General features: G+C 34.7%; 5 protein-coding genes across 5 annotated transcripts; 1 reads left to right on the forward strand and 4 right to left on the reverse strand.

The window, feature by feature from the left end:
• Positions 1–12,930: 12,930 nt before the first annotated feature.
• Positions 12,931–16,195, forward strand: LOC133335925 (uncharacterized). The gene is made up of 3 exons (XM_061544218.1): positions 12,931–12,994; positions 13,160–13,341; positions 16,013–16,195. The coding sequence occupies exons 1-3, from the start codon at positions 12,945–12,947 to the stop codon at positions 16,114–16,116; spliced, it is 336 nt and encodes a 111-aa protein (XP_061400202.1). The 5' UTR covers positions 12,931–12,944; the 3' UTR covers positions 16,117–16,195.
• A 16,095-nt stretch (positions 16,196–32,290) lies between these two features.
• On the reverse strand, positions 32,291–35,765 carry LOC133335921 (angiotensin-converting enzyme-like). The gene is made up of 6 exons (XM_061544214.1): positions 35,716–35,765; positions 34,972–35,539; positions 32,818–33,730; positions 32,625–32,747; positions 32,358–32,554; positions 32,291–32,301 (listed from the first exon to the last, which is right to left on the reverse strand). The coding sequence occupies exons 1-6, from the start codon at positions 35,755–35,757 to the stop codon at positions 32,291–32,293; spliced, it is 1,854 nt and encodes a 617-aa protein (XP_061400198.1). The 5' UTR covers positions 35,758–35,765.
• Positions 35,766–38,181: 2,416 nt separating this feature from the next.
• On the reverse strand, positions 38,182–43,139 carry LOC133335924 (angiotensin-converting enzyme-like). The gene is made up of 6 exons (XM_061544217.1): positions 43,125–43,139; positions 42,358–42,925; positions 38,893–39,808; positions 38,705–38,827; positions 38,252–38,430; positions 38,182–38,192 (listed from the first exon to the last, which is right to left on the reverse strand). Exons 1-6 carry the CDS (start codon positions 43,137–43,139, stop codon positions 38,182–38,184), a joined length of 1,812 nt encoding a protein of 603 aa, XP_061400201.1.
• Positions 43,140–43,373: 234 nt separating this feature from the next.
• LOC133335922 (phenoloxidase 2-like) lies at positions 43,374–47,049 on the reverse strand. Its single transcript, XM_061544215.1, has 3 exons — positions 45,419–47,049; positions 43,646–43,881; positions 43,374–43,586 (listed from the first exon to the last, which is right to left on the reverse strand). Exons 1-3 carry the CDS (start codon positions 47,022–47,024, stop codon positions 43,374–43,376), a joined length of 2,055 nt encoding a protein of 684 aa, XP_061400199.1. The 5' UTR covers positions 47,025–47,049.
• A 4,837-nt stretch (positions 47,050–51,886) lies between these two features.
• Positions 51,887–57,629, reverse strand: LOC133335923 (phenoloxidase 2-like). Its single transcript, XM_061544216.1, has 4 exons — positions 56,640–57,629; positions 55,150–55,771; positions 52,169–52,407; positions 51,887–52,105 (listed from the first exon to the last, which is right to left on the reverse strand). Exons 1-4 carry the CDS (start codon positions 57,627–57,629, stop codon positions 51,893–51,895), a joined length of 2,064 nt encoding a protein of 687 aa, XP_061400200.1. The 3' UTR covers positions 51,887–51,892.
• Between the last annotated feature and the right edge of the window lie 9,892 nt (positions 57,630–67,521).

Below are 67,521 nucleotides of genomic sequence, written 5' to 3' on the forward strand. Positions count from 1 at the left end.
TATCTCGACTAGATGAGTCGATCTAGACATGTGTGTCCGTCCGTCCGTCTGTCTATTATATTTTGTAAACACGATACAGGCCACAGTTATGGACCAATCTTCACGAAATTTTGCATGCAGGATGGGTTCTGCCTAATGAAGACCCCTATTGGTAAAGAATCGTTTAATATCTAGGGGATGAAATAGACCAAATACTTAATTTTTATCGTTTTTTTCTGGTCGCTCTAGAAGCCGCAATTATGATCCAAACATCGCGAGTTTTTACATAGAGAAGGGGATCGGCCCAAAGAATAAGCATGCCTGTTTTGATAAGGATCGGTCAATAATTAGCGGGTCAAATGGACCCTGACTTTTGTGTGAAAATTTACAAAATTTGTGTTCTATAGCGTATAGATTCACACCTGAAGGACATAGACCCGAAAGTTTTTGGTATATCCAAGGGTAGTGGCTGGCCTTTAAACTGATACCATTTATATGGTCGTATGTACTCAGATGTGGGAGTTACACTTACACATTTCAGGTGCTTATGTATTCAGATATTATTTAGCAACCCTTTACCACACTAGAGAGCGGAAATATAGCGCTGATCGCTTTAAAATGTTCCATGAAGTTCCAGTTTTGGTCAAGGATAACGCCTATAATTTTCGGTGACGATCAGATAATTATATTGTGATGAAGTGGACCGAAAACTAAATTTTTTGTGTTTTTTCGAGTCGATCTATAGGCTACAATGGATCGATTTTCACAATCCTTCCTAGATACCAATTTTTTTTTTCATTAAAGAAATTTTTCATGGCGGATGTATTAAAACGTCCCAACCAAGCTCTCGAAGTTTCTGGCCAGTCACTATAGATGTGTGTGGCCTAGCGTTGTCCTGGTGGAACACAACACCTCTCCTCTGGGCCAATTCTGGTCATGCCGGTAAACTTCGATAATTTCTCCGATTTTATTGACATTTTCGACTATAAATCCAGTGCGAGATGCCTCATTAACATCAACAATTTCTGAACGGAATCTATGAAATCAAGATTGCACATAATTGGCTGTTACAGTTCGGAACCATAAACACCATTCTTACCCTGTTTTATTTAGTTTTAGGACGGAGGAACCTCATGAAAAATCTCGACTGATATCTTAAATCTCAATTCCAATTATTGCTGAGTCGCAATCTAGTTTTACAATATATCTAAAATATGTTCTACTTTAAACCACTGTCTTCCGGCCAATATCATAGACGTAGTCCCGTGAATCAACGTTAATGTTAACAGTCAGCAGCGGCGGTACGTCATGGCAATGTGTTACAACATTTGTTTGGTATTGGCATCTATAAAATTTCTTTACATTTATATCATGAAATTGCCAACGGCGACATTTTTTGTTAAGGTCCACCTCTATATTTTATTTGGCTTTGTTGAGGGATAATGTCCTTTGCTTGCCATGGCCCATGGTGCGGTTAAGTAAGTAAGGTAGTATTCGTGTTTTTCGTGTAATAAACCTAGGCATGGTTACGAATGGAGGAGGGGTATGATGGATATTCCAAAGAAATGAAAAAAGCTACGGCGAATAATGGTGTATCCCCAATGCGGGGGTGGTTGTCATGTAAGGGGAGTATGGGTTGATGGTAAATGTCTGGTTTCGAACGTCATGTGTATCCGTATATCCTCAACAAATATAACCGAATTCGTTGAACATTTACCAATAGTAACGTGAAAGATGACTTAAAAGTTCAAAACGTTTTATTGTTACGCTTAAGAACAAACGAAATTTGTTTTTATTGTTTTCTTCGTCGTCTTCTTATTCTTCCTCTCTGTGATGTTCTTTTCGTTCTTTTGTGGTTTTTTCGTTGTTCCTTTGGTAGCTTGAAGGTTTCAGGATGTGTTTGTGTGTTTTCTGCGTGTCGCAGACATTGTTCTTGAATCCTGCAACGTCGTTGCCATTGTAGTCAAGGTTAGAGGTTACGCGATTTGCCTAAGGTTATCCTTGCATGTTTTACATGAACTTTTAACACTGGTGGGAGGGAGAACGAAAAGTGGAAATGGGGAAATTTACAATAAATACTTTAGTGATAATGCCATAATAAAATTTTGTGATTTTCCTAACACTCACTTTGATTTCAAATGATTTTCTCAAGGAATAAAGCTAATGGTGGCCAGGAGGGTTTTTGTTTTTTACAAAAAAAAAGAACGAAACTGAAACCCAGCTCATTTCCAATAAAGAAAAGAGTGTCAATTTCGTAAAGCAATTTGCCATGAAAATAAAGCTTATCCGCTCTTGGAATGGTTATGGGTTTCTTTTCTTTTTCGTGGGAGTATGATTTTCGGTTGTCAGATATTGAGTGTTATTATTGAAACTATTTTCACAATTTATGTTATTGTATATCATCATGGAAATCCATTGTAATGGAGATTATTTTATTGTAAAATATTTATATTATGAGTGCAAACATTTTTTTCAATTCCGAAAAAAGTTTTAAGCGTTGTATGAATCGGTGAAAACTAATACAGAACACGGAGAAGTAGAAAGACACACTAAATACATTTAAGTCTCAACTATTATGAAAATCGGACGGCACGAGGAGTATATCCAACCATTATAAACCAGAATTACCATTAAGTGTTAAGTTTTGTTGAAATCGGTTCAGATTTAGATATATATGAAGGACATGATTGCAATAACTTTGACTAAACCTGAAAATCTACTGAATATGAAATCCAAGCTACAACAGTAAACTTTATTGGGAGGCCTGGCCGAACGAGAATAAAAGAAATGTAACCATACAGCATATATATATATATATATATATGGTATATATATTATGCCTTTGTGCATATGTTTGTAACAGGCAAAAGGAAACAAGATAGACACATGGTTCCTTTTGAGAATATGCATAGAATTACTTCTTAAGTCGATTTATAACAAATAACAGTTCGAATTTGTAATCCGATTTGGATTAGATATAGCTCCCATATACATTTTCGTCCGATTTTAGGTAAATATTGCACCAAAGTCCCTATATATCCTTCGATTTCCACGAAATTTGGCAGAGCATTCTGAATTGGGCCTGAACGATGTGTGTTAAATTTCGTGAAACTCGATTCTGATTTAGATATAGCTCCATATATATTTTTGTCCGATTTTAGGTAAATATTGCACCAAAGTCCCTATATGTCCTCCGATTTGCACGAAATTTGGCACAGATTACTGAATTAAATCTACAAAGATGTGTGTTAAATTTCGTGAAAATCGGTTCAGATTTAGATATAGCTCCCATATATATTTTCGACCGGGTTTATGTAAATGGTGCACCAAAGACCCGATATATCCTTCCATTTGCACGAAACTTGGATTTATAAGTAAATGAAGAACTCAAAATGTGGTCGAACATGTGAAAAGTTTCGATGAAATCGGTTTAGATATCGATATTTTGCTTCGATGTAGGATGGGCGCTCATGTAGGATGGGCTCTGGCCAAAGCAGACCCCTATTGTCAGTGTTAGTGAATGGAATTGATTGGAAACCATATTTTTGTCTGTTTTTCTGGACGCTCAAGTGGCCACAATTTTGACCCGATCACCATGAAATTGTGATCCCTTATGATGCCTACCATGCATCATAAGGGATTTTAACTACTTGCGTACAAAAATTAAATATTGCCATGTGTAGACATTATTATATAATAAAAATTAAAGTTCCACTCAACGTATCCGTTAAAAATCTTAACAGACATAAATCTCGAGCTAATTCACATTCATTAAAAACAATGAATTATATAATTGGAAGTGAAAATTATACTATACCACATTAACATCATGTGGTATACCACATTTCCTACACTTTTTTTTAATCACTTTTAATGGAATTTCAAATATTTTCTCAAATATCTCTTAAATTGTTAGAATAACATTATTTTCAAATTGATACATGGAAAGACAACACATGTAGCTTGTTAAGTGTAAAATTTCAATTTAATCGGATAAAAAAATAAAAATTTGGCAATCTAAAAACAAATGGGTATACCACATTTGCATCACCTCCTATATTAGGTTATTGTGTTCACACTAGGAGGGCCTTTTCACTAAAGTGTAAACTAAAGTAACATTAAACGTTTGTAACTAAAAACGGTTGTCAACGATTTTTTGGGCTTTACATCATTAGGAAAAAAACGGGGTAAAACTTCAATATGCCGAAAATAGAGCATTATGGAGGATATGTCAGAACATGGTCTCAATCGAATATTTTTTTCAAAAAAAATTTTCGCCGAATACCGAAAATGAAGCATAGCTTTCATATAAAACTGGCGGGCATGGCTAAATCGATATGTTCTGATCAGAAATATATGTACTGAATATTTCGAGGTGTCTATGGTTGCTACCAAAAATGGTCGTAAACCCTAAATAACAAAAAACAGTCATTTCGGTTGAGAAAAGTAAAATATCTTATATAGGAGGTACCCTTTTAGAGGTCTACACCAAACTTAGACTTTTTTAAATACCAAATATTCTAGGAATACTAGCAAAGTATCCCATATTAATGTTAAAGTTATTAGTCCTTTAAAAAATATATTTTTATTATTTGAAACATTTCTAGGATTTATCTTAAATAAATATTTATCCAAGCTTAATATTTAAGCTATTAGTTACCTTAACAATTTTTTTTTACGTTTATGATAGTCCTTGTTAAATCATATTATTCCAAGGATTATAAGTCAGTCCCTCATTTCGCACTTGTTTTATAGAATATAGTTTGAAAATTATTTATTCCATTTATAATTTTCTTAATTTATTTAAAAAAAACTCTTCGTCCTTACAACAACCAAAGTTGTCCAAATTTTATTTGACAACCCATTTTCTATATCCGGATTATACTTTATTATTCACTCACTTATATCAGCTTTATTTGCATTACAGAGAACAGAAAAAACACTCACACACACAAAACACCAGTTTCACTCTTCTTGAATACCCTCTCCCATTCTCTATTTTAAATCTGATTAATTTTTTTTCGTTTTTTTCCTGCATTATTCATTTTCACTTTTTCTAGTCCATCCTCGATGTTAATGGCAGTAACCATTATGGTGGCACCATAAAAAATATCCCCTTTTCACTGAAAGAGTGCCAGCCACAATCAACATCATGAACATCAACAGCGTAATCATGATTATGAACATTGGCAGTTCCCGGCAGCAACAGCAGAAGTATCATCGTCGATGCCATTGTCCTTGTCGCTGCTGTTTATAGTTTATAACTTACTTCGTTTTTTTCAGTTCTGTTCTACTCTGTTCTTGAACTGTTGTTGTGGTTGTTATATATATTTTTTTATGAAAAATTTCCCCCATATATCCGGTGTCCTGCCTTGGCTATCCGCCATTGCGCGTCGTCCAATCCAACCCAAGGAATAAATATGAATTTGTTAAAAGTATACAACCGGGCAGTGCCAGTGGATTTTCATGAAGTTGTTAAATGCGTAACATGGCTTACGGAAGTGCTGATAGCCATTATGTGAAATATTGACGGAATGAATGCTTACAGCAAACAGGACATAAGAGAAGTTTATAATCTCACAACGGGATAACTGAAGAAGAAGAGGAAGAAAAATATACCAAACTGTTGAAATGAATTGTGGGTCCGAAAGGCTTGATTTAATGTACATTGCAAAATAAATTGTGAATTATGGTCTCACAATCTCGAATGAATGTAACTTATACATATATTTTATGTGATTGGAATTTGTTATTTTTTTATACATACACAGCATATATAGGTCAAAGTAGCGAACAATGAAATTTTTTTATTAAAATAATCTAAAGAGTTATTACATTTAATAAATATTAAATTAAGGGTTTTTATATAGTAGATAACAACGTGAATGGACATCATAAATATACACAAATTTTTAAAGAAGGCCAAAATATTAGGAGATATTTTGTTATAGTCACAATATCAGCATGGATTTTGAAATTCTATTTTTTTCCACACCCAATATATGGATTTTTAACGGTTTTTTCACAACATTTTTATACCCTACACAACTATGTTGTCAGGGTATTATAGCTTTGTGTAGCCCCAAGAGTGTGTAACGCCGCGAAATATTGGTCCTAAACCCACCTTTAAGTATTCCGATCATATCTAGACTATCTGAGTCGATCTAGACATGTGTGTCCGTCCGTCTGTCCATTATAATACGATACAGGCCACAGTTATGGACCAATCTTCAAGAAATTTTGCACGTAGGATGGGTTCTGGTTCTGTTTTTGGTAAAGATCGGTTAATATTTAGGGGATAAAATGGACCAAATACTTATTTTTTGTGGGTTTTTCTGGCCATTCCAGAGGCCGCTGTTATGGTCCAAACATCGTGAAATTTTACATGGAAAAGGGGATCGGGCCAAATAATAAGCATGCCTGTTTTGATAAAGATTGGTCAATATTTAGTGGGTCAAATGGACACTGACTTTTGTGTGAAAAATTACAACATTTTTATTCTTGCTCCTGAAGGTGTATATACCCGAGAAGTTGCTAGTATATCCAAGAGGAGCTGTTGACCTTCAAATCGATACCAATTATATGGCTGTATGTATTCTCATGTGGGAGTTATACGTCATTAGTTAAAGGTGACTATGTGCATAGTATTACTATTACTTCATTAGATGACGGAAATATCGCGCTGTTCGTTTTGAAATTGTACATGAAGTTCCGATAATGGTCAAGGACGACACCTATAGTTTTCGGTGAAGCTGAGATTTCATTCAGGGGGTGCAATGAACCGAAAACTTTAATTTTGTCAGATTTTCTAGTCGCTCTAGAGGCAATTATTATATGCAGAACATTACATATTTTACCAGGTGATGGGGATCTGACCAAATACTTAGAGCGGCTGTTTAGATGATGATCGGTCAATATTCCGAGTATTAAATCAACCAAAACCTAAAGTGGTCAATTTTTTATTTAAGGACGTAAAAAAAATTCACTTCAAGAAAAAATAAATTTGATATGTCAGGGTTAGAAATTGGAGTTGTTGATCTATAATCTGTAAAAAGAGTGCAAATATCACGAAATATTGCCCAGGCTCAAAATATAGAACTGCAGAAAGTAAGCTTTTCCTGGTAGTTGTGTAGAGTATCATATGGTCGGCCCCGTCCAACTATACTGCTCCGCTCACTGGTTTTTAAATATTTTTTCAGGGGCTATATACGTGAATATTTTAAAGAATATTTATACCCTACACAACTATGTTGTCAGGGTATTATATCTTTGTGCAGCCCCAAAAGTTTGTAACGCCGCAAAATATTGGTCCTAGACCCACCTTTAAGTATACCGATCGTCATATCTCGACTAGCTGAGTCGATCTAGACATGTGTGTCCGTCCGTCCGTCTGTCCATTATAATATAAACACGATACAGTTATGGACCAATCTTCACGAAATTTTGCATGTGGGATGGGTTCTGGCCAATGAAGACCCCTATTGTAAAAGATCGGTTAATATTAAGGGGATGAAATGGACCAAAAACTTTATTTTTGTCGGTTTTTCTGGTCGCTCCAGAGGCTGCAATTATGACCCAAACACCGCGAATTTTTGCATGCAGAAGGGGATCGGGCCAAGGAATAAGCATGCTTCGTTTTATAATGATCGGTCAATATTTAGCGGGTCAAATGGACCCTAACTTTTGTGTGAAAAATGACAAAATATATATTCTATAGCGTATATATTTAACACTGAAGGACATAGACCCGATATGTTGATAGTATATCCAAGAGGAATGGTTGACCTTTAAATTGATACCAATTATATTGTCGTAGGTACTCGGATGCGGGAGTTACACTTAAATATTTACAGGTGCTTACATATTCATATATTATTTAGTAACCTATTACCATGTGGGATGGGTTCTGGCCAATGAAGACCCCTATTGTAAAAGATCGGTTAATATTAAGGGGATGAAATGGACCAAAAACTTTATTTTTGTCGGTTTTTCTGGTCACTCCAGAGGCTGCAATTATGACCCAAACACCGCGAATTTTTGCATGGAGAAGGGGATCGGGCCAAAGAATAAGCATGCCTCGTTTGATAATGATCGGTCAATATTTAGCGGTTCAAATGGACCCTAACTTTTGTGTGAAAAATGACAAAATATATATTCTATAGCGTATATATTTAACACTGAAGGACATAGACCCGATATGTTTATAGTATATCCAAGAGGAATGGATGACCTTTAAATTGATACCAATTATATTGTCGTAGGTACTCGGATGCGGGAGTTACACTTAAATATTTACAGGTGCTTACGTATTCATATATTATTTAGTAACCTATTACCACACTGGAGGGCAGAAATATAGCTCTGATCGCTTTGAAATGTTCCATGAGGTTCCAGTTATGGTCAAGAACAATGCCTAAAATGTTAGGTGATGATCAGATAACAATTTTTTGGATGAAGTGGACCGAAAACTTAATTATTTGTTCTTTTCAAGTCGAAAGCCGAACATCACAACACAACCCACGGTGAAGGGGATCTGGACAAGTAATTAGAGGGGCTGTACTGATTATTAGTAACAAATGTGTGCAAATATCGCGAAATATTGTCCAATCTCAGAATATAGAACCGCAGAAAGTTAAATTGTCATGAAAGTTGTGTAGGGTATCCTATGGTCGGCCCCGTCCGACTATACTGCTCCGCTCACTGGTTTTTTATTGACTAATATAATTGTAGCCTTTTTAAATAGTTCTTCAATGACCAATATAAGCGTGGATTTTTTAAATATAGTGGTAGCGTAGCCCGACGTCAAGGAAGTGGACGGAAGAAAACAGCAACATCAGCTGAAATGGTTCGAAAAGTATAAAAGCGACTTGATCGAAACCCGCGTCGCAGTGGTCGAAAATTGGCTCGTGAACTGAACGTATTGCAATATTCCATTCGGCAACTATTGCAAAATGAGCTCGGTGTAAAGTCATTAAAATTGAAAAAAGTGCAAAAACTTGCAGCGTAACAGAAAGAAAATAGACTCAAAAAATAGACTCGCTTGGCCGAAAGTGGTTAACGGCAGAATTTGGTTTTCTCCGATGAGAAAACATTTGATGTCCAGCGGTTTGTAAACAAATAAAAAATGATCGTGTTTACTTGCTAAAGAGGTCAGCTGAAAATGTGCACCTTTGGTTGGCCACCAAAACTCAAGCGCAATCCATGGTGATGGTGTGGGCCGCAATAGTAGCCCATGGTGGCTCTCCGCTCGTATTTTTCGAACCGTGGCATCAGAATAAATGACTAATATTATCGCGAAAATATTTTGGAGGGTGTATTAGAACAAACATTTTGGCAGCAGACCTTGGACATTCCAACAGGACTCAGCACAATCCCACTCAGCACGCGCCACCCATGAATGGTTACAAAATGTGGTTCCTCGCTTCATTTTCAGCCGGATATCAATCCATTGGACTATTGTGTCTGGAGTATTTTGGAAAGAAAAATATACATAGAATCACTTTCTGAGTCGAGTCCGTCTGTCAATTTAGAATAAACCAGTGAGCGGAGCAGTATAGTCGGGCGGGGGCGACATACGATACCCTACACAACTTCCATGAAAACCTAACCTTTCTGTGGTTATATATTCTGAGCATGGTAAATATTTCGCTATATTTGCACCCTCTTGACCGACTACAGGTCAACAAATATTATTAATATTCAGTAAATCCCTTATAATTACTTGTCCTTCACTGTGGGTTGTGTTATGATGATAAAAACACAAAAAAATTAAGGTGGACCCATCCCACTATTATTATCTGATCATCACCGAAAATTATAGGCGTTGTCCTTGACCACAACTTGAATCTCACTCCCCGTTCTACATCCTCCAGGAGTAAATATATATGCCATAGAATACAAATTTTGTCATTTTTCAAGTCAGGGTCCATTTGACCCGCTAAATATTCACCGATCTTTATCAAAACATGCATGCTTATTCTCTGGCCCGATCTCCTTCTCCATGCAACAATTCGCGGTGGTTGGGTCATAATTGCGGCCTCTGGAGCGACCAGAAAAACCGACAATAATAATGTTTTTGGTCCATTTCATCCCCTAAATATTAATCGATCTTTTCCAAAAACAATAGGGGTCTTCATTGGCCAGAACCCATCCTACATGTAGAGTAGTGGATTGAGCCTAGAATCACGTATCATATCTTTCATGAAAATCGGTTTAGATTTAGATATAGCTCCCATATATATTTTCGTCCGATTTAATGAATATAGTGCATCAAAGTCCATATATATCTTTCGAATTGCACGGAATTCGGCATAGCGTACTGAATAAAGTTGAGCCTAGAATGACGTATCATATGTTTCATGAAAATCGGTTTAGATTTAGATATAGCTCCCATATATATTTTCGTCCGATTTAATGAATATAGTGCACAAAATTCCCTATATATCTTTCGAATTGCACGAAATTTGGCATAGCGTACTGAATAAAGTCTAGAATGATGTGTGCTATGTTTCGTGGAGATCTGTTCAGATTTAAATATAGCTCCCACATATATTTTCGTCCGATTTAATGTAAATGGTATACCAAAGCCCCTATACATCTTTCGATTTGTACGAAATTTTGCATGGGGTACTGAATTAAGTCTAAAATGATGTGTGTTAAGTTTCGTTAAAATCGGTTCATATGTAGATATAGCCCCCATATATATTTTCGTCCGGTGCACGAAAATTTGTTATAGCGTACTGAATAAGGTCTACAATGATGTGTGCTAAGTTTCGGTTCACGTTATGTCAAGTGTGCACTAAAGACCCAAAGTTTTCCGATTGCTACACAATTTTGTACAATGAACTGTAGTTAATTAATCTCTGTCAAGTCTCGTTGAAATCGGTTCAGATTTAGATATAGCTTTTACATATATATTTTCGTCCGATTTTACACAAAATTGACACAATATTTTGCACAACTTATTGAAGTTAGTATAACCTAGAAGTTAGATATACACATTACAATTTGGACATTACATTTTGCACAACGTACTATAACATAACGTGTGGCAAGTTTTGTTGAAATCGTTTCAAATTTGGATAGAGCTGCCATATATATTTTCTTCTATGTTAATAAACTCGAAATGTGGCCGATGTGAACAAAACATACTGAAATTAGTATAACCTAACCTGTGACAAGTATCGATGAAATCGGTTTAGATTTCAATATTGCTTTTATATATATTTTCGTCCGATTTTAAGTAAATGGTGTACCAAACTCCTCATGTTTATCAGATATTTATCCAAATAATCAACGGGTGTCTGATGGATTATTACTTTAAATTGATTTACATAATTTTGTCCTATTTTAAGAAGCAACTCTATATCTGTACAAATGAAAAGTTTCGTATAGGTTGCAGAATGACATGTTTATTTTATTTTACTGGCCATTTAAAAATAAGACGTCTGTTACGATTCATCTGTTGAATATACGCAAAGTGGTTAAGGATATAATATAGTCGGCCCCGTCCGACTTCACTGCTTTCCTTATTAATTTCTATTGTGTATTGTTTATGGGAAAAAAATAATACTTTAAATGTATATTCTGATTTTTTAACACAAATTCTTCCTATTATTCTATATATTCCCTGTATTTTTTACGTCTGCATCTTTTCATCACCTTAAGTTTATTGACCTTTTTATTTCCTTAACTTTAAGAATTTCCTTTTATATAAACAAATTCTATTCAATTTTCCACTTCCTTATAAGAAATTCATATTTCTAAACAATTGTTGCAACAACCAGCCGACGGAAAAAATAACAACATCAGTCACCCCCAATGAAAACTAAAGATCTGTTTTATGTTACACATCGTCATCATCTGTTGCACTCCATCACAACTGCAACCATATGCCACAACCCACAATCATTGATATTGTTGTTGTTGCTATGCGTCTAAATATAAATGTTTTCATAACTTAGTTCCGATTTTTTATGCCCAAAGAGACAAACACCACTTCCTTTCTTCTGCTCAAGCAGACCGTATTTTCAATGGGAATCTCATTGAAGACAAACTCTCATATTGGAATATCTTATTGGTCTACATGCAGCACTAATAAGAATGTTGCCTCATTCATGAGCGCACATATGATCGGTTGCATACATACACACAAATTGTAAGCAAGGGGAACGTCATACCCCAATGAGTATATTTTATGTATGGCACGCGACTCATTTTGGGGTAACAATAGGTGGAGTATTCCAAAAATAAAAATATTTCTTTTCTCCCCCTTTGTAAGCTATAAAATGTGTCTGGCTGGATGGCTGACTGCCTAAGATTCGTATGTACGAGCGTCGCATTTGTGCGTGACGATCGGTGGTGTGGTGATATTTTTAGAAATCAGTGTCATCACAATATAATGCTGAAAATGAAATTTCTAATGTTGCAGTTGTACTCTACAGCAGGTTCTATGAACTAGTGGGATAATTCAAAAGAAAAAAATAAGTATATACAAAAAATTACATTGAAATAAATAAAAAATGTATAACCTTTACCGCAGAGTTTGCATTAAAAAGGTCTTAATAGTTCGGGACCTTTATACGTAGCGATATAGCTCGGATTTTAAATTAATTGGGAATTAAAAAACTTGTTACTCTCTTGCCTGCGAACGAAGATATGTGAAAATCGAACTTATTTAAGGAATTATACTTAAATTAGTTGGACATGACTCTTTCTCAAAACTCAGTTTTCGAGTGTCTGTTTTATTCATTGTTCCAATTTGAATTAATTTCGAAGTTCAATGCCCCACTAACTACTCCAACCAACTGATGTACACAGCATACCGCACAATTGTGTAGTAATTTAAAAATAGAGTCAATGCTGTAAACAAATTACAGCACGAGCTCTCAACCAGCGCCAGCAAAACATCACTTCCACGTAACGGAGGAAATATCGCGGAGAGCATTAGTTTTGAAGAACTCATCATGGAAGTAAGACGTGTCGATTGTGCTCTGCCAACATATGATCAGTCGTGGTGTGTAATTGTGTGATTTAAAGAAGAAGAAAAACAAAAATTTAATTCTTAAAAGAATATATTCAATTTAATTGAATTAAAAAAATATTTAAAACTGATAACAAATAATCTGCAATAATTAATTTAATTTGTGTATGTGTTTGTGTTTGTGTTTGTTTCTTTTAGTGGCGCTCCACCCAAACCCTTGTGTTCTTCATTTCTCAATGACGCCCTCAAGGATCCCATTTTAATATTCATTACCATTGCTGTCGTCATTGGATCCTTTTGTTTGTTAAGTGGCCTGTTCCTGTTATGTTTAGTCTCGAAGACAATACAGGATGAAACATCGGAAGCAATTTTATTAATAGGTAAGTGGAAAACAAACAAATGAAGGATTAAGGAATTTAAAAAATTTATGGTGGAGAGAGAATGTTAAGTGAAATAATTGTCCAACATTAGAGTATGTGGCGATCGAATGCCTAATTAAGGCATACGGATCAAGACATTACTAGCAAAAAATAAACATTTTTGCAAATGTGTTTCAGTAATAGACAAGGAAATAACTGTAGAAGCTGAAAGCTCGACATTTTAAATCCTCGGTATAATAACGTCAGTAAATTTATGTCTTCCATTGACAGGCAGGAAAAATTTTCCCCTGAAATGCCTTGTTAGAATCATTTCAACTAAAACCTTCGGTGGGGCCGGGTGGGACCTTCTAAATACCGGAAAGGGAAATTGTATATAAAGAAATCAGAAGCAAAGGCTCAATTTTCAAAGACTGAAAAACTTAGTACCAATTTAGTCTGTAGAAAAAATGTCTCACAAGAAAAGGACCAATTTTACAAATAAAAAAATAAATAAAAAACAGTAAGGGAAGTAGTAAAGTCGAACTGGGCCAACTATATGATACCCTTCACTACTTTGCGCATATTCTTCGCATATATTTTCGAAGGAGCATTGACATGAAATTGAACGAACTTCAATATGTGATCTGTATCTATATCTAAACCGACTAACATCAATCACACATGTCATTCTCCAACCTATACACTGTTTAAAATTTAATCTCAATCAGACACCCATTGATTATTTGGTGTACAATAAACATGGATAAGTCAAAATTATACATGGACGCTATGCTATATTTATATCTGAACCAATTTCAAGGAAACTTGCCAGCGATCAATTTATATTAACTTCAGTACGTGATGTCAATCGGCCTAGCTATGGATCTGTAGTGTACCATTTACTTAAAATCGGACGAAAATATATAGGAGGGGTATGCTAATCTGAATCGATTTTCACGAAATTTTGCACACATCATTCTATACTTAATTCAGTACGATATACCAAAATCGAAAGATATATGGGGACTTTGGTGCATCATTTACATAAAATCGGAGAAAAATATATATGGGAGCTATATCTAAATCTGAAACGAATTTCATGAAACTTAGCATACATCATTCGAGACTTACTGCAGTACGCTATGTCAAAATTCGTCCAAATCTAATGATTTTCAGGGACCATGGTGCACCATTTACCTAAAATCAGTCGAAACTATATATGGGAGCTATATCTAAATCTGAACCGATTTTTACGAAACTTAGCACACATCATTCCAGACTTAATTTAGTACGCTATGCCAAAATTCGTGAAAATCGAAAGATTTGGAGGGACTTTGGTGCACCATTTACCCAACATCGCACGAAATATATATGGGAGCTATATCTAAATCTGAACCGATTTTTACGAAACTTAGCACACCTCATTCTGGAACTAAATCTGTATTCTATGCCAAATTTCGTGCAAATCGAAAGATATATAGGAACTTTGGTGAACCATTTTCATTAAATCGGTCGAAAATATATATGGGATCTATATCCAAATCTGAACCGATTTTCAAGAACTTTTACAGATATCATTCTAGACTCAATTCAGTACGCTATGCCAAATTTCATGGACATCGAAGGATATATATATAGGGACTTTGGCATACCATTTACATAAAATCGGGCGAAACTATATCTGGAATCTATATCTAAATCTGAACCGATTTTCACGAAACTTAGCACACGTCATTTTAGACTTAATTTTCTACGCTTTGCCAAATGTCGTGCAAATCGAAAGATATATACTTTGGTACACCATAAAATCGGACGAAAATATATATGGGAGCTATATCTAAATCTGGACAGATTTTAAGGAAACTTAACACACATCATTCTAGACCTAATTAAGTACACCGTGCCAAATTTCGTGCAAATCGCAGGATATATAGGGACTTTGGTACACCATTTACATTAAATCGGACGAAAATATATATGGAAGCTATATCTAAATCTGAACCGATTTTCACGAAATTTAACACACATCTTTCTAGACTTATAACAGTACGCTTTGCAAAATTTCGTGCAAATCCAAGGAATATAGGGACTTTGGTACACCATTTACATAAAATCGGAAAACTTATATTTGAACTATATTTAAATCTGAACCGATTTTCACGAAATTTAACAAAAATCTTTCTAGACTCAATTCAATACGTTATGCAAAATTTCGTGCAAATCGAAAGATATATAGGGACTTTGGTAGACAATTTACATTAAATCGAATGAAAATATATATGGGAACTATATCTAAATGCGACCTGTACTTTGTTTACAATTTAACATAGTGTCTGTCCACAGACGGACAGACGGACATGCATAAATCGACTCAGAAAGTGATTCTATGCATATTCTCAAAAGCAACCATGTGTCTATCTCGTTTCATTTTGCCTGTTACAAACATATGCACAAAGACATAATACCCTGTACCACAGAGTGGTGAAGGGTATAAAAACAACAGCTATTTGTTGCATTCAATAGTTAAATATACATATTTACATAGGCATTCATTACATTGCATGTTTATTTAACATAATAAAAACAACAAATGATTGAACAAAAATCTGTTTTGTTATTTTAATGCAAATTAAATTAAAAGTGATTTAAATTTTTTAATATAATTATTTTTCCCAATTCTACTATTTTTCAGGCATTGGATTTTTTATATCATCGGTGGCATGTGTATCCTGGAAATTAACAACACGACGACAAATAACACATTTCATAGAGGCCATAAAAGAAGAGACAGTTTGAAATAATGGCGAACGACAGCAGTGGCCTAAAAATCCAGTGTTTTTATTTAAGTAGTCATCTTGTACAGTTATAAATTAATAATTTTTAGCACGTTTTTTACATATAAGTTCCTATTTATTTATCTACTCTACCGCTATAATAAAATAATGTTAAAGACCAGAAAAAGTTAGTTAAATTAAATATTTGTGTTTTTATTTGTTTATTTTTATATCAGGGCTTGTCATGGGAATAATGCTACCATGCAGCACCATCGTGATACGGATGATGATATTTTATTTATGTTTGTCCTGTTGTGTAAACGTTGCATTGTTTTTTCATTGTGAATATTTTCGTTTATTTATGCAATTTAAATTTTTATTTCGTTGCCGATATTAATCATCGCAAAACTGGAACACTAACAAAAATTATTACCTATTTCGATGGGTAGGAAAAATATGTAATTATTATTTTATTTTTTGCCGAGAGATTTACAATCATAAATTTCAATGGAAATTTTTATCCAATACTTGTTATATTCATTTACGAACATGTAGTAATTTAATCCTATTGTATTGCAAAATATATGCTATGTCCTATACCACACTCTGGTGCGGGGTATTATGGCTGTTTGGCATTTGTTTGTAACATAAATAAATAAAAAGTTCGATAAGTTAGTCCTAACTTTTAATACCCTCCACCATGGAGGGGATATTCAAATTACCCATAATCGATTGATATTTTCAGGATAAAACCATATAACAAACATCAGACGCTCAGGTTGGGCTAGAAGCTTTAACATTCCGAAAATGGAGCTGACTATTGAAAAATATGTCTGAAATCAAAAAAAAATATTGAATAGTAGGCCACAGTTTTATGGGGGCTGTTCCAAAACGGGGAACTATATTGAGATTTGACATCCAATAAACCAATTGGTTGGAAATCATGTACACACTGCCAAAATACCGATATTTGGCACGTATCATTATATGTGGGTAGTTCAAAAAATGTACCTACATTGGTAGTTTTGGTAGGCTAATTTGGTTAAAAATCGTGGGCAAATTAAAAAAATGAAATTTGGGATTTTTAGTTATATGGTGGCTGCCCTAAAAAGAGTACCAATATCAATAGATATGCCACCGAATACGAAATTAAAATGTTTAATTACAACCAAAATCGATTCAAAAACAGGGCAAATCTTTCCGAATTACCGACATATGGGGGTACTGTTAAACGGAGTCTACCCCGAAACTTAGCTCAATATTGACCATTTTTGCTATATAATGAGAACCCAAAATATTAAATTTCAACATATTCGGCTGAAAAACATTTCCAACATCCCCAAAATATTGAATATTGGGTTCCGTTATATGAAGTATATAACAAAACCGATATATCCAATTTGCAGTACCAATCATCCCAGAAGGACTGTAATTTGGGCATACCAGAATATGGGAGGCTGTCATACACAGAGAGGGTCCGTCAAAAACAGTAACGTATATGACATACATTTCCGACGTATAATACATACGTCAGAAACGTCGGAAACTCACCCAAAAATCATTTGGTTTTTGACAAAATAACTATTTCCATTAGTCAATTTTGAAATTACGTATACTTTACTCAAATCCATATGAAATTTAAAAATTTTCTTCTCAAAACAAGTTCAGATTTTTTATAAGTCCCTGTACGGAATAGTCAGATATTTGTAAACATTTTATATATTCTGGAAAATAAATGTATATGGTGATAATATTGAAATAAATGACTTTTACTACATTTTATACAGGTATATTACGTTTTTGACGTTTACACCTATGGTCATACATCTATGTAAAAAATTATCATTATATATCCCCATATAAAGGTCCCGCCCAGTTTTAGGTATTTTCAGTTTTTTAGCCGTATTTTGGATATGAAAGTGCTCTAATTTGGCATTTCGAGATTTTGGAGACTGGCCAACATTTGTGCAGAAAATTATGTTGTGACATAACCACCATAACCACCCCATATAAAGGTCCCGCCCAGTTTTAGGTATTTTCAGTTTTTTAGCCGTATTTTGGATATGAAAGTGCTCTAATTTGGCATTTCGAGATTTTGGAGACTGGCCAACATTTGTGCAGAAAATTATGTTGTGACATAACCACCATAAAAGGGTCCAGCACAATTTTCGGTATTTGGTACGCATTTGTCAACCGAAAGGGCGGTAATTTGGCACACCGGGCTTTGGTATAATTTTAAATACATTTTACTTTGGTTTTTTATACCCTTCACTACACTGCGGTCAGGTACTGTGCATATGTTTGTAGGCAAAAGGAAACGAGATAGACACATGGTTCCTTTTGAGAATATGCCTAGAATCACTTTCTGAGTCGATTTATGCATTTCCGACTGTCCATGTTAAATTATAAACAAAGTCCGAATAAGACGAAATTTGGCACAGATCATTTATTTGCCCCAAGGACGAACTCTTTTGAAATTGATGAAAATCGATTCAGATTTAGATATAGCTCCCATAATATATTCGTCCAATTTTTAGCAAATTGTGCACCAAATTTAGGCCGATTGGCACAAAATTTTGCAAAACGCACTGAAGTTAATATATCCTAACGTGTACATAGTTTCAATGAAATCGGTTCAAATTTAGATATAGCTCCCATATATATTTTTGTCCGATTTTTAGTGATTTTACACAAAATTTTGCACAACGTACTAAAGTTAGGATAGCCTAACGTGTGCCAAGTTTCCATGAAATCGGTTCAAACTTAGATATAGCCCCTGATTGGTCAATATTCCGAGGGCCAAATCAACCAAAACATAAAGTTACCAAATTTTTATTTTGTGGCGTAAATATTCACCTTGGGAAATCAAGAGTAGGAAAAACTTTCATGGTTAGAAAGTGAAGCTGTTGACATATAATCGGTCAATAGGGTGCAAATATCGCCAAATATTACCCAAGCTCAGAATAAAGTGGTTGTGTAGGGTATAATATGGTATGCACCGTCCGACTATACTGCACCGCTCACTGTTTTTTAAAGTATGGGGCTATATGTAGGTCCCTAACCCTATTACACCAGTTGTATGACTATCATGGGCATTTCGTGTGTTTGGAGGTTGAAAAGCACCTAAGCAGATAAAAACCCCTTCATATTTTCGACATGCTGAAAGTCTTAGCCAAATTTACCAAGCAAAAATTTCCCGACATCTTTTTTTTTGGTAATTTAAATGCACATCCCATTGTGAAGGGTATAAAGAGTACGACCAGACCGAACTTAGCACCGTTCTTATTGTTTTATTTTTCGTCGTGTAAATATTTTTACAAATAACGAAACCATAATTTATACCACATAAAGATAAAATAAACAAAACAAAAACATTAATAATAACAAAACAATGAATTCAACCATAATTGTAAAAAATCTGTAGTTCGCGATTTATAATTTTTTATTAAAAAATTAAAAAAAAACTCTATTAATTAACAGGAGAACATAAATTATATTATTCGGTAACTATGTTATACTAAAGGAGCCTTAAAACAGACATCTGTTAAATATCTTCATACAACATATAATGTTCCTTAAAGCGGTCTTCATATTCGTATTTATTTTTTATTGTATCTTTTCATTGCCAAATTGCTCAGCATTTCCACCCGACAAAACAAAAACAGCAAATAATTTACAAATTGTTTTCAAATACCCAACACAATACATTAATCCCAATATTGACATTTTCCACAAATCTTTTCCACTCCCCCAACATCGCCCAAAATAATTTCGTGAAATACGCGAAAAAATTCAAATTATTATTGGCATCACCGTGGGAACAGCTAAGAGAAAAAAGGTGAAATGTAATTGTACCGTTTCTTGCTTTGCCATGTTTATAGAAAGGACGTGACAGGATTACAAATAACAAAACAGAAGGAAAATATATGTACAGGCACTTGTACTCTAAATGTTTTTGGTTTTCTTATTTATTGATAGGTTGTTTGTTTCGAATCCAGTTAACATTTACCTACAAATCACTTCAGAGCGTAATGACCAATGGAATACAAAATACGACCATGGTGGAGGAACAAAGCAAAAAAGAAACAGTGAAACATTTGGGGGCATTCACAAAATATTGAAGGAAATGTAAACAGGAGAATGCCAGCAACAAAACCATCGCCAATGAAAGTGATTAATTTTAAATTTTTCGCTGTTTTTCATAAAAGGAGAGAGTGGGGTTTTGGGGCAGAATCACAGTGTTATGAAATCGAAAAGTTTTATTTTATGAGAGTTAAATATATATTTGAAGAATTTGTATACCCTACACAACTATGTTGTAGCTTTGTGCAGTCCCAAGAGTTTGTAACGCCGCGAAATATTGGTCCTAGACCCACCTTAAAGCATACCGATCGTCATATCTCGACTAGCTGAGTCGATCTAGACATGTGTGTCCGTCCGTCCGTCTGTCCATTATAATTTGTAAACACGATACAGGCCACAGTTATAGACCAATCTCCACGAAATTTTGCATGTAGGATGAAGACCTCTATTGTTTTTGATGAAATGGAACAAATTTTTGTTGGTTCCAGAGGCCGCAATTATGGCCCAAACCTCGAGAAGGGGACCGGGCCAAAGAATAAGCATGCCTGTTTTGACAAAGATCGGTCACTATTTAGCGGGCCAAATTGACCCTGACTTTTGTGTGAAAATATGTATTCTATGAGGTGTATATTAATTCCCGAGGGACATAGACCCGAGAAGTTGATAGTATATCCAAGAGGAGTGGCTGACCTTTAACTTAATACCAATTATATTGTCGAATATTCTCATGTGTGGAAGTTACACTTAAATATTTACAGGTGCTTATGTATTCAGATATTATTTAGTAACCCATTACCTCACTAGAGGGCGGAAATAAAGCTCTGATCGCTTTGAAATTTTCCATGAGCATCCATGAATGGTCAAGGACAACGCTTATAATTTTCGGTGATAATTAGATAATAATTTTGGGATGAACTGGACCGAGAACTTAATTTTTTGTATTATTTTGAGACGATCTATAGGCCACAATTGAAAGCCGAACATCGCTACACAACCCACGGACATCTGGACATTTAATTAGAAGGGCTGTACTGAATATTCGGAAAATATGTCAGTGTAAGATGTGCTGTTAATCGGTCAAGTTGGGCAAATATCACGAAATATTGACAGAAATAAACATCCGCAGAAAGTTTGAGTTCTGTGGTAGTTGTATAGGTTATCTTATGTTCGGCCCCATCCGACTATACTGCTCCGCACACTGGTTTTTATATAGGTCCACCATGTTAAATTGTAAACAAAGTACAGGTTGCATTTATGATCCGAATGGGATGAAATTTGACACCGATCATATATTTAGGCCAAGCACGAACCCTATTGAAATTGGGGAAAACATCTGTTCAGATGTATATATAGCTCCCATATATATTTTTGTCCGATTTACAGTAAATGGTGACCAAAGTCTCTATATATCTTTCGATTTGCATGCAATTTGGTATAGCGTACTGAATTAAGTCTAGAATGATGTGTGCTGAGTTTCGTGAAAATCGGTTAAGATTTAGATATAGCTCCCACATTTATTTTCGCCCGATTTTATTTAAATAGAATATCAAAGCCCCAATATTTATTCGTATTGCACAATATTTGGCATAGAGTACTGATTTGAGTCTGGAATGATGTGTGCTAAGTTCCGTGAAAATTGGTTCAGATTTGTATATAGCTCCCATATATATTTTCGTCTGATTTTATATAAATGGTGCACCAAAGTCCCTATATATCTTTCGGTTTACACGGAATTTGGCGTAGCGTATCGAATAAAGTCCAAAATGATGTGTCTTAAGGGAACCCCCCATTCTCGATTTAAATTATTCAAGATTTTCAATGGGCCGATAAATCAATACCAATGCTTTTTAAGGGTTGTAACTTTACACAAATACAATTGAAGACTAAAAATAGAAGAAAAATAATTTACAAAAAATGTTTGTTGTTGTTTTTGTAAGTAAAGAAATGTCCTTATTTTTGATGGCGGGCATGATAACTCCTCACTGGAACCTCGGAATCCGAAAATTCCAACGGTGTTAGAAAGAGTACATGTCTGGCTCTCTTATGAACTAGGATTATTGACTTCGCTCTAAAATTAATAAAATGGTGGACCTTTGAAAAAAAATTTTGGAAAATCGCCGATTTTTGACCAAAAACCAAGTTAAAAAATAAGGATGATGTTTACCGATTGGCTTTATCCTAGTTCATACGATAGCTATACATTCACAGAGAAACGTGTAAAAATTTGAAATCGATTGGGTTATTAGTTTTTTGAGTTATCGTGCCCGCCATTCGCAAAAAAAATGTTTAGAGGAAAACGCGTTTAAAGTTTGAAAAGCCCTTCAGCCGTCACTTGATGCTGACACACAGATCGGCTATATCTGCAAGAGTTCTTGAGATTTTCATTTGAAATTTTGTAGGGACATTCTTTAATTAGTATAGATTCGAATTATATCAACAAAAACGAAAATCGTTCCGAGAAAGGTTCAGATTTAGGTATAGCTCCCATATATATTTTCGTCCGATTTAATGTAAATTGTGCACCAAACCCTACATAACATTCGATATATCCAAAATTTTGTATAGTGCACTGAATTAGGTCTAGAATGACGTGTGTTGCGTTTCACGAAAATCGGTTAAGGTTAGGTATAGCTCCCATATATATTATCGTCCGATTGTATGTGAATTGTGCACTAAAGACTCAAAGTTTGTACGATTGTGCAGTGTACTCCTGTTAATATATATAACTCTTTGGTAAGTTTCATTAAAATTTGACCGATTCGTCCGATTTTATGTAAATGGTGCTCCAAACTTCTATCATCACCTCTAAAGATGTCCGAATAAAATGAAATTTAACATAGGTTGTAGAAAGGCGTGTGTATGGTTTGAGGTTAGTCGGTTCACTTATAGATGTACACCACATATTTAAAATCATTCAATTTCATGTCAATGTTCCTTCGAAAAGGCGACGTCTGTTTGGATACACATGTAGTGGTGAAGTATATTATATTGTCGGCCCACTCTGAATTTACTACTTTCCTTACTGGATTTTTCTTGTTTTGTCCGTATATTAGTATATTTTTAGTCACATATAATTTAATTCCGCAACACTGTGCCTTGTATCGGATGGATATCAAACAAAATAAAGAATACACCAAATCGGTTATGGTTGAGTTAAAATTTGAAAAAAAAAAACACCAAAAAAGAATGGAAAGAAAGAAATGAACAGCATGGAATGAAAAATCAATTAGGATTATATATTTTTATATTATTATTTTTTAATTACTCTAAAGAAACCATGAAACAGCAAGCATTACATTGTACACATTTTAGCTTAAAAAACGTACTCTTCACACAGAAAAAAAAAACTGAATACAATGAAGAAAATAAAACAGATTGCTTGACTCTGTAAATAATGTTGGATATTTAAAAATTAATTAACAAATTGAAATTGGCCCCAAATGATAAAAAAAAGGGAAACAAATTAAGGCATTTCAAAGCAGCAGCAGTACTCATAATGGGCAAAAATTGCCCTCCAAAAATCTGAAAAAAAACAAATAACAAATTTTAATATTTTTTAAAGGATTTGGAGGAAACGTTAATTTTTTTTAACCTACCTTATATAATTTTGAAATTTTCTTGAATTTGAGAAACCGCGCAATTTATCATAGACATTTTTAACAATTGACATTTGCCACCAAATTACATAGAATGCCAGTTGCAATAGACAAATGGTGGCATATATTCCACACACAATGTAAACTAATATTTCAAATATATTCCACATCGAGGAGAGAAACTCTAAATCTAACACTGATTTGCCTTGTGTTTCTGCATACGACTGACCTGCATCGGCCAATGAAAATAGAACAACAAATTGTGTAACGAAATCCATGGTTGTGTATTTAGTTTTCGTCCTTATTCGAGTGTTTTTCTGTCAACAGTCCTAGATCAACTGATCGGTGATTTTATTTTCCCTCAAAATCCTTGAAGATTAGAGAATTGCCTTGTAATTGTAACTCAGGTAGAAAAAGGAAGAACGTCTAGTTTGTAGTCCTTACAACAACAACCACAACGTAACCAGCTGTTTACAAATGTAATCTCTTCTTCTTTGTGTGAGAAAACAGAAACCAAATGCATTTCTGTTGTTGTTGTTCTTTGAGGGTTAATTGATCTTGGTTTTGTGAAAAAGGCAGATGCAACTGTTGCTCTGTTGGAATTTCCAAAGGGGATTATTATTTTTTTTTGCAATACACCCTTAAGGGAACCCCACACATTCCCGATTTTAATTTTTCAAGATTTTCAATGGGCTGGTAAATCAATACCAATGCTTGTTAAGGTTTGTAACTTTGCACATATATAATTGAAGATTTAAAGGAGAAGAAAAATAATTTACAAAAAAATTCTGTTATTGTTTTGTTGTTGTTTTTTGTAATTAAAGAAAAGTCCTTATTTTTAATGGCGGGCATGATAACTTCTCACTGGAACATCGGAATCCGAAAATTCCAACGGTGTTAGAAAATTAAAAAAATGGCGGACATTTGAAAAAATATTTTTGGAAAATCGCCGATTTTTAACCAAAAACCAAGTTAAAAAATAAGGAAGATCTTCACCGATTGGCTTTATCCTAGTTCATACGATAGCTATATACTCACAAAGAAACGTATAAAAATTTGGAATCGATTGGGTTATTAGTTTTTGAGTTATCGTGCCCGCCATTCGCAAAAAAGAAAAACGCGTTTTAAGTTTGAGAGCCCCTTTAGCCGTCACTTGATACTGACACAATAAATCGGCTATATTGTCAAGAGTCCTTGAGATTTTTACTTGAAATTTTGTAGGGACATTCTTGAATTAGTGTAGATTCCACATAAATTAAAAAAATGTTGACCCCGAGAATGAAGTCGAAAATTAATTTAGGTGCAAAGGAATGTTTGTCTTTTGCTTCAATTTTTAAATTATAATGTACGTAGAGAAAATATATACGTAGAGAAAATATCGAAAATGTATTTGGGAAAATACCGCAAGAGGCAGCACCTCTTGTCCAGTTTCTGATTTCTATAAGTACAATATCAGGAATTCAAAGAATATATCATAATTCATGCTGGAAAATATAATTATACCCTACACAACTCTGTTGTCAGGGTATTATAGCTTTGTGCAGCCCCAAAAATTTGTAATCATCATATCTCCACTAGCTGAGTCGATCTAGACATGTGTGTTCGTCCGTTCGTCTGTCCATTATAATTTGTAAACACGATACAGGCCACAGTTATGGTCCAATCTTCCGGTTCTGGCCAATGAAGACCACTATTGTTTTTGGTAAAGATCGGTTAATACATAGGGGAAGAAATGGACAAAAAACTTTATTTTTGTCTGATTTTGTGGTCGCTCCAGAGTCTGCAATTATGATCCAAACACCGCAATTTTATACATGGAGAAGGGGATGGGGCCAATGTATAAACATGCCTGTTTTGATAAAGTTCGGTCAATATTTAGCTGGTCAAATGGACCCTTACTTTTGTGTGAAGAATTACAAAATTTGTATTCTATGGCGTATATATTTACTCCTGAAGGTCATGAAGCCGAGATGTTGATAGTATATCCAAGAGGAGTGGTTGACCTTTAAATTGATACCAATTTTTTGTCGTATGTACTCGAATGTGGGAGTTACACTTAAATATTTACAGGTGCTTACGTATTCTGATATTATTTAGTAACCCATTACCACACTAGAGGGCGGAAATATATCGCTGATCGCTTAGAAATTTTCCATAAAGATCCAGGTATGGTCAAGGACAACGCCTATAATTTTCGGAGATGATCAGATAATAATATTTGGATGAAGTGGACCGAAAAATTAATTTTATGTGTTTTTTTCGAGTCGATCTATAGGCCACAGTTGAAAGCCGAACATCACAATACAAGCTACGGTGAAGGGAATCAGTACAAGTAATTAGAAGTAATGTACTGAATGTTAGTAATATTTGTTGACCTCTTGTCGGTCAAGGAAGTGCAAATATCGCGAAATATTGCACAGACTCAGACTGTTATGTGATTTGATAATTATTAGGTAGTTATTAAAATTTACTATATATACGTATATATAAGAAGTATTTTTTATAAGATGCATGGTAATTAATTTATACTTTTAATAAACATATGTAAACCAAAGTCGAAGAATTTGTTTCTTTAAGTGTGCTTAAATACGTAAAATAAAGGCAACGACCGCATGATCGTTGCATAAATACTAATTTAATGACTATAAATACATACACTGCAGAAATAAAAACAGTAAAATCAAAAATGTCGTGTGAGTTACGTCGCGTGAGTGACCGAGAAAAATCCTTCGCAAATAAAGGATATGCCAACTTTTGAAAGTGCAATAATAATGCTTGATATCTCTTATTCATGTCAGGAATATTAAAAATGCAAAATATTCACACACTTCGCAGAGTTTTCCCATTATTAGCAGTGATGTCTTAAGTCATGTATATTTGAAGTCGCGTGAGTGACCGCTCTTTTGTGGCTTTAATCTGAAAGGTTAAAAATCGGGGGCTCTCAATTTTTTACCATTGATAGTACTCCTAAAGTTCTACAAAAAGTATTAATGGAGAATTGTAAAAAACGTAATTGTTTTCGATTTATTGTATTTATTGTGTAAGTGACTGCGGAAGTGCCCATACCCGAAATTTGTCGCATAATCAGTAATAAAAATATAATGAACGAAGTATATATAACAGCTCTTGGGGCGTTTGAATGAAAAATTCTCCGAAAGACCTACGGGCCGATCTGCGTCGACGGTGAATATCGGCGCCGAATGAACCTCGAGCTTTACAATTTATACGCGGACATCGACATAGTCGTATTGAGCTGCAGCGACTACGGTGGCTAGGCCATGTTGTGCGGATGAATGAAAATGTCCCAGCTCAAAAGGCATGTAAAAACGAGCCTACTGATGGTTCCCGTAACAGGGGAAGGCCACGAATTAGATGGAAAGGCCAAGTAGAAAACAACATCTTGGAACGTGGTCTTCCAAATAGGTGGACTTGCGCACAAGACCGACGCGCTTGAAAATCTTTTTTAAGCTCGGCTTATGGAACAGCCTTTCTGTAACAAGCCAGCTAAGTAAAGTAAGTAAGTATAAATAACGTTGAATTACCGTCATAAATATGATAGCTCTTTTGGTGCCACCGTTCTTTTAAATGAACATCAACATCGCAATACCACTCTTTTAAAACCACCGTTATCGCAGTGAATTTATATAAATAATTTAAGTTTGTTGTTGTACATAGTTCTATACTCTCCTATATTTATGCCAAACAAAATCTTATTCAAAAATATTTGTTTTATTAATAAAATATTTAAGTTTTAAAATTAAATTTAAGATTTTGAAGAAAAAAATCTCTGGCGTTATCTGGGTTCATCTTCGTACTGTTAAATAATTGTAATAATTTTGTTCTCTTAAAACACTGTTCAAGGAAATATTAAATATATAAAATTTATTATTAAAACCAGTGTGCGGAGCAGTATAGTCGGACGGGGCCGACCATATGATACCCTACACAACTTCCACGAAAATCTAACTTTCTGTGGTTCTATATTCTGGCCAAGTAGAGGTCAAAAAAATATTACTAATATAAGGTAAGCCCTTCCCTTCACAGTTATGTTGTGATGTTCGGCTTTCAATTGTGGCCTATAGATCTACTCGAAAAACACACAAAAAATTAAGTTTTCGGTACTCTTTATCCCATAATTATTATCTGATAATCACTGAAAATTATAGGCGTTGTCCTCGACCATATCTGGAACCTCATGGAACATTTCGAAGCGATCAGCACTGTATTTCCTCTAGTGTGGAAATGGGTTACTAAATAATATCAGAATACATAAGTACCTGTAAATAATTAAGTATAACTCCCACATTCGAGTACATACGACAATATAATTGGAATCAATTTAAAGGTCAACCACTCCCCTTGGATATACTATCAACTTTTCGGGTCTATCTACTTCAGGGGTAAATATATACGCTATAGAAGACAAATGTTGTCATTTTTCACAAAAAAATCAGGGTCCATTTGACCCGCTAAATATTGACCGATCATTATCAAAACAGATATGCATTCGCGATGTTTGGGCCATAATTGCGGCCTCTGGAGCGACCAGAAAAACCGACAAAAACTTAGTAATTGGTCCATTTCATCCCCTAAATATTAACCGATCTTTACCAAAAACAATAGGGGTCTTCATTGGCCAGAACCCATCCTACATGCAAAGTTTCGTGAAGATTGGTCCATAACTGTGGCCTGTATCGTGTTTACAAATTATAATGGACAGACGGACGGAAACACATGTCTAGATCAACTTAGCTAGTCGAGATATAACGATCGGTATACTTAAAGGTGGGTCTAGGACCAATAATTCGCGGCGTTACAAACTCTTGGGGCTGCACAAAGCTATAATACCCTGACAGTATTGTAGTTGTGTAGGGTATAAAAAGCTGGAATATGCGACATTTTTCTATTGTCTTCTATAATGAGAAACTTTGTTCTATATAATGAGGAACTTATAGAATATTTTCTTTAAAAAAGTACATGATATCATGAATTCCAGAATATTTAAATCATCTTCGCAACGCAACCTAAAATTATTAACTGTTGCTTTTGAAATACACTCTACAATTTTAAACGGTTTTATTGCATACACGGTGTTATCGACACTAGAATTTAGCCAGGTGTTACTATATTCCGCTTGATGTCACCCATGCGTATATTTAGTAAATTCATGAACCATACTGACAGTGTTGTATTCTAAGATTTCTTTATTTTCTCTCAGCTAGTTCTACCCCACTCCACACGGTGGCTACACTTAATTATTTTAAATAGAATCTCAAAAAATAGTATTACATGGGGTATGATTTAAATGTGTCATTTATTATCGTTGCAAAACAACGAAATATTCATCGGAGACTCTATATATATATATTCTGGATCGGTGTAAAATTCTAAATTCTGTCGATTTAGCAATATCTGTCCGTCTGTTGAAATCACGGTAGTAGGCAATGTATAATTATTAATGAATAAAGTGATTGACAATCTTATTGACTGACTTATCGAGTCATCAATGCTCAGACGAAACGGCTGGAGCTAGAATCTTACCTGTTGGGGAGAGGCTCACTCTTAGTCCAAAGGTGTCAGATAAGGCTGATTTTTTTTGGAAATTCCATTTGTACCATTTGTATTTGACGAACCGGTAGAGCTAGAGAACTTGGAATGAGGTTCACAGATGGAGTGTAGGATAGATGTACCAAAAGGGTTTTTAGAAATTTGAACTATAACTATCCTAAAATGTACTGAATTTAGTAAAATTTCGTAGTATGTTAACGGATAGAGCTAAAAACTTAAATTTTGAAATGCGAATCAAGGTTGAGAAGTAGAGTCGATATAAGGAGGTGGTTTTGGAAGTGTGTACTCATACTGCGGAAAATACTAAACGGTACAAAATTTGGTACAATTTGAATTTGGAGGATCGGATGGAGCTGGAATCCTGAAATTTGAAATTAACAGACTCAAAGACATAGAAACCATAAAGACTCGACAAAATGCATTTTGACAAAATAGTTTATGAAAAAATATCCAGGGGGAGTCAGGCATAACAGAGGCATGTTAACAATAAAAACGCAAATACGCGATAATGTGTGTATAAAATGTAAATAAAATTAGAGATCTGTACTCAAAAAATATGTTTTTGTTTTATAAGCTTGCAATATAGCGTTTAAAACGTTTAATATTGTTCGCTCTGTTGTTATGATATCGTAACAACAGAGGAAAAGCCATCTATTGGAAATTGCTTACGTATCAATTGTCCTATCTTTATACTTTTATGTCTTTGACAGACTATAGGTTAGGTATATGTAGGTATTGTTGGACATTTGTACTTATGTATACGAAAAGTACTAAATGGTACAATATTCTATACAATTTAGATTTGGGAGAACCGATAGAGTTGAAACAATGAAAATTGTAGAATTGAGTTCTGTAGGTAGGTTTGAAATATAATCTCTATGCGTACAAAATGGTACTACATTTCGTACAATTTGAATTTTGGATGAACCGATAGAGCTGGAAACCTGAATTTTGGAGTTAGGATTGCATTCGTGGTGTACGATGGGAATATGTAGGAAGTATTCAAAATTCGTACTATTATGAACTAAATTTTGTACAATTTAGATTTGGTTGAAACGATAGGGCTGGAATTCTGAAATTGGGAATAAGGTTTCTATTGATTGTATGGTGTAAGTAGTTTTGGAAATTTTTACTTATGTGTACTATGCGGTACTAAATTTGGCACAATTTAAATTTTAAGTTAACCGAAAGAGCTGAAATCCTGAAATTTGGTGTTACGATCGATGTTGGGGTGTCGGATTGGGATATGTAAGAAGTTATGAAAGGCCAAAACTAAATCAACTGAAATTGCAAATTGAATAATTGATCTGTAACTTTTTTGAAAATAAAGTTATAGTTAAAGTTTTTTCATAAATAGATAAGTAATGTATTAAAAAAAAACTCAAAAAAATATTCTATGAAAAGCGGAATTCAGGTTCTCATGTGCTCCGTTTTCAGTATTTTTAAGGTGCTAGCCGCATTTCCCATCGAGGTGGCGGTATTTTGGGCTTAAGTGGGTTTAAAGACTGATACAAATATATATACAGAACAGGACCATTGCCCTCATATAAGAGTAGCGCCTGTCAGCATTTTCAGGGTTTTGTCGCATTTTCCCTCACAGTATTTTTAAGTTATAAGCAATTTTTATGCTGAAAAATAAATTATTTCTCGAAATGATTCATTATAGGTTAATGTTTTTTAAAATTGTCCATGTTCAAATGTCCTGTTTAATTTGGGGATATGTTGAAATTCCGACTCCAGTTTTCCAACCTGATTGTCTGTCATTTGGAACATTACTTTTTTCAGAGCATGAACATCACCTTTTGGTGGAGAGAATAAGAGTATTAAAAGTGCTACAAGGTCAAAGTTAAGGGGATATCCAATTATTTAAAATTTTATTAATTATTTAAAATTTGAAATCTCAACATCTCTTGAAGATATAACCGATTTATGATGTTAGCATCAAGCAACGGCAAAAGTGATTCTCTCTTTAAATGCGTTTTTCTCAAAACGCGAGCACGATAACTTAAAAACTAATTATCCAATCCGTCCAAATGTTAACATATAGTTATGTACGTATGAACTGGGACAAATGCAATCGGTCAAGATCTTCCTTGGTAAATATATTCAAAATTTAAGCAGATTGACTAGCCATATAAGAGAAAAAACCAGTAAGGAAATTAGTAAAGTCGGACTGGGCCGACTATATGATACCCTTCACCACTTTGGATATGTTGTACATATGAATCCTCACAATTGCAAATCGAAGGATATATAGGGACTTTGATGCACCATTTATATAAAATCGGACGGGGACTTTGGACCAATATATATACGCGAGCTATATCTGAATCTGGACCGATTTTCAAGAAACTTTGCACACATCATTCTAGACTCAATTCAGTAAGCTATGCCAAATTTCGTGCACATCAAATGATATATAGGGACATTGGTGCACCATTTACATAAAATCGGACGATAATATATATGGGAGCTATATCTAAATCTGGACCGATTTTAACGAAACTTTGCACACATCATTGTAGACTCCATTCAGTACGCTATGCCAAATTTCGTGCACATCGAATGATATTTAGGAACATTGGTGCACCATTTACATAAAATCGGACGATAATATATATGGGAGCTATATCTAAATTTGGACCGATTTTCTTGAAACTTAGCACACATCGTTCTTGACATAATTCAGTACGCTGTGTCAAATTTCGTGCAAATCGAATGATATATAGGGACATTGGTGCACCATTTACTGAAAATCGGACGAAAATATATATGGGAGCTGTTACAAACATATGCACAAAGACATAATACCCCGTACCACAGTGTGGTGAAGCGTATAAAAACATATTATTTTTAAAAATGTTGTATTATTATTTTTTGTCGATAGTAAAAAATATATATTTTGCTTAATATAAATTCAACATTTTAAACCTCATCCAACCATCCACTTTAAAGGACCTCTGTAAATGAAAAAAAAAAAACAAAAATATTTTAGAACCAAAAATTGTTCTAAAACTTTTTAAAATAAACTTACTAAGTCGGCTTTCATTCCAGCCAATCTTAACTCTATTCTGCTTATTAATGGCCTTCAACCAATCAACAATTGGTGTATAGTATTCCATTAAGGGCTCAGCACACAATGATGGTTTATCGGTCAATATTTTTGATATAACTTCTTTCCAAGGTTTAGTGGAACCTAATTTCATCATAGATCTGGGGAGAGTAATATTTGAAATTATTAATTTAAAAATAAAAATAGATAATATATATGGCTCTGACGTACTTCATAACATTGCCCACTTCTTTGTTGCCATAGAAATCACAATTGTGCAATTGACCTGTTTGACCTGATTTTTGGCACAAAGCTTTGTAGAATTGATAACCTAGAATTTCCGAAACAAATTTCCTTGGGGAAAAAACAAAATTGATATTGTAGTATTATGTGATAATAGAAGTTTTATGATTTCTGGACCTACTTGGTTTGGTGGTTTTCTTCAATCTCAAAATAGAATTTGTAGGGGAAATCAATTGAACCTTCTTCACGATCGGAGGGTGGTTCAACGCCAGCATATTCTTCCATAAGTTTCCAATAACGTCTGTTAACACCTTCCATATCAACGGTACCGTTCAGCAATTCATTGACAATTTTACTATGGACATAAAAGATGGGAATATTGAGTATGGTATGGATACCCATGCGGAACAGGCGATTGGTGAGGGCCTTTTCAGTGAAATCATGTGGCTTAGCCAAACCAATAGTTTGCAAATGTTTGGGAGCACTGGCCGATAGAATAACAGCTTCTCCAACAGGATATTCCAAATCATAGGCATTGAAGAAGTACGAAGGCAAATGTTTCTTCTCGGCGGCATATTGAATGCGTCCGACATAACCATGCATTTGCATGAATTTCTTAAAGTCTACCTTTTGACAATATTCCATAAAAACTTTGGGTGTTGTGTCAACAATGGTAGCCCTGCAGCCATTGGTACTTTCCGATTCATCTTGTTCCTTAAGACGATTGTTGAGGAAATCTTCATCTAAGTCGGAGAAACCCAACGACTTGTAGAAATCCTGGGCAGTGTTAAGCATCTGGCGGCTAGTGAAATCCTTCACGAATCCATCATAGGAGGGTAACTCTTTGAAGGGGAAGTAGGGTTCAATGACACTGCCCTCTTTCCAGGCTTGCGCTAGGACTTGTTCGAACAAATGATCTGGTATCGGGCCGTATGGGTCAACAATTTCATCGCCGTATTTTTTATACAATTCCTGGCGAATAAAGGCATGTAGCTGTTGATAGGTGGGTTTTAGCTCATCCATAACCTTGTCCATTTCTTTAAGGAATTTCTCGGTATCGTAATTTGAGTAATACATATCCAAAACGGGGCGATCTGGAAAGAAGAAAACAAATGTGATCAATTTAAAGATGACGTTCAATTACAGATGGAAAAACATCGACCTTCCATAGATTTTAGATCCCGTAGAAGGAAGATATGTTTCAGGTATACTACAGATAGAAACATTTTCCAATAGATGACCTATAGGGTTTATATATCAAAAAGTCCCTTGAGAAAAATGTTCGGATATAATACCCTATAAAGCTCTTCCAATTTGAAAGGACCCTATATAGGTCTTCTAATGAGAGAAGAAAAGATATTTTACAGAAATAACAGGCCTTGCAGTTCTTCAGATTTTATAAATGGTCACATCTGCAGATCTCTACATGTTTTTTAAGCCTATAATTTTATAAATCCACAGTTTTAGAGGCATCTACATGTCTTTTAAAGATATAATATTATAAATCCATGCATTTGGAGGTCTCTACAGGTCTTTTGAAATACAATTTTATAAATCCACCCCTTTAGAGGCCTCTACAGGTATTTTAAAAATAAAATGTTATAAATCCACGCCTCTAGAGGCATCTACAGGTCTTTTAACAATATAATTTTATAAATCCACGCATCTAGAGGCATTTACAGGTCTTTTACAAATAAAATTTTATAAATCCACGCCTCAAGAGACCTCTACAGGTATTTTAAACATACAATTTTTATAAATCCATGCCATTAAAGGGCCTCTGTATTTTACAGTTCTTAGACCCTACACAGGTCTTCTACGGACTACAGACAGATTACATGAAGAGAAAGACTATTCTACAAAGACTATTCTACAACTATTCTACAAATAGAAGACCGTACTCGAACCCTCAATACGGTCTTCTTCTACATAGGTCTACCTAAAGATAAAACACCGCCCATAGGTCTTTCACATATAGTATGTCATCCACAGGTGCAGCAACGTACACAGGATTTCATTTCGGGGGGCCCGGTAGTACAAAATGCAAAAAATCGCTGTTGCAAACATAAATTTACTGTGAAAAAAATTCAACGTCCCTGCACAGGTGTCTTATAAGGAGAAAATCTTCAGGGTATTCTATAGATAGAATACCGCTCATAGGTCTCTTGCAATAAAAAGGCCTACATGGTCTTCAATAAGAGAAACACCCTCCACGGGTCTCCTATAGGTATTCCCCAATTAGAAGACAGGAGACATCCACAAATTCTTCCAAAAAAAATTATGAACCTTCACAAATCTATGTCTTTAGGATATTTCACTTTTATAAAATACTTACCCAAAATATTAGCCGCCTTTTGCATAGCCTCAATAATCGTATAGAAATTCACCGAAGCCCACACAGTGTTCTTCTCTCTAAAAGCTTCCCAATAGTATTTCAATTCCTCAGCATTGCTACTGGTGGCGAAAACTTTTTGTATATCCGGATAATAAGCAATTGGACTATCATCTTGATTTGGCATATTAATACCACCCATATAGGGTTCAATATCCTTATCGGACACCAAACTTTGCAACGCTTGCAGGGCCACAGCAATTGATTCAAAATAATCATCACCCAACACAAAGAGTGAACCAACTTCCTTCAAATTGGTCAGGGCTCTCTTCAGCTGAGGGTCGTTAATTTGACTTTGATCAAATTCACCCGATTCTTCGGAAATTTCTACCAATTCCTTGGCAATTTCTTTAATGGTCGACAATTTGCTGAGGGCAGCATTCATATCGTCATCATCGTCCATGGTAAATACCTCGGCGGTAATTTTGTCATAGAGATTGTAGAAACGTTCACTGGCCTTGGCGACATAGGCTTTGGCTTCCAATTCCGTGTTGGTGGCCGCCAGGCATAGCTGAAAGGGACAACAACATCGCATTTAAGTAAACAAAGAAACATCCTTCATAGTACCCTTGAAATAATTTTTATTTGTTATTGTTTTTCTTTTTTGAAATTGCGTAGTTTAATATTCTACTCAAGGTGTTCACATATACCGGAACTTTTCACAATCGTATTTAGTATTCAACTCACCCCACAAGCCACTGCGATAAGAAGAGCTTGTAAAAGCTTCATTATTTTCACTGTTAATCTATGACTTTTTTTCAAAACTAAAATCGATGCTTTGCCTTTGAAATCCCCCAGAAGACTAATCTAATTCTAATGTGTATAGACAACAGAAGGTTGAAATGAGACACTTTCGAATGTGTGATAATTCTTATCGCTGCACTGTGATTTTTGTTTCAAATGAAATTTAAAATATAAATTAAGCATGTCGGCATTTTGTGACCCTAACATTTCACTTTTACTTTGAGTAACAACAAAATAAAACGGAGAATTATGTTTTAAGGGAGAATGCAGTTTTTGTTTTGTTCCCTATAATTTCTTTATTTTTCGAAGCTAAGAATCGGTTAGAATAATAGGAAGTGTATTGGTATAAGAAGAGCATGGATCGTGGACAAAATATTAAAACCCGCTTAATATACTGATTTTTTTCTTATACGTGAAAAAGTGTTCGAATTGAGTTGTTTTTTATATTAATTATACCCGGCCCGGCCAGGCTTCAGATACATTGAAAAGACTAAAGTATAAAGTTAAAGTAGCCATTGAGACAATTTTATTGTGTGAAAGGGAAGACATCGCCTTGAGGGGAAGTAAAGCCTACTGAATACTGTAGTTAGACATAAACTAAATCGAATTATTATTGATTGATTTATTGACTCGTGACTGAAACAATGAGTCTTTATCGACGATCTGAATCAGTAAAGTTTTTATAAATGATATGAAGACAATATTTCATTGGTAGGCTAAAACTGGGTCTCTTGGTGATGATCAGATTATAATATTGGGATGGAGTGTACCGAAAACTTATTTTGTTTGTTTTGTTTTTTTAATCGATTTATATGCCACAATTATAAGCCGAGCATTGCAGCAGAACCCTCGGTGAAGGGAATCTGGACATGTAATTAGAAGGGCTGTGCTGAATATTAGTAATATTCGGAAAATATGATAGTGTAAGGAAAAGATGCTGTTGACCTCTAATCGGGCAAGCGGGTGTAAATATCACGAAATATTGCCCAGGCTCTGAATAGACATCTGCAGACAGTTAGAGTTCCGTGATTGACGTGTAGGGTATCATATGGTCGATCCCGTCCGTCTATACTGTTCCTCTCACTGGTTTATATAGAGTTCTTGAGTCCACAAAACGAGATTTTTTTTAAATCCAAATGTTACACAAACATTTAAATCAGAAGTGCAGATATATTAAATCTCTTATCTGCCTTAACCTGCAAGTAAGTGAAATCACTGCATAAAAATTGACTATTGTTTGCACAAAAACAATAGTCGTTGTGTGATTTCTAACTACGAATAAAAAATAACTATTGTTTCCTTATTTGATATTCCACGTGCAGCTAAATACAAAAATGTAAGCAGTAAGAGGAAATGATGTGCACATATTCTGAGCTTTTATCTTAAATGTGCAGGTATGTAATGTGCGCTAAAACGAAAAATTTGAGAGAGAATCTGAGAAAAAGTTATACAAAGTGTATTTTGGGCAGCTAAATCCGAAAAACAGCTATGTGAAAGGTAGCTAAATCCAAACTATTGTATTGAAGATTATCGTTACATTGTTCTACCGAAGCATTCAATATAGGACCCTGTCTTGACATAGTGCATATTTAGCTCTCGTAACGCATATCTCAATGCAAGTACTACACCCATTTTTCGTTATTTTAATGGTCCCGGTCGTATTTATCAACCAACATAGCTATATTTAGAAATTAGACTTTAGTCCATGTCCCAACGTATTCGGTTATTTGCTCGTTTTATTCAGATCTAGTTTCTTTTCAAAAATCCATATTCTAACATAACCCCTGATGTAATATTCCGCCCAAATTGGTATAGTTTATTTGTTATCCATTGTAAAATAACTCGTATATAATATGAATATAGTTCGGAACATGTGACAGTGTTCAGATTTCAACAATTATTTGTTATATTGTATTTTGCATTTATATCGAAATAATTTGGAAAATAAATATGCGAATTTTGTATCTTCAAAGCAGAATTAGCCACAATTGGGTGAGTGGAGTGACCGCTGTTGTATACAAGAGAAACCATAGACCAACAAACGTTTGCAAAGCTAAGGAGGAGAAACTGAGGACGATACCAAAATAGAACACAACCGATGGAAGAATGCATTTGTAGTTGTCAAAAGAGAGAGAGAGGGGAAACGCAAAAAGTGGCAAAGAAGAGAGAAGTTTTAACATAATTTTGATATGTTGGCTCTTCTTGCTCAGAAGAATTTTTTACTCGTATTCCAAGCGAGGTACATGTATAATATGAACAAAAAAAAAAAAAAAAAAAAAAAAAGAAATTATGAAAATATTCATATATTTTTTGGTCTGTATAGTTTTTGCTATGTTATATATTTAATACATTTTTATTCAATGCACAATATTCGCAAATAAGTTTCAGGTGTTAGCTATATTTTGCACTTTAAAGAATTTCTGTAAATAAAATGCTAATTATTAATTACTCAATACCATATTTTACAAAGATAACTTACTTCTTTTGGTCTCATTCCAACCAATTGGAATGTGATTGTTGTTATTGAAATTTTTAAGCCAAGCTATTACAGGTTTGTAATATTCCAATAGGGAACCGGCGGTTAAAGATGATCGTTGGTTCAAAACTGTTGAAATAACATCGCGCCAAGGCTTGGAGGAACCCATTGACATCATGGATCTTTTAAGTAAATAATTGAAACATGTGAGATACCATTCGGCAGAATGCCTAATTTCTCGCTCATTTGAATAGGTTAAACGTTTACCTAATGAATATCTATACAATTACTACATAAATGGCAAAATGATTTCCCAAGAAAATATATTGTAGCCACAAACAAAGATTTTCGTACATATAAATGCAGAAAATCTAATCAGATGAGCGGTAGGGTATACATATTAGGTTGCAGGTACAAAAATATTAGATTCCGTAGCATTGAGTTACTTAAACTCACCTGAGTATTTCGCCAATAGCTTTATTGCCATAAAAATCACAATTGCTTAGGATTCCAGTTTGTCTTGCTTTCTGGCACAGGGCCTCATAGAATTGATAACCTAAAATTTCGGAAACAAATTTTCTGCCAAAAAAATGTTTACATCAATTTCTAATCATTTTTTTTCGAATATTGTAGCACCCCCTTACTTGCTTTGATAGTTCGTCTCAATTTCAAAATAAAATTTATAGGGAAAATCGATGGCATTCTCTTCTCGATCCATGGGTGGATCCACTCCGACATACTCTTGCATTAATTTCCAATATAGGCGATTAACACCATCCATTTCAACACTGCCCTTTAGTAATTCATTTATAATTCGAGTGTGCACATAATATAGAGGAATGTTGAGAATTGTGTGAATAGCCATGCGGAATAACCGATTCATTTGAGCCCTTTCCGAAAATTTAAAATCATTCAATACACCCAGTGATTGTAAATGCCTGGGTGAACTAGCTGAGAGAATAATAGCCTCACCCACAGCATATTCCAGGTTATACGAATCGAAAAAATACGATGGTAAGGATTTCTTTTCCATGGCATAATGTAGACGAGCCGCATGGCTATGCATTTGCATAAATTCCCGAAAATCGACTTTTTTACAATACTGCATTCGAACTTGGGGAGTTGAATCGAATATATGGGCATGACATTCGGCATCATTGCTATCGCTGGAATTTATTTCATTTAATCGGGATTTTATAAAATCTCCTTCTAATGGAGAAAAACCCAATGATTTATAAAATTCTTCTGCTTTGTTGAGAAGGTCTCTGCCATTGAAATCGCGAACAAGGTCATCATATGGAGGTAATTCCTTATATGGAAAATATTCTTCAATAACGCTATTCTCCTTCCATGCTTGAGCCAATACTTGTTGGAATAAATGATCTGGTATTGGACCATTTACATCCGTCACATCATGGTTATATTTTCTTTTCAATTCATGACGGACAAAGGCATGTAGTTGTAGGTAGGTTGGTTTAAGTTCTTCCATTACTTTGTCCATTTCCTGGGTTATGTCCACATCCATATAGTTGAAGTAATAGAAATCCATAACAGGAAGATCTGGAATATTAAATCATATTATTTGTTTACACAATGGTCAGAAAGGCCCGAAAGGTCTGTGATTTGGTGTAATGAAAAATTTCTAGCTGAAGGTCTGTGAATTTGTTCTATAGAACCCGAACTTCTGTGATTTTTTCCCTATAGAAGAACCTGAGCTTCTGTTTTTTCTTCAGGACAAATATTTCCTGACAGTCTGTGATTTTTTATACAGTTTTTTTTCTAGAAATGTGAGAATTCTATAAAAATATAGGACAAATATGGACAACATTTTTTTAGATACTATTTTTTTTTTGCAAAAAAAGGCCTGTGGGTTTGTGCATTTTTTCTATAGAGAAATAGGACCTGAGGTTATGTGAATTTATTTCTATAGAAAAACCAGTAAGGAAAGTAGTAAAGTCGGACGGGGCCGACTATATGATACCCTTCACCACTATGGGTATATTAAACAGGTTTATTAACATGAAATTGGATGAAACAAAATATGTGATATTTATCTAAATATGAATCTACCTAGATCTATCCATAAAGTATGTAAATTGACTTCAAACAAATATAAATAGGTCATCCATTGGGCTATGTCTGTACTTCTAGAAAACGCAACTACGTAATTCTATGCTCAATTCTGTACGTTGTGCAAAATTTGATGTCAATCTGACTAACATGAGGAGTTTGATGTCCAATTTACTTGAAATCGGGCGAAAATATATATGGAAGCTCTATCGAAATATTAAACGATTTCAAACAAACTTGTCACAGGTTAGGTTATACTAATTTCAGAACGTTTTGTTCCTATTGGTTCCTTGGTGCGTCAATTACTTAAAATCAATCTATAATAAAAAGGATCTATATCTAAATCTGGACCGATTTTCACGAAACAAGGCAGACACCACTCTAGGCTCAATTCAGTACGTTATGCCAAATTTCGTGCAAATCGAAAGATATATAGCGACTTTGGTGCACCATTTACATGAAATCGGACGAAACTATATGTGGGAGCTATATAGAAATCTGGACCGATTTTTTCGAAACCTGGCAGACATCACTCTATACTCAACTCAGTACGTTATGCCAAATTTCGTGCAAATCGAAAGATACATAGGGATTTTGGTGCACCATTTACATAAAATCGGACTAAACTATATATGAGAGCTATATCTAAATCAGAACCGATTTTCATGAAACTTGGCAGACATCATTCTAGGCTCAATTAAGTACGTTACGCCAAATTTCGTGCAAATCGAAGGATATATAGGGACTTTGGTGCCCCATTTACATGAAATCGGACGAAACTATATATGGGAGCTACATCTAAATCTGGACCGATTTTCACGTAACTTGGCAGACATCATTCTAGGCCTAAATGATTAGGCTGTACCAAATTTCGTGCAAATCGAAAGATATATAGGGACCGTTTACATTAAATCGGTTAAATATATATATGGGAGCTATATCTAAATCTGAACCGATTTTTCCCAATTTCAATAGAGTTCGTCCTTGGGTCGAATAAGTGACCTATGGCAAATTTCATCCAATTCGGATCATAAATGCGACCTGTACTTTGTTTACAATTTAACATGGACAGACAGACAGACGGACGGACGGACATGCATAAATCGACTCAGAAAGTGATTCCATGCATATTCTCAAAAGGAACCATGTGTCTATCTCGATTATTTTTGCCTGTTACAAACATATGCACAAAGACATAATACCCTATACCACAGTGTGATGAAGGGTACAAAGAGAGAAGCTGAAGGTCTTGGAATTGGTTTTCTATAGCAAAATATGGTTTTCTATACAAAAATAAGACCTGATAGTCAATGAAATGTTTTCTATAGAAACAAAATTGGACCTGATGGTTTGTGAATTTTTTCTATAGAAAAATTAGGACCGTGAATGTATTTTTCTATAGAAAAAATAGCACCTGAGAGTCTGTGAATTTTTTTCTATTGGAAATAATAGGACCTGAGGATCTGTGAATTATATTCTATTGGTAAAAATAGGACCTGAGGATCTGTGATTTATATTCTATAAAAAAATTAGTACCGGAGGGTCTGTAAATTTTTTCTATAGAAAAAAAATAAGAACTGAGGGTCTGTGATATTTTTGTATAGAAAAAAATAGGAACTGAGGGTCTGTGATTTTTTTTCTATAGAAAAAATAGGACCGAGGGTCTGTGATTTTTTTTCTATAGAAAAAATAGGACCGAGGGTCTGTGATTTTTTTCTATAGAAAAAATAAAACCGAGGGTCTATGAATTTTTTCTTTAGAAAAAATATGACTTGATGGTTTGTGATTTTCTGTGATTCGTTTCTATTAAAGAAGATAGGTCCAAAGGGTCTGTGATTTTTTTCTTCAGAATTAATTTTCTATAGAAAAATATAGTACCTGAAGGTCTGTGGATATTTTTCTATAGAAAAAATAGTATCTGAGGGTCTGTGAATTGTTTTTCTAGAGAAAGAATAAATCTGCGGATTTAAGATTTTTGACAGACCTCCAACACACTGTGGTGTAGGGTATATTCAACGTTGGGATTTATTCTCACTTACCCAATAGCTCCGCTGCACTGCGTATGGCATGAATAATAATATAACAATTCATTGTCGCCCATATAGCATTACGTTTTCTCCATGTCTCCCAATAATATTTCAATTCTTTACTATCGTTACTCGTTTCAAAAATCCTTTCAATGTCTGGATCATATGCAATGGGACTGGAATCTCCCTTTGCCAGAGAACCAGCAGCGTCATAGGGTTTTATGTCCTTATCCGTTGAGAGACTCTTAAGTGCATTCAAAGTTATTAAAATCGATTCAAAATAGTTGTCACCCAGTATAAATAAACCACCAACATAATGTAGTTTTTCCAGTGCCCTCCTCAAAACTGGATCTTGAATTTTATTGATATTGAATTGTTTTGCTTCTTTGGAAATTTCCACCAATTCTTGAGCAATTGTTTTTACTGTCGTTACACGACTAAAGATGGTGGCAAAACTTTCATCTTCCGTGCTGGCATATGTTTCGGCAGATAATTTATCGTAGAGTTGATAATAATGATTACTAGCTTGGGTTACAAATACTTTTGCTTTTAGGTCGTAGTTGGTTGCCGCCAGAGATAGCTGTAATAAAAACAATTTGAAAATTATTTTGACAGCTGAGATTCTGAAATATTTTTCCTGGCATTTATTATATTTTAAAACCGAATTTAAAACTTGCCTTTATGGTGAATATAATGCACAAAATTATTCCACAATTCATTTTATAAAACAAATTAAAATTTTAATGCCAAACTAATAGGAACGCTGACAACAAACTAACATTGGCAAAAACCATTTTAAATGTTAAACCCCGTAATGATCGTAAAATGAAATGCCTTATCATATTTCTGAGCAGTTACCGAATGAAGCATATTTTATTTGCAATTGTAATATTTCATAAGGTACATAGTATAAGGCTAAATAATTGATTAAGTATTTAAAACTCAATCAGACACACACACACATTGTCATAAATCACAATCAGTTATTTTTTCAAGTTCGCAGCATCACCGTCATCATGTAGAGTAAATTATTGTCTCATTACAATGCGATCGGCATCATGACGAATCGTTACATCAACAATGCTCATATTCGGTGTTAAGAATTGTACCAAACGATCAACACCTTGACGTGGCAGACGATCGAATGGATAGCCCATGGCACGACGATCGGGATAGAGGCGATCGCGAACACCACAATAGGAGGCGGCATCACTGCAGGCACCAACCAAGGTTTGATCAACCTGGAAGAAGAGGAAAATGTTATTTAAACAGTTACTAAAATAGTTATTTTAAAACCTACCCGATCATCTTCATAATTGGAGACCATGGCGAATAATTCGCAACGCAAACCACCGGGCAGACCCTTGGGTATCAACATATGCTGAGGCCAGCCACATCCGCAGAAATTGAATTCCAATTCTTCGGGACTACCTTGAGCTGGGCGATTGGCTTCCAAGTTACGGAATGTACGTTCGAAGGGAATTGTAACGCTAGACTCTGTGGAACGGCGACGAATTGTGTTTTGTCCGGGATTCACTAAGGAATTAAAAAAATAATAATTAATAAAAATATCATCAAAATACCTAAAATGAATTTGGATCTCCAATATTTGAGAGAAACATTTTTTCTATGGAAGAAAATAGGAACTGAGGTTCTGAAAATGTTTATCTAGGAACTGGAATACGACCTGAAAATAAGAACTGAGCTTCTTAAAATTTTTTCTATGGAAAAAAATATCGACTAATGTTCTGAGAATTTTTTTTCTAGGAACTGAAATGGTTCTGAGAATTTTTTCTGAGGAAAAAATAGGAACTAGGTTTCTGAGAAATGTTGTCTTAAAAAAGAACTGAGGTTCTGCGATTTTTTTCTAATAGAAAAAATGGGAATTTGTTTTTTGAGAATTTTTTCTATGGAAAAAATATGAAAAATAGGAACTGAGGTTCTGTGATTTTTTCTGTGAAAGAAATAAGAACTGCGGTTCTTAGCATTTTTTCTGTGGAAAAAATAGGTACTGATGGTCTGAAAATTGTTTTTCTAGGAACTGAAGTTCTGAGATTTTTTTTTTTTTTGAGGAAAAAATTGAAGCTGGTGTTCTGAGAATGTTTTCTTTAGAAAAAACTCAGGTTCTGCGAATTGTTTTTATGGGGGAAAATAGGAACTGAGGTTCAGAGAAAATTTTTCTACAGAAAAAATAGGAACTGAGGTTCAAAATTTTTTTTCATAAATTTTTTTTCTGATAAAAAAAAAATAGGAACTTGCTTTCTGAGAATTTTTTCGTTAGAAAAAATTGGAATTGAGGTTCTTAGATTTTTTTTGGAACTGAGGAATTATAATGAACTAAGGTTTTGAGATTTTTTCCAGGTACTTAAATAGTAACAGATGTTCTGAGATTTTCTACACAAAATAGGAACTCAGTCCTTAGATTTTTTTTCTTTATAAGAAAACTGAGGTTCTGCGATTTTTTTCCTATTACAAAAAATAAGAATTGTTTTTTTCATTTTTTTCTATGAAAAAAATAGGAACTGAGGTTCTGAGGACTGAAATAGGAACTTGGTTTCTAAGATTTTTTTCTAGGAAATAAGGTTCAGAGAATTTTTATAAGGAAGACAAGGTAAGATCTGAGGTATTAAATTTTTTTATGAAAATAATTGGAAGTGAGATTCTGAGATTTTTTTACTAAAAAAATAAGAAATGAGGTGCTGAGATTTTTCCTTGGAAAAGAAGAATAGAGGTTGCGTGATTTTTTTCCTATGAAAAAAATAGAAATTGGTGTTCTTTGAATATTTTTCTATGGGAAAAAATAGAAACTGGGGTTCTAAGATTTTTTTTCTAAGAACTGGTATAGAAACTGAGTATCTGATATTTTTTTTAGGAATTGAGGTTCTGAGAATTCTTTTCTATGCAAAAATGGCAACTGAGCATTCATCTAAAATTTCAATTAACAGCGGTTATTTAAGCAGACAGACGACTATTAGGAATATACGCCAGGTCATAGAATTCTATTTCCCATCCAGAATGGGGGTTTTATGGTGTATATCCAATAAATATTTCAAAATATTGCATTACTACTTACATTGCACAACAAACTTGTCCAATTCCACCATCATCAAACGTTGATCACGGAACAACCATGGCTGACCACGTTCATCAGTCTTTGGGGCCAAGAAGATACGCACCGTACCAAAACGTTGAGCACCACTATCATTATTCACATTAATTGTATAGGTGAAGGGCGTATGTTGCAAATGTGTGAATCGAGCAAAGACATTACCACGTGGCACAAAGTCCATGCCACGTGATAAATCAACATCAGATTGTTGCCAGAATGTACTCAACACGTTGGGCTGGCCACCATCGGAACTGACCTGAAGTCCAGATATGGAGATACCATCATATTGCAATTGAGGCAAAGTGTAGGCTGGCAAACGGGTCTTGTGTTCTTGGAAAATATCATCAATGTAGGCATGCCATCTATAGAAGACAGGATCACGCATTGCCGTAGCCGAGTCTCCCATAACACCAAATGATTCCAAATGACGATGGTCAGGATCGTGGGCATAGGAAATGAAGACATGGCCCATGTTGTGGAAATCACCATACACCGATTGATTGGGTGAGATGATGGAGGCCTCAAGCATATTACCCAAAATGTCAATACCACGACGTTCATCCAAGGGAATGCGATTACCACTGGCATCCACGACAAAACCTTGATGGATGGCCTCAAAGATGCGATCACGCCATCTTTCCAAATCGGATATATCCAAATTAATTTGATCCAATTCACGATTCAAATCCCGCAGAGGGGTATTATCGAAACGTGGTGGCCAAGCACGACTGGCAACCAAGGAATCCATTTTTGGGAAATAACCCTCTGCAATGGGTTCACGGAAGTTATTGAATCGGGTTACACGAGGCAAATTGTTACTGAAACGTTCCATATTGTAGCGGGCAATAACCTGTTGATGCATATAGTAGAAAAGTTCACCACGACGATCCTTGTCAACAATACGGCGATCTCCAGCTTCGAAGGGATACACCAAATGCCAATGCCAGTGATGTAGATTGATACCCATATCTTCACGGAAATACCACAAGCGATGTTCGGGATCCAAATCGGACGCGGTGTAATCACGAGGCACAACAATTGGCATACGCGAACCATCGGGAACAACAGTGGCTTCTTCTCTCACCTGACGGAAGACCTGAGAATCAACGAATTTATCGGGGAAGTTTTGGGCAAATGATGGCAAATCCAAACCCTTGGTGTCTTCACGATGCAACAGTGCCACCGAAAGGGCATAATTGAACAAATAAGGATTGACACGATCACGAGCATATACAGCAACACTAAGCAAATCATCAACGGTGCGCATGCCAACGAAAATATCAATCAAACGTCCAGCAATACGGCGATGGCGTGGCACAAACAATGAGAATTGTTCATCACGACCCAACGACATGGGAATACGTAAATCGGGTAGGGATATTTCACGTACCGGTACACGTTGCTCGGCCTTCTCACCAAAACGACTTTGAATTTCATTGCCCAAACGTTCATAGCGTTTGGTCAAATACTTATCGGGAACATCGAAGACCGTGGAGGTTTTACCCTTTTGCATGAACACCGGTTCGGTGGGGCGATCGAACAGCAACAAAAGATTCTTTTTGTCAGTCATGATTGATTTGGTTTTTTTTACAAATTTGAAACCGAAAATAAAAGTTTTTTTTAACTCCAAAGAATGAAGAAATAGCGAAGTGTTTGACTATTTCTCGTTGAATGCACTGCTGACTGTTGGAGTTGTGCCAGGGGTTTATATACCAAAAAATTGCCTTTGCAAAAATATAAACAATAGATTATCTATTTTTATGGCGAATTTCCTAATTTCTAAATTTTGCGGAAACCTAAAATTTGTGGTTTTTGCCAAACATTTTGCACAGTTTTTGCGGTCATATATGGACTGAGGTGTTATTTTAGAAATTAGATAAACAAATTTTTTGGAACTAGACACATTTTTAGTGATAAGAAATAAAGACAGTTTTTGCACATTCCCTAAAAATTTATATTTCGAAAGTTATGTTGTCTAGAATTTTCGAAATTTATTGTATCTTGTTTCTAAAATGACCTTATGTAGGTCTAACAACATAAGACTTCCATTGATCAGGGTTGTGTGATTTTCTAGTAGTTTTACAGTTCGCAATTATAATACGATAATTTTTATTCGATCTAATTATGTATGACCGTCCATATTTCCATCATAATTTGTAATCAAAACAAAGACCACAAAAAGGACTCTCCGTCAAGAAGTTTAACATGAATTTCCTGTTCTGGACGAATTCTACAATTATTGTGTAATTTAATGACCGGTAGTCTGGCGGGTAGCCAGGGCAGTACTCCTTGTCGGGCTTTTAAGGTATAGGCATTTGGCAAAAGAAACGATTAATTGCCGCAACAAGAAGTCAGGCTATGCCGCTGTATACCGTAAAAACCTTGATGCTATCTCGTACCATTGAGTTTCCATCAGAAATCTCATTGTTTCTTTTTGTCCCCTCTTGATACTCAATTAGACTACCATTACCTCGATTTGGGTATTATGTTTTTATGCATATGTTCGTAGCAAGTAAAAGGAATCGAGATAGACCCATGGTTCCTTTTGAGAATATGCATAGAATCACTTTCTGAGCCGATTTATGCAGTCCGTCTGTCCGTCCGTCGATGTATTTTGTGAACAAAGTACATGTCGCATTTATGATCCGATTGGGATAAATTTTGGCACATGTCACTTATTTGACCCAAGGACGAACCCTATTGAACCCTAGAGAAAATCGGTTGAGATTAAGATATAGCTCCCATATATAGTTTCCTCCGATTGAGACAAAATTTAGCACAGTGTCCTGAAATTACTGCAGATTGGCGTCCGCGAAATTTTGTTGAAATCGGTTCAGATATACGGGACCTATATCTAAGGTCCCGTATATATTTTCGTCCGATTTTAAGTAAATGGAGAATCATATTGCCAATATTTGCCTGATTAAGACAAAATTTTGCACAGCTTACTGAATTAGGTCCAGATTGATGTATGTGAAGTTTTGTTGGAATCAGTTGAGATTTAGATATATGTTTCTTCCTCCGATTGTATGTAAATGGAGCACGAAAGAGTAAAATTTAGGCCGATTGGTACAACGTTTTGCACAGCGTACTGAATTAGGCCCAGATTAATTTATGCGAAATATATTTTCGTCTGATTTTATGTAAATGGAGCACAGCGTCCTGAAAGTACTGCAGATTCATATAATATTATATAACATTATTATTTTATATTTGGCTTAAGGAAACCCCCCCTTCTGGATTTTATGTTTTCAAGATTTTCAATGGGCTGGTAAATCAATGTCAATGCTTGTTAAGGTTTGTAACTTTGCACATATATATTTGAAGATTTAAAAAGGGAGAAAAATAATTTACAAAAAATTTTTGTTGTTGTTTTTTGTAATTAAAGAGAAGTCCTTATTTTTGATGGCGGGCATGATAACTCCTCACTGGAACATCGGAATCCGAAAATTCCAACGGTTAGAAAGAGTACATGTCTGGCTTTCGTATGATCTAGGATTATTGACTTCGCTCTAAAATTGACAGAATGGCGGACCTTTGAAAAATATTTTTGGAAAATCGCCGATCTTTAACAAAAAACCAAGTTAAAAAATAAGGAAGATCTTCACCGTTTGACTTTATCCTAGTTCATACGATAACAATACACTCATAGAGAAACGTGTAAAAATTTGGAATCGATTGGGTTATTAGTTTTTTAGTTATCGTGCCCGCCATTCACAAACGAGAAAAACGCGTTTAAAGTTTGAGAAGCCCTTTAGCCGTCACTTGATGCTGACACAATAAATCGGCTATATCTTCAAGAGTTCTTGCGATTTTCACTTGAAACTTTGTAGGGACATTCTTGAATTAGTGTGGATTCGAATTAAATATAAAAAAATTGACACCGAGAATGGGGGGTCTCCTTAATATAAAGCATTGAGTAAATCCCATATAACGGGAGCTGCCAAATTTCGAGACGTTTGGGCCTGTGATTTAATTAAATTGACTGTAAATATTCCTAACAAAAATTATATATATATACTAGCGCGCCCGGCAAACGTTGTCTTGCCAACCAACATTGTTAAGGAATAATTTTCGGTATTTTAGATTTGATTTTCAATTTCTATTCATACTTGCATAAACAATTTTTTTTTTTTTGGCTAAGAAATATGCGTGAAAATTATTGGTGCATATAAACTTTTCATATTTTTTGCCATATACCGCTCTAGATCGTTACATCGGAAGCTATAGCACACATTTCAATATAAATTTTTGCAGTATAAAATATCGAGTTTCAGTTGGGTTGGGCTCAAAACACATCGTTTGTAATACCATGAAATTCACATAAAGCAGCATTACACTTCTGATTATCTGCAGTTTGATTTTTGTGACCGAGTCTTGTAGCTATAGAAAATAAATTGATTGTGCGAGAATATTTTATTTTTGTTCTTGAGTTATAAGCGGTTCAATTGTCGAACCCGCAAACGTTGTTTACCCTTCTAAAATTTCCTTGGATATAATTTTTGTTTTTGTAAGTATTGCATTCATGGAAAATAAATTTAAATAACATCATATAATTTACATATCAAGAGCCGGAATAATCATTTAGGATTCGGATTTAATTAGATTCTTTCCCAATATGTCTATACGACTTCCACATAACGGTAGCCCAGTGCTACGTAAGCTTTTTATTCCTTTCGGCATAAGGTAAAGTGTATATTAAGTTTGTCATGCCATGTGCAACACTGAAGACCCCAGAAAGTATATGTATATATAATTGATCAAAATAAAAATCTACGTCGAAATCACGATAGTGATCGCAAATATTTAAGATAGAGATTTGATTGGATGTTTGGCAATGAAAATGAAATATATAGGAGGATGTTGGACACGGTTTTCAACTGAATTTTCTGTAATTTAGTATTTTGGGTTTTTAATGTATAGCGAACCTACTTCCTAAAAATTATTAATATTGACTCAAGTTTCGAGGTAGCCCCACATATAACGGTACCCCCAAATATTCGGCATTTTGTCTGAAATTTGGTATTTTTGGCCAACGTGAGTCGATACTTTTTATGATAGCTCCCATATAACGGTACTCCGCATTATTCCGTATTTTGGGGTGTTTGGCTAATTCGATTATAATTTAGTATTTTTAATTTTCATACGATGACAAATCTTCCAAAAACTATGAATATTGGTTCAATTTTTAAGATATACCTCTATAACGGTACCACCAATAATGTTTTGTGTTTATGAACGTTTTTAACCAATTAGCTGCAATATGATACATTGAGTTTCCATTGGGTAAAAAATCTCCTTACCAAAAGTTATAGATATCGATCTGTTTTTTTAGGGTAGCCTCCACAATCATCGAACGACTCCTGATCCGGTCGAACTTAACGACATTTTACTTGTTATTAGATTCAGAATGTCTTCTAATTTTGCATCCTTGCATTTGTCCCAAAATTTATGTGCATTCTATGTGAAATATGTACATACAATGATCGCGTGTGCATTCAATAATATACTTTTCAATTATATTTTTATTCTCACATAAAATATTTTCAATACAATGCCAATCTAATTGAAAGAAACAATAAAATATTTTGAAAATTTTCAATAATTGACAAATGAAGGCTCAAAGAAATGTACGCTAACAATTTTTGACCAAAAAATATCAAAATAACGCTACGACATGGTGCAATTAAAATAGCTCGATACTAAATTCGTGGAAATGCAAATATGCTTCATAATTTTTTTTTTGCAAATTTTTCGCGGTTTTCGATTTTTTAAACCTTCCCTGGAGCTCCACGAACATTTCAAGACTATGATAAGAAAAATCCGTTCAGCCGTTCTCGAGTTTTAGCGAGACTGACGAACAGCAACTCATATATATATATATATATATATATATCCGTACCCGATTTGGTATAGCACTCATTTTTGAAATCTTTTTTAAACATCACGCGTATTTTTCCATACGATTTATGTATTTTGAATGTTCACTTCGCTGTGGAGGGCATACAAATTTAAACTTTGTTTCCAAATTTTGGAAGGGAATGTGAAAATGAGTCGAATATGTACAGCCTTATGTGAAGAATCATATAAATCTAGCTTCGAAGAAAGGCACTGGTCAATTATTCGTAACCTTTTTTGTATCTTTTTTATAGTTCATATAGATTGTGCTTTAAGTTCCTTTAGATACTCCCTGATCCCATTAGAATGAATTATTATAACATTATTATTTTATATTTTGCTTAAGTCTTAAGTTTATTAAAATCTGTTATATGAAATATAAATGAATGAAGCACATAATTGCATTATTTAAATAAGGTGGCCAAGTAAACAACCTCTCTAACTTAAACTAAAAAATCTACACTCTAAAACATAATCCAAAGCATAAAACCATTTTCATTGCCATATAGTCCATTACGATGTATATCGTCCATCCTAATTTTATTGACGTTGCACCACACGATTGGCATCATGGCGAATCGATACATCCACAATGCTCATATTTGGTGTTAGGAAATTTGTTAAACGATCTGCACCCTGACGTGGCAGGCGATCAAATGGGAAACCCATGGCACGACGATCGGGATATTTACGATCACGTACCCCGCAATACGATGAGGCATCACTGCAACTGCCCACGAGATCTTGGTCGACCTAAAAGAGAAGTGTAAATTAAACACAATGGAAATAATATTAATTACAATATTTCTGTCGTACCCGATCATCTTCATAGTTGGAAACCATAGCAAATAGCTGACAACGCAATCCTTCACCTGGTAATCCTTTTGGGATTAACATATGCGCTGGCCAACCACAACCACAGAAATTGAATTCCAGTTCTTCGGAAGTATTTGCATTTGGACGATTTGCATCTAAATTACGAAATGTCCGTTCGAAGGGTATGGTGACATTGGATTCATCGGAACGACGCCGTATGGTATTTTGTCCTGGATTGACTGAATAAAATAAAAAGTTTATTATTCTATATGTAGGCACTGACGAGTCGGCGACCATTAACGAACTAAATTTAATGCGATGTAAATAACACACTTTGATCTTAGTAATAAAGCCGAGGGGCGAGGATAAGGTAAAATCGTGCATTATTGCCAAGAAAAATTTGAATCTAATTCTACATTCAGTTTACAGTAACTGTGATGTTACCACAGTAAGGTTGGACCGAGGGCAGCAAACCCCGTTCCTTATTGCCTCTGTCTACTTACAATACAAGGAGCCGGATCCACTGGGCGATATACTGCAATATCATCTTAGGATGTGATGCTAATGTTCACCATTTCCACTGTGGATTCAGCTAAACTTCCTTAACATAACAGAGAATCTGTGAGCATTACGACTTACTGACGACCAGTGGTGGTCATGGTGCTGTGGATGTTGTTACCAAAACTCTTCCAACCAACCACTTACCTATGATGCGGTAATATCTCGGAAAATAATATCGAAGGCCCTAAAATCTATCGGTAGCATTTAAAGAAATGATGGCACGTGGACTAATTACACTGTGCTACAAAACAACAAAAAAATTATTCAGGGATTCTAATGTACCAATTCTGTTTAGTTGGAGTCCCTGGACCACGAAAATGCCTTTGGTTTTTCTGGGTCACTTCAAAAACGTGGTTTCATAGATTTTCAATAGCTTCTTTCATTTCTAACGGATTTATATTGAGGATTGGCTGAGTTGCAGTGGTTGAAATGTGAAGGAACTAAACAGAATCGGATACTCATTTTCCAGGGAGCAGTGACTTTGGTACGGATGAGCAATTTCTACATCATATTTAACTTCAGATGTGGCAAATGAAGCTGTGATGGAAGACCTAAAAAGCTATCCAAAACTGGTATGGGCGATTAACACTTTTCAACCCTACAAATCTCCTGCACCTGCAATGTTGCAAAATGCCTCAGAGCAGGTATTAATAACACTAAAGGTGATTTTCTAGGCTTGTCTTATGTTATCATTCATACCAAGTCTGTGGAGAGAAGTGAAGGTGACCTTCATTCTTCCTTGCTCTTGAAAACAATAGAAAAGTTTTTAGATCTTGAGATCAGGAAATCACTGGACTTAAATAAAATCAGCAAATCACAGCACGTCTATATAAAAGGCTAGTCTATATACACTGCTTTACAAGAAGTAGTTTGAAATATTGAGAGCAATTTGGAGAACTCCAACTTCACATTGGCGGCTTTATTCGATATCAAGGGGGCTTTCAAAAACGTAAAACTGGTCAATCCACTTTGTTCTCTGATGGACCAGATTGCTGTTTTGCTTATAAGGATAATCAATGCAAACATTGGAGGTCCCTGCTTTGGCTCCTAGTGACAAACGAGATTCTTGCAAAATCTGACCAATTGCGATCGAAAGTAGTGACTTATGATTAGAGAAAAATTCCTACCAACAATATATTTTTCGCTTGGAGCACTTGGGTGGGTGCGACGTAATGGTCTTAGAGTCAATCCCGCGAAGACAGAAGTGGTACTATTCCTCAAAAGGCGCAAAATTTCAAGTTCTCTCTACCTAAAATAGATTAGCTCGGGAACTCTCTTTGTAGGCCAAATCCTGGAGCACCGTTAATCACGGAAAAAGAACTTAAAGGAGCGTAAAAAAGTTCTAATATCGCTGTGCTCTTGCAAGAACTCAATAGGGAAGAGCTGGGGACTGCCATCGCTTATCCTACATTGGATTTACGATGCAGTGGTCCTTCCCATTCTTACTTGTGGATGTCCAAAATAAGTAGTGTGCAAAGATCGGCAGCAATCCTTATATCCAGAGCTCCTAGAATCACTCCTCAGGCTGCTCTGAATGCGATAATAAATCTACAGTCACTTTATTAACTCGTTTTCAGGCAACCAGAAGCGAACTTCACACTACGGGCACGTAGATGTCCTGAACATAATAAGAAATTATGAATTCTGTCAGAAGAAAACTTCAAGTGACTTTATTTCCCCACACCTTAATTTGGAGGAATTTAAAACAATAATATAAAGCAGAGAGTACTGGGCGGGTGAACTCCTCCGTTTTGAGGAACTGTCGATATTGGTATCAAGTCATAGTGATATTAGAGGAATTAAATTAGCTTGCGCAATTGATTTAACAATTGATGACACTGTTAGACCTCCACTTATCTACTTTGTTAGCAAATCCCCAAGTTTTACGAGGAGAAAATATAGGACCTTGAAATCTCTCTGTGTAGTAATTTCTATCGAACATCTACTTTATCGATGTCCCATGCTTCGATACAGAAGGTATAAACATTTTGGGAGGACAGATAGATTTTGATTTGAATTTTGGATCATATGAAGGACAAAAATGTAACCACAATTAATTTCCAACGATAATAAAGTCTTTTTTTGTGCATGAGGTGATATGGGCCATTAACCACAAATGCGGTTTCCGTTCATGTTTGCAAATTTTGTATTAACAAAACTACGAACAAGAGCGTGTGAATTTCACTATTGCATTAATTCAGGAAGTGGTTAGGTTGAGGTAGGTTGCCATACGAGACCATGTTCGTGGAACTATATCACAATACAACAAATGATATAGCGCTTGGTTTGCTAGTGAAACCCAATTTCAAAACCTATATACTCAAGCTATATTTAAAATATATATTATGGTGGTGGGACCAACATATTATAACTGACCTCCATTAATACAATGCTGACATATTTACACAATATAAACTTACATGCTGCCACAAATTTATCCAATTCCACCATCATTAGACGCTGTTCACCAAACAACATCTGCTGGCCACGTTCATCATTTTTGGGTCCCAAAAAGATACGCACCGTACCAAAACGTTGAGCTCCACCGGCATTCTTAACATTTAGCGTATAAGTAAATGGTGTATGCTGCAAATGAGTAAATCTTGCGAATACATTTCCTCTTGGTACAAAATCCATACCACGTGACAAATCTAAATCGGTTTGTTGCCAAAATGTCGACAGAACATTGGGTTGACCACCATCGCTGGCCACTTGTAAACCTTCTATAGTTATACCATCATATTGCAATTGTGGTAGAGTATAGGGTGGTAGCTTGCGCTTGTGTTCTTGAAATATATCATCGATATTTGAATGCCATCTATAAAATGCAGGATCACGCATTGCTGTAGCAGAGTCACCCATTACGCCGAATGATTCGAGATGACGATGATCCGGATCGTGAGCATATGAGATTAGAACATGTCCCATATTATGTAGATCACCATAGAGATTACGATTTGGTGATATGGTCGATGATTCAATCATGTTTCCAAGGATGTTAATGCCATCCTGTTCGGTAAGGCGTTGTTGATTGCCACTTTCCTGGAAGATGAGGGTAATTAGGGATTTTAATAAATTTTCCAAATTATAAGGTCTTAAAATGGTTCTTCGTACTTAGAATAAATTCACATCCGTTTTGGTATTTGAAGCAAAAATACGTGATATCAATCGGGACATTTATATAGTGTAAATAATCTGACAAGAGGTTTTTGTATCCCCTGAGAATACGAAATAAAAAAGTCCAAAAATTTAGGTTGAAAATTCGGCTGAATTCTCCGTGCCGAACATTTAGGGACTTTATTCATAATATGGACCTATGCTAAACCTTTTCTTTAAGGATATTTTCTTAGGTTCGACAATTTTGAAACTTTGTTGGAAAATACAGGATAAGCATTTCGGGGTTCGGTGACTTTGTGTATATACTAAATCATAATATGAACCTATGCTAAACTTTTTGTTTGCAGGTTTGAAAATGCGACTAGAACTTCTTAGAATGTGATATATTGATATTGGTATTTTTTGCGAAGACATATTTTACCCTATGTAATCCAAATTATGATGAATAATTGAAAGACCTCAGAACACTAAATTACAGCCCCATTTGTTTAAAAAAATTAAGGCATTTAAAAATAAGGTAATTAAAAAATTAAGGGCATTTTTAATCTTTGACATGCCGCCCCTTCGCTTATAGGATGTGTAAACTTCGTAAAAAATTATAGCTTGTGGAGTATATTTCAAAAAAGGATCTATATCGAATATTTTTGGTCAGAAGGTTTTTTTTTCATCTGAGCGAGGATAATTCCAAATAAATTGTCTCAACATATCTAAATATTTTATGGTGGTCCTTCATTAATTCTTTAAAATTTCGAGGGCTAAATAAAACATCTTCAAAAACTGTCGCAATACTCACATCCACAGCAAAGCCCTTATGAATTGCCTCCATAATTTGATTCCGCCACCTTTCCAAATCGTTGATATCAACATTTATTTGATCACTTTCACGATTTAAATCACTGAGTTTTATGTTATTAAAACGTGGTGGCCATGAACGACTTGCCACCAACGAATCCATTTTCGGAAAATAACCTTCCGAAATTGGTTCACGGAAATTATTAAATCTTGCCACCCGAGGCAAGTTGTTACTAAACCGTTCCATATTATAACGGGCCATAATTTGTTCGTGCATATAATAGAATAGCTCACCGCGACGATCTTTGTCAACAATGCTACGATCACCAGCCTCGAAGGGATACACCAAATGCCAATGCCAGTGGTGTAAATTAATACCCATATCTTCACGGAAATACCATAGACGATGTTCAGGATCCAAATCCGAGGCTGTATAATCGCGGGGAACAATAATGGGCATACGTGATCCTTCGGGCACAACACTGGCCTCTTCACGAGCCTGGCGAAACACCTTCGAGTCGACATATTTCTCGGGGAATGATTGGGCAAAAGAAGGCAAATCCAAACCCTTGGTATCAGGACGATGCAACAAAGCCACCGATAAGGCATAATTAAACAAAAACGGATTAACCCTATCACGAGCATACACGGCAACACTTTGCAAATCCTCAATACTCCGTAGGCCGACAAAAATATCAATTAATCTCCCAGCAATACGGCGATGACGTGGTATAAACAAAGAAAATTGTTCATCACGTGCCAAGGACATGGGTATACGTAAATCCGGCAATGTAATATCACGTACGGGCACCCGTTGTTCTGCCCTTTCGCCAAAACGACTTTGCACTTCGTTACCAATTGGACGATAACGATCGGTTAGAAATTTATCGGGAACATCGAAAACCGTGGGCGTTTTACCCTTTTCCATAAACACCGGTTCAGTGGGTTTATCGAATAAAAGTAAAAGATTTTTCTTGTCAGCCCGAGACATTTTTCCGTTCGTTCTATTACTTTTTGTAATTGCACTTTTGTAACCAGCAAATGCATTTCACATGGATATTTATACTAAATACAGAAGTTACATTTCTCACACGAAATGTTATCATAATTATGCGGTTTTTGGCTTTACAAAGGTACATGCACTTTTGTAAAACGATAAATTTCCCAGTTCGTATTGCATTCGCAATTGTGATAAATATTTGTATATAACTTAAAAAATGTTAAGCGTCAATGTATTTCTTTGGACGGCAGAAATATATTCATAAGGTATAAATTCACAGCAAAGAGAATTATGTTCGTTCTGTTCGAACTTACCGACAAATTGGCTGCAAACTTGAATTTGAAGTTGTAAATAACTGAATAAAATAACTGAAACGATGGAAACTGTTATATGGAGGCTATATAAAAACCTGGACCTATATTGAAAATTTATACCTGCAGTTGTTTTATCCTTCGAGAACCTGAAATGTCACTTCTGTTGTAAATTACGGGTAGTTTCCCCAAAATATATGAACTATGGTGGATTTATATTTGGAGGCTACTTGGAGGCAACACTACTGAAAATAAAAATAAAATCTTTATTGTTTCGAAAAGGTCGGTTTTTAAGTGTCCTTGTAAAAATTTGGCCGATGTATCCCCTTTTCAATACTAAACAATGTGCAGGGTATGGGTTTCTTAGACAGTGAAATATCTACCCCAGGAAAAATATTATCATTGTTTAGATCCCGCCTAAGTTTGGCATACCGTACTATCAGAGGATAAAAACGTTATCGGATACAAAATTCAATATATACACCAAATTTCGAAATGCAAGTTCTATATTTTCCTAGCAATTGTGCTAATTCCAGTACCATATAGTACCACAAACTCGTCATTCTATTTGAAACACCTCAAATCGCACGAAACTATAGACAAGACCTATATCTAAATCAGATTCGACTTCAACAAAACTTAACACAGACATCACGCTGTGTGCTGTAAAAATTTTGTCTCAATCGGATAAACATCGGGAGTTTGGTGTATGATCTACATAAAAAAGGATGAAACTATATGGAAGCTATATCTAAATCTGAACCGATTTCAAATAAAACTTCACAGACATCAAATTGTGCACTGTGCAAAATCTTGTCTTAATTGGACAAAACCTTAGGAGTTTGGTGCACCATTTAGATGAAATCTAACAAAATTGTATATGGGAGCTATTCCAATAGAGTTCGTCCTTGGGCCGTATGAGTGACCTGTGTCAAATTTTGTCCAATTCGGATCATAAATGCGACCTGTACTTTGTCCACACGTATGCATTGACGGACATCCATAAATCGACTTAGAAATTAATTCTATGCATATTCTCAAAAGGAACCATGGGTCTATCTCGATTCTTTATGTAGAAAATCTACCTACCAAAAATTATATATATTTTCTCAAGTTTCCACGTAGAACCCAGGTTTTGAGCATTTTTTTTAGAATCTCATGGGTGTGTTAAATCTTCCCACTAAAAAGTATCCCTATAATAACTGTACCGAACTATTTTTGGTATTTTCAAGACTTGTATTTTGGTATAAAATAATCAATGTAGGTCCATGTTTTAATATAGTCCCAATATAAGTATATAGCACCATTGTCATGTAGGTTTTGACCGAATTTTCTAATCGAAATGAATATTATTTTATATATATTATTATTTAAATATATATAAAATATCCGACCCATTTCTGTAATTTTTATGTTTTAGCAAAATTTCCCCACCAAATAGGTTATAATTTAGTACCGCGATTTCTTGGTGAGCGAAAAATTCATATTTTTAGGTTTTATATAGGTAATTTTTTTATCTGACCATAAACAACATGGTCCACACATAAATGTTCCGACCAATTAAAGGAATTTCGAATGCACATGACGTGGTGTAGGGTATACAAAGTTTGACCCGGCTGAACTTAACAACTGTTTTGTTTATTTTGTACATTAAAGTGATATTCCGAACCCACATCAAGAACGTGGGTTTTCCAAAAACAGAATGGGGATACATATATACGTTGCTTAATATTCCATCTTTAGTACCGACCAAAATTTTTAATGTTTATAGTAAAATCCGGACAATAAATTATATGTTTCTTTTATATTTTTTTCCATGTAAAAAAATGACACCAGTGAGTTGAGCAGTATAGACGAGCGGGCGCCGACCATACGATACCGTACACAACTACCACTGAAGTCTAAATTTCTGCGGATCTATATTCCGAGCCTGGACAATATTTTTCGATATTTGAACTCTCTTGACCGATTAGTGATTAACAACTCATCTTTCTTACCCTGAACTTTAAAAGAACTTTTAAAGATTTAAAATTTCTTATTTTACATACAGATGTCTTGGCTCAATTATTGACCGATCAATATCAAAACAGACATTTGTAATAGTAGACCAGATCCCCTCCCCCGTGTAAAATTTTTGTTATTTGGCTTATAATTATGACCTCTAGACAGGCTAGAAAACCTGACAAAAAAAAAACATTTTTTTCGGTCCAAATTATCCCCTATACTTGATTCCAAAGCGATCAGCGGCATATTTCCGTCCATTAGTGTGGTAATGGGATTCTAAATAATATCCGAATTCGTAGGAGCACAAAATATTTAAGTATAACTCCCACATCCGAGTAGATACATAACTGTAATTGATATCAATTTACTACAACAACTACTATTGGCTATACTATCAACTTCTCGGGTCTATGTTCTTCAGAAGTAACTATATACCCCATAGTCTGGACTCATTTGAACCGCTAAATATTGATCGATTATAATGAAAAGAGTCGTGTTTTTTCCTTGGTCTGATTCCTTTCTCCGTGTAAAATTTAGTTATGTTCGGGGCATAATTGTAGCCTTTATAGCGACCAGAAAACAGGCAAAAATTAAGTATTTGGTTAATTTCATCTCCTAAATATTAACCGATAATTACAAAAAAGGGACTTCTTTAACCAGAATCGGCTCGACATGCAAAATTTCGTGGCTATTGGCCTGTGTACAATAAAATCTGGGTCTAAGACCAATATTTCTTAGCGTTGCAAAAAAATAAAGCTATAATACCCTCACAACATAGATTAAAATGCTGTCTACTGACAAATTCTAACTATTTGTAGTTCGATTGAAATTTTGTTCATTTTCCCAGTGGGCACTTTTTATACCCTTCACCACACTGTGGTACAGGGTATTATGTCTTTGTGCATATGTTTGTAACAGGCAAAGATAATCGAGATAGACCCATGGTTCCTTTTGTGAATATGCATAGAATCACTTTCTGAGTCGATTTATGCATGTCCGTCTGGCCGTCCGTCCATGTATTTTTGTTAACAAAGTACAGTTCCCATTTATGATCCGATTTGGGTGAAATTTGGCACAGGTCACTTAATTGGCCCAAGGACAAACCCTATTGAAATTGGGAAAAATCGTTTCAGATTTAGATATAGCTCCCACATATATTTTCGTCCAACTTAATGTATTTGGTTTCACCAAAGTCTCTATATATCTTTCGATTTGCACGAAATTTGGCACAGCGTAATGAATTAGGTCTAGAATGATGTGTGTTAAGTTTCCTGAAAATCGGTTCAGATTTAGATATAGCTCCAACATATACCTTCGTCCGATTTAAGGTAAATGGTGTACTAAAGTCCCTATATATCTTTTGATTTGCCCTAAATTTGGCAAAGCGAAATGGATAAGGTTTAGAATGATGTGTTAAATTTTCGTTAAAATCGGTTCAGATTTAGATATAGCTCCCATATATATCTTCGTCCGATTTAAGGTAAATGGTGTACCAAAGCCCTTATATATCTTTCGATTTGAACGAAATTTGGCATAGCGAAATGATAAGGTTTAGAATGGTATGTGTTAAGTTTCCTGAAAATCGGTTCAGATTTAGATATAGCTCCCATATATATTTTCTTCCGATTTTATGTAAATGGTGTACCAAAGTCCCTATATATCCTTCGATTTGCCCGAAATTTGGCATAGCGTATTGATTCAGGTCTAGAACGGCGTGTGTCAAATTTTGTGAAAATGGGTTCAGATTTGGATATAGCCCCCATATATATTTTCGTCCGAGTTTAGGTAAATAGTGCACCAAAGTCCCTTTATATCCTTCGATTTGCACGAAATTTGGCATAGCGTACTGAATTTAGTCTCGAATGATGAGTGGTAGGTTTCGGGGAAATCGTTTCAGATTTCGATATATATACATATATATTCTTCCGATTTTACATAAATCTACCCAAATAAAAATACATTTAGCATAGGTTACAGAACGACATGAGCACATTCCCTCGAGGGCACTTTGACATGCAATTGTAAGGATATGTAGGATATACCCCAAGTGGTGAAGGGTATCATATAGTCGGCCCAGTCCGACTTTACTACTTTCCTTACTGGTTGAGTTCTGAGAAAACAATTTGGATGCCCAACAGATTTGAACATTTCGTTCTACAAATATTCGCTGCTGCGGGTCCTTCCTCCTTCAAGGTCCAAGTCCATGAAAATTATTGTATACGCATCCAAAATATTACAAACGATGAAAACAGAACTATTTGAATTATGTTTGTTTTTTTCTCTTTCTTTAATTGTTCATCAATTGCTTTTATGTTAATTAAATTACAATAACATGCCGCTACTTATAACATACATTGATATATGATAAATATATTTATTTATATTTCTTATGTATATATAGAATGTACTCTCTGTCATTTTTATTTTATTTTAAATATAATATCATTTAATAGTTTATAATGTTTGTTTTTGCTTTTAATTTCCATTTGCTATATTTCATAAGTTTATTTAATTAATCATTTGTTCTTTGGTTTTTGTTGCTGGTTATTTTGTTTGTTTATTTGTTGGTTGTTGAGTGTAGTTTTTCATTGGACTCATGGCAATTTGTTGTACTTAATAATAATTTTATATATATGTATATATTTACTTTTGCTATTTAGCTTATATTTATAAGTTTTAATAATTTTTTGTCCAAATAAATTTCTCATAAATTTTTTGTGTGTATAGTTGTTGTGTTTTATTTTTTTGTCATTATAGTTTTTTTTCTTTGGTATTTTATTTCATAATTAAAGTAGTTTTGTTTTTCATGTTGTTCTGTTCTGAAACAATTTCCCTAAATAGTATTTTCATTTAGTTTGATATAGGTAAGTAGTTTGTAAGTATTTTGCAAATACTTAAATTATACAATGAAATCATTTATTTTCTATAAAATGTGCAGAGTATGAAAAAAGTACATTAGTATTATAAAGTTCGCCAACCAAACATTGATTATCATTTGTATATTTTTAGCGTTTTCTTTTGGATAGAGTGTAAAATGAAATATTTATTAATATTGTATATTCTAAAACATTTTGTGGTATTTGTACTTACGAAAATAAACATTTCACTTCATTAGATGTAGCTTAGGTAGCAAATAAATATTTTCAGTGTTATGGGGCAAATACCAAAAGAAGTGAACCGATAATACTAGAAGAGTATTATGTGCGATGTTGAGACCAACTTGGGTAATCAAATTTGCGAAATTAGAGCCTTAGTGTGGCTTTGGATAGGTAAACCCAACTTTGGACTTAAGGGACGCTCCCCATGGTCAAAATGGTTTTTCGATTTAATTCGAATCTACTCTAATTCTAGAATGTCCCTACAAAATTTCAAGTGAAAATCTCAAGAACTCGTGAAGATATAGCCGATTTATTGTGTCAGCATCAAGTGACGGCAAGAGTGATTCTCAAACTTTAAACGCATTTTTCTCGAAGCAGTGTTTTACGAATGGCGGGCACGATAACTCAAAAATTAATAATCCAATCGGTTCCAAATTTTGACACGTTTCTCTGGGAGTGTATAGCTCTCGTATGAACTAGGATAAAGCCAATCGGTGAAGATCTTCATTATTTTTTAACTTAGTTTTTGGTCAAAAATAGGTGATTTCAAAAAAAAAAAAAATAAATAAAATAAATAAAATTTCCGCCATTTTGTTAATTGTTGTGCGAACTCAATGTTTCTAGGTTTTGACCCTTTTGTGGGAGAGATATTGAAATTGTTTGATCTTCGGTTTGTTTTGGTAAAACTACTCAGTTAAGCGAATTTGGTATCACTTCGGTTGCTCCGTTCCAATGATATGTATGCCCTTCACCACACAGACAGACAAAAGGAAATGAGATTCACTTTCTGAATCGATTTATGCATGCCCTTCCAGTGTCTGTCTGTCCTGAAAACAAAGTACGGGCCGCATTTATGATCCGCATTAAATTTATTGAAATTTGAGAAAATCGGTTCAGATTTAAATATTGCTTCCATAGATAGTTTTGTCCGATTCCATAATAGTTTACCAAAGTCACAATGTTTGACTGATAAATGGAAAATTTTTGAAATTTGCTAACTTTTTATGGTTGGCCCCATATAACGGTATCCTCAATTTCAACCTAATCAGCTGCAATTAGATATTGTGGATTCTCGCTGGGTAGAAAAGTCTCCTATCAAAATTATCAATATTGGTCAACTTTATATAAGCGACGAAGATCTCCCAAAACCGGCCCTTGAACATCCTAGATAAAGTTACATCTTTGGACATTTCATCCACCAGAATTCGATATTGCATAAATACATTTTCATAAAAAGGCTTGTTGTCCAACTTATCAATAGCCCAAAAAAGGATCGTGTGATTGGCGCAAAAAAGTATATTGAAGAAAATACGATCGCGGTGCTTCAAAATATTGTCACAAAATACTTCCATGTGAGCTCGAAATATGAAGTGTATATTAACATTTTCATACCGCGTTTGATTTTAAGGTATCTTAAAGGCTCCCATACAGAAAATGATGATCAATATAGGTCCATATTTTGACATATAAGGGTAGCGACCCCTAGCTAGAATTTCTAAGGTTTTAGCCGCATTTTCTCATTTAGTGGCTGTAATTTTGCATTCTGGAATATTGGAGGGTAAAACATATTTTTGCGAAAAATTGTCTATATAGATCGAAATGTTGATATAGTCGCTAAATAAAGTTCCCGCCTCATTTTTGATATCCTACAATACTATATTGCAATGGTATTATTGCTTTGTGTAGCTCAATAGTTTGTAAAGCCACGAAATATTGGTCCTAGACCTACATTTCAGTATAAGGATTGTCATATCTCGACTAGCTGATTCGATCTAGACATGTGTGTCCGCCCGTGTCTTGATTATAATTTGTAAACACGATACAGGCCACAATTATGGACCAATCGTCCACCAAATTTTGCATGGAGGAAGGATTCTGGCCAAAGAAGACCCCTTTTGTCTTTGATCGGTTAATATTTAGAGGATGAAATGAACACAAAACTTTATTTTCCTTTTTGTTTTGTCTGGACGCTCTAGAGGCCCTAAATATGACCAGACAAAGAGAAAGCGGTCTGGCCATGGGATAAGCATGATAGTTTTAATGAAGATTAGTCAATATTGGGGGTACCCTTATATGGGGGCCATCCGAAAAAATGGACCTATATCCATAATCTTCAAAATACTAAATTACAGCCAATTCGGTGAAAAAATCCGGTCAAACCCTCCAAAAACTGGAAATTGGGAGGTACCCTTATATGGACCTATATTTATAATTTTTAGTGGGAAAATTTGGTACCCAATAAGAAGCCCATGTACCAAATTTCAACGAATTCGGTTGAAAACAGCGCTCAAGAACCCTAAAATACCGAAAGTTGGAGGGTACCGTTATATGGGGGTATCAGAAAAAATTGACCTATATTTATAATTTTTAGTAGGGAGATTTGCTTCCCAATAAGAGCTCAAAGAACCAAATTTCAGCGAATTAGGTTGAAAAACACGCCCAGGAATCTCAAAATACCGAAAATTGGGGAGCTATGCCTAAATATATCCTCCATACTATGGTGGAGGGTATAAAAAGGTACAGATGTTTATGTATTCCGATATTGTTTAATATTAGTATTACCACACTAGAGGGCGGAAATTTACCACTGATGGCTAGGAATTTTTGCATGAGGTTCCGGTTACGGTCAAGAATGAAGAAATTGACCTAAAACTTTATTTTTGTCTAGTTTTCTATTCGCACTAGACGCCTCAGCATCAAATTCGATTGACTGTCTTGATAATGAACGATGAATATGTAGTAGACCAAATGAACTCAGAAACTTGGAGCTCAGTGGTATTTGTGTAGAGTATCATGTGTTCGGATTCCTCCGGCTATACTGCTCCACTCACTGGTTTGTTAACCTACTTTTCTCATGGAATTGGCTATGGTTCCTTGTGAAAAAATATCTTCCAAGAAATTATTCGATATACTTAAATATTTTTAAATACCTTTACAGATGTCCAGTTTAAATTTCGTTATGTAGAAGTTCCTACCCCAGATTAACAACCTTAGTATATGTAATTGGAACATTTTTCAGAGCATAAAAAACCTACTACCACATGCGGCAATAACATAGTCCCCATATAAAGCTCCTGAGTGATTTATAGAGTTTTGAATGCACACCGCTTGGTGGATGGTATAAAATGTTCGGCCGATTTTTATACCTGTTTGACTTATAATAAATAGATCATTCGTCGCACAGCCGAAATTTGTCACCAAAAGACTTCTTTTTATTCCCGAACATTTATAATAGATGATTGGTCAAATAATTTCGTCACCGAAAGACTCTGCCGAAGTGTTCATAAATAATGTTTTGGTGATGTCTCAGCAATGTCGATTTTTATGAGTCATAGAATATACAATATTTAATAATTCTGGAATGATTATTTAGTATAAAATTGTTGTAAAGATTTTGTGATATGTTTTAGTTAAGCTCAGTTTACATAAAAAATATATATATAGTGATAGAAAAGTTTTAAGATTGTTTGTGTTGTTTCCCAATTATTTTGTTTGTGTTGGTGTTGTATATTTTACAAAATAAAAATTAGAAAATTAGTATTCAATATTTGGCCCTTATGAAGACATCTATTACAGATTTAATAAAAAAACGTCTAGTTCAATAAAAAGAATATTACAAAAGCATATTGTGCAAACGTGTATTATCTACATAAATATTCATAAACATAAAAAATCAACCATAAATATTTTTGAACTGTAACAAAATATATCAGTAGAAAAAACTCCTAATTTTCTTAACCTTCCACTTAATGTCTTCCCAAAAAATCACCCATATAAAGCTATCTGGATCTTAGTCGTTTGTCATTCATTGCAACTACGGTTCTTTTTCGTCTTCTTCATAAAATTAGGAACTGTTGTTTTTTACATCAAATTATCCATGTCCTGCATATATGTATGTATATATTAGGTTTGCATTTTGTTGTATCTTCAGTTTGTTTAAAACAAGGTGGTTTATATTTTGCAAAAGTATTCTCCTTTTTTTGTAAATATTTAATAAATTTGTTTTGTTTGTTTGTTTTTGTGTTGTTGTTATTTTAGGTTTTGTTTGATTTCTTCTTTGCTATATTAAATGTACATTTATTTGAGAAAATACTAGTTTCCCTTTTTCTTTTAATATATTTTACAAATGTTTGTGTGTTTTTTGTTATTATTCTTGGTCATTTTGTTTGTGTTTCTTTTGTACAGTTGTCTGATTTATGTTAGTTATCTTATATGTTTAGTTGTGTAAATTTTGTTATTACATTATTCCAAGAAATTTGTATGTAAATTCCATTAAATACAATGAGAGAAAAATATGTGATAGATAATAAATATGTGTATGTGTGAATATTCTTCTACATTTTCTTGATTTATAAACTATATATTTATAACTTTTAATGAAGAGTTCGTATTTGATTCGTTGCTAAATAATATTAGTAAGGTTATATTATGTTTAGTTTATTTTTTTAGTTCATAGAAAAATATTTTCCC

The sequence above is a fragment of the Musca vetustissima genome, unplaced genomic scaffold (assembly GCF_032173495.1).
Source record: "Musca vetustissima isolate MV318-11 ecotype Yass unplaced genomic scaffold, APGP_CSIRO_Mvet_v1 utg46446, whole genome shotgun sequence".
Lineage (NCBI taxonomy): Eukaryota > Metazoa > Arthropoda > Insecta > Diptera > Muscidae > Musca > Musca vetustissima.

Coding starts and splice junctions, on each gene's coding strand:
- LOC133335925 (XM_061544218.1), top strand. CDS start 12,945: ATGGAAGTAAGACGTGTCGATTGTGCTCTGCCAACATATGATCAGTCG. Junction 12,995..13,159: donor CCAACATATGATCAGTCGTG/GTGTGTAATTGT, acceptor TGTTTCTTTTAG/TGGCGCTCCACCCAAACCCT. Junction 13,342..16,012: donor GGAAGCAATTTTATTAATAG/GTAAGTGGAAAA, acceptor ACTATTTTTCAG/GCATTGGATTTTTTATATCA.
- LOC133335921 (XM_061544214.1), bottom strand. CDS start 35,757: ATGAAGCTTTTACAAGCTCTTCTTATCGCAGTGGCTTGTGGG. Junction 33,731..34,971: donor AAAGGCGGCTAATATTTTGG/GTAAGTATTTTA, acceptor TCTTCTTTCCAG/ATCGCCCCGTTTTGGATATG. Junction 32,555..32,624: donor GAAGTGGGCAATGTTATGAA/GTACGTCAGAGC, acceptor TACTCTCCCCAG/ATCTATGATGAAATTAGGTT.
- LOC133335924 (XM_061544217.1), bottom strand. Junction 39,809..42,357: donor CAGTGCAGCGGAGCTATTGG/GTAAGTGAGAAT, acceptor TTAATATTCCAG/ATCTTCCTGTTATGGATTTC. Junction 38,431..38,704: donor GCTATTGGCGAAATACTCAG/GTGAGTTTAAGT, acceptor TTTACTTAAAAG/ATCCATGATGTCAATGGGTT.
- LOC133335922 (XM_061544215.1), bottom strand. CDS start 47,024: ATGACTGACAAAAAGAATCTTTTGTTGCTGTTCGATCGCCCCACCGAA. Junction 43,882..45,418: donor GGACAAGTTTGTTGTGCAAT/GTAAGTAGTAAT, acceptor TTAATTCCTTAG/TGAATCCCGGACAAAACACA. Junction 43,587..43,645: donor CCAATTATGAAGATGATCGG/GTAGGTTTTAAA, acceptor CTCTTCTTCCAG/GTTGATCAAACCTTGGTTGG.
- LOC133335923 (XM_061544216.1), bottom strand. CDS start 57,629: ATGTCTCGGGCTGACAAGAAAAATCTTTTACTTTTATTCGATAAACCC. Junction 55,772..56,639: donor ATAAGGGCTTTGCTGTGGAT/GTGAGTATTGCG, acceptor CTCATCTTCCAG/GAAAGTGGCAATCAACAACG. Junction 52,106..52,168: donor CCAACTATGAAGATGATCGG/GTACGACAGAAA, acceptor CTTCTCTTTTAG/GTCGACCAAGATCTCGTGGG.